This window comes from Lissotriton helveticus, assembly GCF_964261635.1.
Source record: "Lissotriton helveticus chromosome 1_1 unlocalized genomic scaffold, aLisHel1.1 SUPER_1_unloc_91, whole genome shotgun sequence".
NCBI classification, from domain to species: Eukaryota; Metazoa; Chordata; class Amphibia; order Caudata; family Salamandridae; genus Lissotriton; species Lissotriton helveticus.
In genome coordinates, this window is record NW_027611738.1 from 674,291 (window position 1) to 746,379 (window position 72,089).

General features: G+C 47.5%; 1 pseudogene; it reads right to left on the reverse strand.

Moving 5' to 3' along the window:
• Positions 1 to 15,677: 15,677 nt before the first annotated feature.
• Positions 15,678 to 30,574, reverse strand: LOC144806632 (uncharacterized; annotated as a pseudogene).
• Positions 30,575 to 72,089: the final 41,515 nt, after the last annotated feature.

Genomic DNA, 72,089 nt, shown 5'->3' on the forward strand with positions numbered 1-72,089 from the left:
CTCACCCTGTACTACTGGGTTTATCTGGCTTGTGTGGTGTGCAGATGGCCCTCAGCTCTTAGGTCCGCGCCGCCACCTGTTGTACAGTGTAGGTTTTCTACAGGTTCCCCAGGGATACTGGCGTCTCTCACGTGCTCGGCCTCACCTCTCTGCCTGTCTGTAAATTTATGGCAAGGCGGGTGCTGTTCCTCAACTCCGCCTGAGCTCAGGTTACGTCATCACGCTGCCTCAATATAGTGGTAGTCCCAGATCCAGACGTATCTCTTGCCCCCTTCATCTTTCAGCGACATGGACCTGGGTGAAACACAGCTGAACCTGTGATCTGACTGGTGTCAGATGCCTATGAGCCTTTGCGTTCCCACGGTGTGTTGGTGGAGGGCTTATGTGTGCAGATTGTACTGGGGGAGGAGTAAAGCCCTCAGTTTTATGTCCTCTCTGCAGCCCCATATCACCCTGATCCCCTGCTGTCGATACATTTCCTTTGTGATAATACTAGAATAGTCGCTTTATTCTGCAAACTCAATCCGGTCTTTAACGCTGGGTCTCCTCCTCTTAGCATATACTGAACACTAAAGATTTGTTTTGTGAGTCATGGCCCCACCACATACTTATATCTCCTCCTATGTAAGGTGATTTTAGTTCATCATGATTATTTTGATATGATTACTAGTGCCTTTACACCTCAGATTGATATTCCTGTGGGTACTTTCTCTTTTTGTTTAGATTTCTACTCTGTTGTTTACGCGATACTGCCAGAGCAGGTTAACCCCATGCGTGCTGCCGTCGGCCAACGGCCGACGCAGCCCCGCCCACTCTTCAGAACGCCTGCACCGTGGCGGAAAAAACGCCGCGGTTAAGGCATTAAATTGGATTTCATTTATAACGTACTACAGCTATTGATACAACATGATTAACTATAATTTCCCATTGGTAGCCTTAAATTTGCAGAAACATACATTATCAATTCAATTTCAATTCAATAATACTTTATTCGACTTCTTGAATAAGATAATCATTAAAGCACACAAAATACAGCAAGATTGTCATTCATAAAATATAGCTTTTAAAAAAAAAATTAAGAATATATACAATTTCTGAAAATTAATGATATGTATGAACTGTGGTCCTTTCAGTTAATCGTACTAAGATCATATCACATAATGATTGTTTTTCTACATGTTTTTTCTTAAGAACACGACAATGGAGTTAATACCAAATTCGTTCTCTAGAGATTGTAAGACCAGAAGTGCAGGGCGGCATTGTCAAAGACCAAGTGAGTTTAAGATTGGTAGAATCCACAGTCTTCTCTGAACTGAGTAACATTTTCAAAAGAACAGTACTTGCAGTGTTGACTGTGGCGACGCAACATTGCATGGACATTTACATAATAATCTTGACCAGTCATTCAATTCTGGAAAACTGAATGTTCTGTGAATGATGCCCAATCTAAAACGGGTTAACAAAAACCGATCGTAGTCACCCGAGACAAACTTAATATAAGGTTGTATATAAAATATGGTTAAAATAAGATGATGCGCCTGAACAGTTGACTCTAACATTTCTGTAATATTTCTCTTTTCATCCAGCATCCGCAGGCAGCTACATTTAAGGTCATTTCTGGTGACTTTGCTCATAGTATCGGGATTGTTATAATACTCTGGGTGACCAAGATTACATGTAAATATTTTTATATATTTTAGCCAGCGAATTTGCATGGCCCCTTCGAAACGCCTACTGTCATTCAGGATTTGGCGATTAAGTAACGCTTCCTCAGTGGTCCAAATCCTGTGCCACAGTAAGACTGGCTGGATCTTTATAATGTCCGCTATATATGGCATGCCCTGTTCTGTGTGACTTTTAAAAGTGGAAGTACTATCTGGGACGGCCAACAGGAACCTAAGAATAATGTTCTCAGCAATCTGTAGGGAATTTACATCAGCATAGCCGCAAATTCCAGCCACATAGGTGGCGATTGATACACATTTTGCTTTGTAAACTTGGAGCAGTTCTACCGGAGGCCATCTACCCAATTTTCTGCTGAAATTTGATAGTGCTGCCAATGCCTTTATAAACAATAGTTTTCTGGCTTTAATTGCCTTTGTCCAGGTGTTTGTGGAATTAAACAAACTCCCTAGGTAGGAGAATGTTTTAGAACATTCTATCCTTCTAGCATCTATATAAAAACCTCTGCTCTTAATACTACCTGCCCCTCACTTCATGACAAATGTTTTTGACGTGTTGACAGTAAGACCCAAATCGGACGTAAACAAAACAAAACGATTAACTATCCGTTGAAAGCCCAGCGGGGTGCGGGCCATAAGGACCGCGTCATCCGGGTACAGAAGTGCAGGTATGGGACGTTTATCGACAAGCGACATGTCCTGGCACTCATTCGCTAATAAGCCAGCCAGATCAATTAGGTAAAGTGTGAAAAGAAAGGGTGCCAAAAGACATCTTGTCTTACACCTCTCTTTATACTAACTAATTTTGTACACTCCCCCCCTGACTCCGTGGCGAACTTATGCCTTTGCGTCTGAATAAAGATGCCTCAAAAATAATATACGTGTATTTTCCACCCTTATTCCCTCTAAAATTTTCCAAAGCTTTTCATGAATCATGCAGTCAAAGGCAGCGGTCAAATCAACAAATACCAGGTACAGCCTGCCCTTTTTTGCCTTTGTATATTTACCTAAAAGAATATTTAAATTGAGGCCCTGTTCTACTGTACACAAGCCCTTACGAAAGCCATATTGCACATAGCTAACAATCGAATGATTCTCGGCCCAGTCCTGCAATCTGGTTAAAATAACCCGACCCACAACTTTGACCTTAGAAGCGAGATTGGTCTGTAGCTCGCTGGGTTCTCCCTGTCACCTTTTTAGGTCTCGCCTATGCAGCACCTATGCGCTGCATAGGAGACCTTTAGCCGTCGTGCAGTTCTTTTTCAAAGCACCTACTCGTTCTTGTGGCGGCATACGACTTGCGGGAGTGCGCTGCAGCGCACCACAAGCTCTAGTATGTGCTTTGAAAAAGAGCAGACCTCTCTCCCCAGTGTGTCCGCACCACTCGCGGGTGCACCCCTCGGCCTCTCTCGCCCGCTGCAGCCTGCACGCCTTTTTTATAAAAAACTTTCAGCGCGAGGCGTGCACTTGTAATTAAAGTAGTCGATATAATTCATACAATAAGATGTGCTGTTTTAAATGCCCAGTGACAATTTCCCTTATAATGTGCAGTACAAACGTGCTCACTATTATCACTATTAAAGGTTTGCACTACAATTTTGCAAGGGTGTGTATAGTTTTTTTGCACCAAATTGTCCAATTAGGGCAAACATGGGGAAAAGTGTACATTCATGAGTTGTCACCCTGTTTTCCTGCTTTATACTCCAATGTAAATATTTCAACAAAAACTGGTGACTACAAGTGAGTGTAGAATGAATGAATGAATGAATGAGTGAATGAATGAATGAGGTGGGTCTTGTAAGGTGTAATTTTGCCCAAGGGCATCAAGGCGCCAGCCATAACAAGATGGACAGACAGACAAAGCACCAAGGTTTTACAGCACCAAATCCAAGATTTACGAGTAAGCCTCCAGAAAGAGCCAAGTTTTCAATTGTTTATGACACAGACCCGGCGAGGGTTGGGAGGCCAGTTCTGGCGGAAGGGAGTTCCAGAGCCTGGGCGCCAGAGTGGGAAAAGCTCTACCTCCCCATCTAGCTTTTACAAATCTCGGAACCAGAAAGATATTTTTAGAGGAGGAATGAAGCACTCTAGTAGGGCTATAGGGATGAAGAAGAGAGCTGATGCCTTCAGAGCCAGAGCCATAGAAGGCCCCATGGGCGAGACAAAGAAGTTTAAAGGATATCCTCGCCTGGACATGAAGCCAATGAAGGCCTTTCCGAGCCTGTGATATTGAAGCAAGTCGAGGGAGATCCAGGACAATCCTGGCCGCGGCATTCTGTACCATTTGAAGGCGATGAACAGAGGACTTGTTCATACCCCCATATAAAGCATTACAGTAGTCCAGACTCGAAGAGACAAGGGCCACTGTAGCTTGCTTTCGGGCATCTGGAGAGAGGTAAGCAGCAATCTTTATGAGGATCCTTATGATACCACAACAGGTGGACACCGTCCTGCTAACTTGAAGGTCAAAGGAGAGAGTGGTATCGATCAGGACCCCCAGATTTCTGGCTGAGTGGAAGGGGGCAGGACAGTCCCCTAGAGAGGCCGGCCACCAATCGCAAGTACAGATGTCTTGACTACCTCCAAAAATCAGGACCTCTGTTTATCTCCGTTAAGTTTCAGGAAATTCCGGATCATCCATTGGGCAACTGCTTCCATACAAGACCTGAACTTCGAAGCAGAATCAGCCACTGACTGGGTGAGAGAGACCATCATTTGGGTGTCGTTAGCGTATGACAGCACCTCAAACCCAAAGGATCTCACAACCGAAGCAAGGGGGGTCACATAAATATTAAACAATAGGGGACTTAAGGCTGAGCCCTGAGGGACCCCACATTGCACGGGCTTAGAGGGAGACAGAAATTCACCCAGCTTGACTCTTTGTTCCCTTTGATGGAGAAAAGGAGGTCAAGAGACTAAGTGCCAAGCCTCCAACCCCTATCTCCCCCAGCCAGGAAACCAAGACCGAGGGGGAGAGGGTGTCAAAAGCCACCGTGAGGTCGAGAAGGACCAGAAGAGTGGTATAGCCCATGTCGACCCTAGTCCGGATGTTATTAATGACAACAGTGAGGGCAGATTCTGTGCTATGAACACTTCGGAAGCCATGTTGCGAGATGTCCAGAAGGTTGGAGTCTTCCATGACAGTGGCAAGGTGGCGATTTAAGTGAGCCTCCAGAATCTTAGCAGGGGCTGGTAGCAAAGAAATTGGACGGAAGTTTTTCAAGACACCGGGGTCCAGCGAGGCCTTTTTCAAGAGTTGTTTTACGACCGCCAATTTCCAACAAGAGGGAAAAATTCCCTCTGCAATAGCCCAGTTCATCACCTCAAGAAGAGGGGGAACAATCACCTCCCTACATGACTTCGAGATTTTTAAAGGGCATGGGTCCAGGGGAGAACTTGACTTGATGTTATCCAAGAGGTGATTTATCAAGGAAACTGGGTGCCGGCATCATCACCAGAGGGACAGACATGTAGGCGGTAGGTAGAGGGGCGCTAACATCCAGTTCTGTGTTAAGGAGTTTGAGGTATTTATAGATGTCAGCGATTTTAGTGTGGAAAAAAGTTGAAATATTATCGCAGAGCTCCTGAGATTCAACTATCGGATCCAAGATCTTAGGGACAGAAAGGGAGTCGATGATCTTGAAGAGATCTCTAGATGATTTTAAAGAAGCCATCAAATTGGCATAATAGGCCTTTTTCTCCTCCGTTATTGCTAGCTTGTATGCTTTGAGAAGCAGTTTATGTTGTGTTTTTCCAGCAGGATTGGGATGGGCATGCCATTTCCTTTCTTGTTTTCTACAGCCCCATCTCAGTCCTCTAAGGCGATCAGAGAACCAGGGCATGGAGGGTCTCTTGCGGGCACAGTCGCACTGTTTGGCAGGAGCCAGAATGTCTACAGCTCTAGAGATGTTAATGTTAATGTTAATGTTATATGGACTTGTAAAGCGCACGGCTGCCCCAGCCAAGGGGCGTCCCGGCGCTAGCTGCATGAAGCTGGGCGGAAGGAGATGTTTGAATTGACATAATAGAGATATTGCACACTAACAGAAAAGATGAGTCTTTATGGCTTTCCTGAAGGGTAGCAGATCTTCTATTCCTCGTATTTGAGTTGGGAGTTCATTCCAGAGCTTTGCCGCGAGGTATCTGAATGAGCGGCCGCCCATCCTGACTAATTTAATGTGGGGCACTACGGCTAGATTCTGTCCCTCAGAGCGCAGCGTGCGTCGGGGAACGTAGGATGAGAGAAGTGGACAAAGCATGGGGGGGAAGCAGTTTTAAGAATTTTAAATGCAAGGCATAGGGTTTTAAAGTGAATCCTTTTTTCCACGGGAAGCCAGTGGAGTTTCGTAAGGACAGTGGTCACCGACTTATGGCGAGGGAGGCTGGTCAGAGCTCTGGCGGCGGCGTTCTGGACTCGCTGGAGTCTAGATTTCTCTGCTACGTTTGCCCCTAACAGAAGGGAGCTAGCGTAGTCCAGCCTCGAAAGGATTGCTGACTGAACCACTAGTTGGCGGGTTTGGTGGTCAAAAAAATTTAAAATCGGCCTGAGATTGCGTAAAGTTCCAAAACAGGTGGCTGCCACTTTCTTGGTATGGTGGGTAAAGTTCAGGGCAGAGTCCACCCAGACTCCCAGGTTTTTTACACAGTCTTTATGCTTGGGTGGTTGGCCGAGGGTCTCTGGCCACCAGCTGTTCCCCCAGGCAGTTGTCTCTTTGCCCACCAGCAAAACCTCCGTTTTGCCGGCGTTGAGCTGGAGGTAGTTTGCCGTCATCCAGCTGGTGATGTCTATGAGAGTCTGTTTGAAATTCTGTGCACTAAGACCGCTTTCATTTTTCAGTGCCGCCACTAGCTGGGTTTCGTCAGCGTAAGACGCAAGTGACAGTCCATGACTCCTGGCTACTTCTGCCAGAGGTTGGACGTACCCATTGAACAGGGTAGGGCTGAGGGCCGACCCCTGGGCACACCCTGCTCAATGGGGCATTCTTTAGAAAGAAAAGGAGGTGTGGAGACCCTGAAAGATCTGCCTGACAAAAAAGCTTTGAACCAGCTGAGAGCCTGCCCTGTGACCCCTATCTCCTCCAGCCTGAACAGTAGAATCTCGTGTGTCACCGTATCGAAGGCAGCACTGAGATCTAAAAGAATCAATGCTGCCGCCCCGCCAGAATCTAATATGGTACGGAGATGTTCTGTCACACTTAAGAGAGCTGTCTCGGTACTGTGACCGGCGCGGAAGCCATGTTGGGAACTGTCCAGAATGGAATTAGACGTCAGATATTTGGTCAAGGTGGAATTAACATGGGCTTCCGCTACTTTGGCTGGCCAGGGGAGGAGCGATATAGGTCTGAAGTTTTCGGGTAAGGTAGGGTCTAGCATGGGCTTTTTTATGATGGGTGTCACCCAGGTTTGCTTCCATCTTGTGGGTATATTGGCAGTGGAAAAGGACAGGTTTACAATGTCTCTAAGGGGACCGAGTACAGTCCAGTCTGACTCTCTAAATAATTCAGGTTTCAGGGGGTCTGCGGGTGAACCTGACTTAAATTTTATTACAGAGTTTGAGGAAATCTTCTTGGCTGAGTGCCGGGATATTAGAAAGATTGGGCCTGTTCGGATCAACTGAAGGAGTTAGTCAAACCCATTGCTGCGGAGTTTACGTCATTATCAAAGGAGGGACTAAACTCATTCATAAAAGGGGCCAAAGTTTCATTGCTAATCTGCGTAAAGTTTCGTCTGCGTTCCCATATCTTAGAATCAGAGGGGGACAAGGAGGGGTGAGAAATGTTCAACTCAAAGGGCACTGCCAGATGGTCTGACTAGGCCAAAGGTATCGGGATTCCTGCCTTAAGCCTGCTGTCATTTGAAAAGATGGCATCAAGCATATGGCCTGCTAAGTGGGTAGAACCACCCACGAGCTGAGTCAGGCCGCATGCGGCTAAGGAGTCCAACAGAGAAGTGGTATCTTTGGAGCTAACATTTTCTAGATGAAAATTAAAATCGCCTAAAAGAGTGAAATTGGGCCTATCAAGGAAAGGTTCAAAAAGATTCATCAGGTCCTGGGTAAAGGAGGTTCTAGGGCCAGAGGGACTATAACACAGGATACCTGAGAAGGAAACTGTTGAGGTGGAGTTTATAGAAAAATATAATGCTTCAAAAGGGTCGGAAGAGGTGGAGAGGAAATCAGACCGGCAAGTAAAGGAGGTCTTGTGCAGTATACCTAGATGATCCCCTCTATGCCCGATTCTGTCCATTCTAGTCAGGGCATAGCACGAAGGAATGGCAGCGACTAAGTTGGGGCCTGAGGAGTCCGAGGCCCGGGTCTCAGTGATAAAGACCCAGGAAGGTTTCCTTTGCGAGACAAAATCATTAAATGCAATATTGTTTTTGGACAACGACCTAGCGTTGATGAGAAAGCCTACCTCTTTTACCGGGGGAATACTCTCCAGTGCTTTAGTTGCTGCCTGCCACCTTTTAGTGTAGAACGCAGCAGGCACAAATTACACGTAATTCTTAATCTGAGCTAGTGACAACAATGTCAAAACAAGCATTTGCAATGCAATAGGTCTCGCATTTGGCTATTGGCATTGTAAATGACAATGCCTTTTATTTATGTTTTGGTTTTTAATACATCAATAAAAGGCATTGTTATTTATAATGCTAATAGCTTAAACTCTCGCAAATGCGAGACCTATTGCATTACAAATGCTTGTTTAGAAATTGGAACCAGGATCGATTTAGACCAGGTTGGCAAAAAGAACAGTTGAACAACATGCATTGCCTACGTGTGTCAAAAGCGGTCCCCATAGTAAGATGTTGGATTTAAAATGTATTTGAATGTATTTTTTTGAGGTCCATTGATCCATAGGTTTACATATTGGGTGCAAGTCCCAAACGCATTCATGAACAGTGACCTGTGCTGCAGGAGCGCGTGCTGTACTCATGGAGGCCTCGTGAACGGGCATGACATATCCAACACTCTACTAGTAAAGGGTTAATTGAGTTTTAAAGAAGGAATGATAGCACAATATTTGATAAGCGATGTTGGATAATTGAACATAATTTCAATATCACTGCACTCATCGTTCATGTTTGTAGATCTACGCAGACAACACAGTAATAAGCACTCTGTCCTATCTCATTAGCTGATTGAACATGCGCTGCTTGATTGTACTGAACTATATGAAGTAGTGACAGTAACATGGGTGCAAGAGAGCCATGCGCCAAGATGGCTGCCTAAACGGCGGGCTCTCCCAGCGACAAGAAGAGGTGCCCAGATAGCGTCCCAGAGGCAGCCATTGATCACTGACGACATAAGCGTTTGGTGTGAGGCAGCGGGGGGAGGATTTCAGAGCGATGTGCAATCCATTGTTGGTGTGTGCGGGCTGAAACAACGCAAGGTCCCTCAGCGATGGAGGGCCTGACGGAGGGGGGCTGGGACAGTGAAAGCATACAAGCGCCTAGAGGCTTCATTTTAAGGGAAAAGGAAAGCACCTGCCAGCATTTGGAGCTGCCATCGTGGGTGTTTCCGCCCTGCGAAGTCAGAGGGCAGTGAGGCAGTCACTCGGGTAGTGAGGCATTCACTCGGGCAGTGAGGCAGTCACCCGGCAGTGAGGCAGTCACTCGGGCAGTGAGGCAGTCAACCGGGCAGTGAGGCAGTCACCCGGCAGTGAGGCAGTCACTCGGGCAGTGAGGCATTCACTCGGGCAGTGAGGCAGTCACTCGGGCAGTGAGGCAGTCACCGGGCAGTGAGGCAGTCACCCGGCAGTGAGGCAGTCACTCGGGCAGTGAGGCAGTCACCCGGCAGTGAGGCAGTCACTCGGGCAGTGAGGCAGTCAACCAGGCAGTGAGGCAGTCACCCGGGCAGTGAGGCAGTCACTCGGGCAGTGAGGCAGTCAGCCGGGCAGTGAGGCAGTCACTCGGGCAGTGAGGCAGTCACTCGGGCAGTGAAGCAGTCACTCAGGCAGTGAGGCAGTAACTCAGTAGTAGAACGGATTGTGGGAATGATCCAGGAGTTCAAATCGGGCCTCAGTGAGCTGTGTCGAGTGGAGAAGAAGTCACAGTTGGAGGGACAACCACTGGTGGTGGAGCCTGTGGCCAAACTGCAGATACTGATAAGGACCTGGTCAACTCTCATACAAGGTTTGAGAAGGGTGTGGGTGCTTGGGAGAAACAAACATGCCAGTCCAACCCTGCTGAAGTCACTGTGTGAGCCCTTCCATGGAGACGCCATTGGGTGTTCACTCAAGTCTGGAATATGTTACGGCTGTGGCCATTGTCGTGAGCAAAGAGACAAACAGACTGATCTAATGGTATTTGGAGCCATTAACTGTCAAGTGGCCCCACAGTCAGCAGCACTGAAACTGGAAGCAATGAGGTTTCTTACATCATTGCGTGGACCCCAGCTGAGTGGTGAGCTTGGTTCACACATAGTAGAACAAAACAACATCAACTGCCCTGGCATTATTGTCAGAATATATATGGTCGCTACTGATAAACCTGGCATGACATAGACATAGGTGTAACTGATAGGTGTCAGGACACGAGTCATGAGACAGAAAAAACACTGTCTTGAAAGGTGGCATACAGCCCCACGCAGCTGCACAACATTCAGGAAAAGACGCCGCAGGCAATTCAGATGCATATTTTCAAAATGGGCAAAGCCAATCAGAAACAGACAAGATTACACAATCTGACAAAAATGAAGGTGCTGGACAAGTAGACAACTAATTGCAAACTCATTCAGAACCCCATGACTAAGAAGTTGCTGGTCTGGTCAAAGACGGGAAACAACTTGCATAGACAAGATCAATGGTTAAACATTGAACGTGGTATGTGAACGAATATAACTGTCATCTGATCACATTCATACTGGGCAGGACGCCACATTTTACATGTTCACATTAACTTGACATATTTTCATGAACGCTGTGCATTGACATTTGTTTCCTTCTATTAGCGCATCAGACACATTTTACACAAGAATCACAATGCTTCAATAAATATTGAAACGCCCAGTTGTGTATTTCTTGTGTATCTCTTTGGGTATGCATGAGTTAGTAAGCAAGAGAGTTCTAGATGTGTTACCAAGATTTCCTTGGGGAGTTAGTGTTGTCATGTTCTGAGGTTTCGCAATCCATTTGTTATCAGGTCAGGTTTGGGGTACAGGTGGTGCACTGTGAGCTAGCAGGGCTTATGGCCAACATATCCTGAGGGTGTGTGGACTCAAACTATCCAAATGCACACTTCCTACTGAGAAAGTAGAAGCCGTACGTTATTACCTATTGAAATGTTAATGTTTTGAACAAAGATGTCAAGCCCAGAAAGTTAGGGCAGAATCCAGCGAGTCACATGATATAGGTAAGACTATTTGAAGTTGTATAAGTAAAGGCCTGCAGGTGCGTTGAGAGAAGTGCTTTGGTAACACCCAAATTAGGCAGATGTGATGGCTAAATGTAGTCTTTATATCGGGGTTGAATATAATTTAGTGGGACCCATGGAATCGAATTGTTTGAATAGTAGTGGGCATTCTAGGTCCGTCCCGGGCAGGATGCGCTCTTGGGTTCTCCTCACATATTGAGCGCATTGGCAGTGGTTATAAACACCATTGATCGGGTTTTGTTCTCGGTGTTCTTTGGGGAGTGATTACCCACTGACAGCTGGGGTTGGTGTGGGAGGGGAGTTGATATAAAGACAACGGGTTGTACGTTTTGCTCACTCAACACAGTACAGATAGCGGACTTACTATAGAACACCGTGCTATTACACATCAAAGGATCTGATAGATATTGCATAATTGATGCAGAGACCCACAACTATGTTTAAATTGATTAGCTGAAATGTTTGAGGGCTTAACAACCCCCGTAAAGCTCATCACGTATTGGTGTCACACACACACACACACACACTATCTTGTAGCTAAGTGGGGGCGGCGTAGACATTTTGCATCACACTCTTGCTATTCTAGTAGGATTGGCATGTGAAACAGAAAACAATCTATTTTACTCTTCTAGAGCGGATGGCGGACACTCAGGGCAGATGAGTATTGGTCGGCGCACAGGTGGATGCATTAATATTTGTGCTGTTGAATATAAAAGTTCCTAATGTAAATTCCCCTGAGTTTTTTGACAGGCTGATGAGTGTATGCCACAAATTTGCGGGACTCCCAATCCTATAGGGAGGAGATTTTAATTTAGTTCTTTCTAAACAACTTGACAGATTAACCATGATTCACACGCCTCCCTCAATGGCGAGCGAGATGATAAATAAGAAAATGGAGTTTTGTGGTCTTGTAGAAGTATGGAGGATGCTACAGCCCTTAAAAGCAGGCTGTATTTTCTATTCCTCAATGCTAGCGTCGGTATTGACTACTGGTTGACCTCACAAAGGGTGACACGGTTAGTAATAGGGGCACAGATATTACCCAGAACTTTGTTGGACCATTCCCAGGTGGAGTTGATATTGCCCATTCCTTAATGCCTGACTCAGACTATATAATGAAGACTAGGGAGAAACAAGATGCAAGACCCAGTGTTGAAAGCAGAAACCAGGAAGGGCAGAATAGAATACTTCCACCACAATGAGGGATCAGTCATGGAGAGTGGCATACTTTGGGAAGTCCTTAATGCATACATACAGGGTAGTGTATCTGTGAAGGAATACGGAAATCCTTAAGAACCAGGCTAGAAAAAGATATCAAAAGACTAGAAAAAAAATACTAAACCACTAAATATCCTGCTGTCCAGCAGAGATTACAGAACATATTGAAATGATTTTGAGAAGAAGCTGAACGAGAAGTGCTGTACTTGGAAAACATTCTAGAGTCAGGGCATTCAGGGAGGGGGGAAATGCTGGCCTGGGTGTTGAGAGACACTAAAGATAATGCACCAATAGCGGGCATACGAAATAGAGTGTAGTCATTTCCACATATTCCATCTTAGATATCTTTTATATATACTATGAAACCTTATATTTCGGGCACAATAATAGTTAAGGAAGAAGGTGAGATTAGATCGATCATAATTCCGCTGTAACACAGATAGATATGAGATTAGTGATAGTAGCCCTTGCTAATGGGAAGACCCCCAGGAACAATGGAATTCTCCAATTTACTAATATCACGACTACAGGGAGTAAAGAATGAAGCTATAAAAGAACATTACCACCCACAATGCAGGAGGCAGAGATTTCGGTAGCTGTGAAACTAGGGTGTGATTTTACTCAATGTTTCTTATATGGGCTTCTGTCACTGCTAAACCTAGAAAACAAAAAGTTTGCCAAAATCAAAGTTCAGAGGCTGCCACCCCTGATGCAGGGGCTAATCCTCTCAGATCAGGCAGGATTCATCCCTCAAAGATCGGCAGCGCTAAATTGGTGTACTCTCATTTCAATTCTTCACTGATTTGACCTGGAGCAACCAACAGTAGCGATACTACTTGATGCAGAAAATATGTTCGATGCTTTAGATTGGGATGTTATGGGAGGAGTTTGATGGAGGATGGAGCTGGGTACATATATTATTTTTCCTTTTTACAGGTCCCTCCACATGAGCAAGAGAGAATGTAGCCCAATCTGCAGCTTTACAATTAACAGAGGTGCACAACGGGGATCCCCCTATCGCTCTCAATCAATCAATTTCAGACTTGAAGAAACAGTTGCTTAAAATGCAAATGGGTAGATTGGGATGGGGGAAGGGAGGCACAAGATGCCACATGGTTTTAAACTGTATGAGATGATGGCAATTGGGATACATTATTATAATTGTGTATTAGATACAAAATTCCAGCTGTGAAGGAAATACATCTGTATATTGTGCTGGCACTGTTGAGCATTAATGATGAATGTCTTGTTAACTGATGGGTAGGTTATGTGAAAATGTAAATAAAATATTAAAAATCCCTAACAGCAACACCAGGCCTTAGACATCCTGCAAGCTACATCATCAGTGGCATCTTTGCCCCTTACAGTCCAGCAGAACTACCATGATTTACCTTTAACCAATAATCTATGTCAGTGTACTTGTTTTTCAAATCATCTTTGTACTGATTTTCATTAAATAATTTGTCATACAACATCAAGTAAGAAAAGAAGCCTCAGCTTCATTATCCGTTAATTTCATCAATCAGTGGCTCTGATAATCCATTTTGATTTTCTCCAATGATGCTATGGTGAAATCTCTGACACTTAATACTTCCCTGACACACTTCATCTGTCTGTGTCTCAAAGCTGATCTAACTGAGTCCTCTAAATGTCTGCCTGATCCCATCTCATTTCAAACATGTTTTGTCATCCTCAGCCTTCATATAGACATGTTTCCACCCCATGCACAATCCCATATTTTTTTTCAACTGTTTAAAACATGGCGGCCAGAGGGGCTTTTGTACCCCATAATCTGCCCACAGTACATCTGGCTAAAAACAATCCGAGCTTACAATTTTTTTTCTAATATTGGGGCGGTGTTTCATCATTTCACATTCTCAAGACAAAAAAGTTTGCAACTGACTTTGAGGCAACCCCTGAGGTCCTTGTCAAACACCCGACCACCCTTGGTCAATACGGCCTCAAGGAGGAGCAATCACACAGTGAATGTATTAATGTCCCTGGATGACCACAGCCCCTAAGGCACTTATCTGAGTTGACTAATCCACATTTGTTAATCAGTATCCTGGTGTAATAGCTCCTGTGCAGGAATTTTAATTGTACAAACTAGAACACAGTTTAGTTCAAGATTTCTTTCATTCTCTGAAGTCCCATGTTCCATTCCTCCTCAAATATAGCTTCAAGATTTTTGACTCATTTCTAATTGAGTTTACCTAGAGAATCCGTAGAGTTGTTCATTATTTTTGTTTGTATATGAGACATATTGCCTTCCTAGGATATGGCGTGGGGAGACCTCCCTCTAATGTCTAACACCCATTCTCAGTGCTTTTTTAACCCCATTGCATTCTGGTTGCTTTACATTGCATGTCCCCTCCAGGTTGGAGTTTTTAATGTGAGTTCTTACTCCATGGGTAAACATTGCTTTTGCTACTTGCCAAGGATGAAGTACATTTTCAAATACTTAAGGGAGATTTTTGCAAACTGCTTTTTAACAATATTGGGGTACTCTTTTACAGTTTAGAGCTACGACTTCAGATGGCTAGCATATGTTGTCAACAAACAGCAGAATGGGGACCATGAAACATACACTTCAGAAAATGGAGTAAATCAGTTTGTGACCCAGGGTATAAAATAGGGCACACCAATTCTGACATTAAAATAGGTTTAGTTAATTTAATACTGCAAAATAGTCAAACAGTGCAAAATCAGTTCCCTCATTTTCGCTTTGAGGTTATTTATGGGTCGAGTTTTGATCGCTAATGCTTCAAAAGTAATAATAACAAATGAAAAATATATTTTCTAAAATGGCTTCACTGTATGTTTCCATTATTTTAACTTCTGGGCAAAATGTTTAATGTAATGCCAACTGTGGCAAATCCTCTTTTCTCTATTCCTTATTACAGAATTAGGAAAAGGTGCAAATCTACTTATACTGTGATGTGCACTAACGCAAATTGTACATAAAATGACTCCGATTGGTTGTCCTTCATTTCTTTTTGGACTAGGTGACTGTAATTTCATTAGTTTCAGACATAGCCTGAAACAAATGAAAATGTCATTATTTTGCAAAAATAGAAATTACTTTATTACATCAGGCTTTCTGGATTAATGGATCAGATCCTAAGGGAGTTGAAGGGACATAAGGAAAGAACATAGCTTGTTTTAAAAGCGCCTGTCAAAAATAAAAATATGCATTAACACTGTAAAGGTTTCATCTTTGTAAGACTGTTTGCAGTGCCTTGACTTTTTTTAAAATAACGTCATATCACAGATGTGATGTTGAACACCAGGCTTCACAGTAACATTGTTGTGCATCATCGTCTCATCACATGTGGATGTTCAGGTGCCAAAGAAGGTCCAGTTTCTAATTTTAGTTCTTCTGATATTCAATGCATGGAAATGGCTTCATAGTGTGTGCGTTCTCTGGTGATTGACAAGATGTGACTTGCATGTAAATCTTTTCTCACACTCAGTGCAGTGAAATAGTCTCACACCTGCATGTATTTGCTGATGAAACAGCAGATTTGTCTTTGTAGTGAAGCTCTTTCCACACTTAGTGCAGTGAAAGGGCCGCATTCCTGTGTGTCATCTTTGATGATATAGGAGGCCCACTTTTCGAGTGAAGCGCTTTTCACACTCAGTGCATTGAAAGGGCTTCAGCCCTGTGTGTATCCTTTCATGCTGTAGAAGATTTGCCTTTTGGGAAAAGCTATTTTCACACTCAGTGCACCGAAAGGGTCTCACTCCGGTGTGTATTCTTTGGTGAGTAACAAGACTTGACTTTCGAGCAAAGCTTTTCTCACATTCACTGCACTGATGGAGGCTCACTCCTGTGTGTATTCTCTGATGAGTCCGAAGATGTGACTTACGAGTAAAGCTTTCGTCACACTGATTGCAGCGCAATGGACTCACCCTTGCGTGGATTTTTTGATGCTGCAGGAGATTGCATTTTTGAGTAAAACCTTTGTCACACTCGCTGCAGCGATATGACCTCACTTCTGAATGTATTCTTTGATGATACATAAGATGCGTCTTTTGCGCAAAGGTCTTTTCAGTGCAATGAAAGGGCCTCACTCCTGCGTGCCTTCTTTGGTGATACAGAAGACTTGTCTTTTTAGTAAAGGTCTTTTCACATTCATTGCACTGAAAGGGCTTCACCCCTGTGTGTTTTCTTTGGTGTTGTATCAGTTGTGTGCATAAAGTTCTTCCCACACACAGTGCAGTGAAAGGGTCTCATTCTGGTATGTATTCTTTGGTGCACTAGAAGAGCCGTCTTATGAATAAAGCTTTTCTGGCACTCGAAGCAGTGAAATGGCCTCTTTCCTGTGTGTATCTTTTGATGCATGCGAAGATTTGACTTTCGAGTATAACTTTTGTCACACTCAGTGCAGTGAAAGGGCCGCACTCCTGTGTGTATTCTTTGGTGAAGCAGAAGATATGACTTTTCATTGAAGCTTTTCTCGTATTTTTTTTTTTAATTACACTAGTGCAGTGCTGAGTTGGAGAAATCATTGGCCGCAGAAGAACTTTCGGCTATGTAGAGGATGAACGCGTGAGCAGGTATGTGTGACGGTTATTTAAAGCTCGTATGTAAAGTAAAAATTGAGAATTGTGGACAACTCAGCACTGCACTAGTGTAATTTAAAAAAACATAAGTTGAAGGCATGCATGTAAAGAGAAAATGGGTAGTACGGGATGCATAAGAAACGTGAAGTGGTGAACCGCCAGTAAGCTTAATAAAAAGGGCTGTCTTTCTTTCGTTGAAATGCATTTTCTAAAAAGAGCTTGGGATGAAAGGTATACTTGCTCTAGGCTTAAGTAGGACTGTGTTTGCACTGCTCGATCGTTTTTAATGACAGAGAGAGAATTGAGAAAGAATAGGTGAATCGAATATAATTGCAATGCTGAAGTAAAGATATTTAACGTAGTGGGAGGAATACGTATAACTGACATGATTTGTGTAAAAAGAACTTAAAAAATTGACGTGACTAGTAATGCATTATTTACAATTGTTGATTCACAGTTACCCCTGAAGAAGGGCAAAAGAATTGCCCAAAATGCATTGGGTTCTGAATAAAGAAAAAGCTGCTTCGAACTACTTTTTGCGTTTGGTTCAGTATTTACTAAAGAAGCCTGGATGGGCACAAGTGCATACTCTGAGTTACCAAGAAACGCAATATGCGGAATATGTGGACTACAGCTAAATCAAGAAGAAAAAGATGATAAACTTTTGGAGAAAGTATCAAATGGAATTAAGCATGGACTAATGGATTATTAACAGAAGGATCTAGTATCCTGAAATTGCAGTGCATCTGGGTGTGGAGTGTGGGTTCCACACTCCCCACTTGTTCATATATGTTTATAGTGCATGAGGGCATAGCACAGCCCAGTTCGCACGTATTTGATATAGTTTGATAAAAAATGGACTTGAACTTAATATTTTGATAAATATAGGTGTGCAACCACCTCTTTTGATTGTTTTTAACCTCCACCAATATTCCTTGCATTATTACCAGCAATGGTGCTAATTTATCGACCACCTCCTTGTAGAAGCATATAGTAAAGTCATTAAGGGGGTTTGTTTGTACCCTCATGATCAGAGAGTTACATTTTTCAAGTTTTTCATCAATCCCAGAGACGAAGATTGCCACGGTGTTAGGTAAGTCCACCTAATATACATTTTATTTGCATGGAGCCTGAGGGTCATAACTGTCGCTTGCATTGAATTCAAAATTGCCGCCAACGTGTTGGTAAAGTAACTCCTGGGCTTCGTATCCCTGTTGTGTTCGCCCATCTGCACCATTTGGATTGTCCCCCCCGTCATGATTCTCCAAGGACCCTCAAATCAGGGGGTTCGGGGTCCTCAGATTTCCTAACCTTGAATTCTGTAAAAGAGTAGAGCCTGAATTGGGAGCTCATCAACACGTCCAAAATGTCAGAGTCAATCCTGTGATATCGATCGATCGATCCTCTGATATCGAGCATCATTTATCGTGGGGGTCTGCTGAGAACCTAGGCAGACCTGTCCTGCTGGTACTGCTGGTGCTACTTAGCCTCGTTCCTGTCTTGAAGGTCATCCTCAGCAGACCAGCTATAGGGTCGCAAGTTTTTTGAGATCAGAATCGTTGGTAACAACGGGGCCTGTGGATGTCGCCCCTTTAGCTTCCTTACTCCCTACTATCTTCATGTGCTGATTTTCACTTAATGAGTTATGATGCAATCCGGCCACCTTGGTTGCTTAATAGCTGGAGAAAGTCTGTTATCTTTAATATTTTGGGCTGTTCAGGTGCGACCTTAGCCTCGCCATGAATTGCTGCGCTTCCATAACACCACTGCACTGCGGTCTATCCGCTGTAACTGAACTGCTCTCTGGGTCTAGTTTACAACTCTCTGTGAAGGGCTCCTTAGTGCTGTCCTTTAGGGCCTTCTTTTTGCTGCCACTTCTCTAGCCTCCTGCTCCCGTTTTTTTTAATTTGTGGCTGGTGCTTTACCTTGCTAGTTCTCATTTTGGTGTAGGTTGAGGGGTGTTTGAGTGTTACGGTTATAGTGTTGCAGTGGCACCTCACACACTTATTGGTAAAGAGATCAGCAGCATGAACATTGGCCTGTGCACTGGCCGACTAGCCGAGCCGAGCTCTTCATTCTTTTCACCTGTTGTCAGCAGTAGGACAGTGGAGCACAACAGAGGAGTAGTGCTGGGATGCTCAGGTGTGCAAGCAGCTGGCAGCTGGGAATGGGGGCTTGAGCACGCCAATGGCACTGCCACACCCTTTCCTAATGGTCTCTTCCTGCCTCCCCCTTGTGCGGTGTGGGGGTGGACTCACTCCTTGCGCTGATGCACTGCTGGATGGCTCAGGTTTAGGGCATTCCGCCATATGCCGCAATATATCAGGGGGACCCTATTCGGGGCTCTCAAATCTCAAAGTCTTGACCAGGGAGGAGAGGCTAGCCGGATCACAAGCTGCACCTTGTCCTAACCGGGCAGCTTACGTGAAACAAGGCCCTACCCACCAGCAGCAGAATTGAACGCAGCCCCCCTAAACTTGTTCTTTACTTTCTTTAAACAAATCCTTAAGCTATTTTGCTGCCAAAGTGAGGTGCAAAAAGATAGTGGCAAAACGTCGGTGGTAAACAGCGCGTGGCAGAGGTCGAATTTAGGCTCGCAAGTTACCTGACCGTTGTTGCAGCCTGCTCCCGGCAGCTTCCCCTCTGTACCCCATTCCCCTCTGGCCCTCTACAGTCTCAGGAATCCCCTGGTACCCAACCCAATGGAGGGTTTTAAATGGTGGGGGCAGTCCTTGAACAGCGGAGCAGCAGCCAGAGGCAAGCCGCGAGACCCCAGGCATGGCGGACCGCAGCACGGCCACCTCCTTGCTCGCGCCTCGTTCATTCGCTCTGACTCCTCCTCCCTCGTAACACGTAACGTCAGCGTGCGGATCTGTGCAACTCCAGGCAGAAGGTAAAATCTTATGGTTTATCTTGAGGTGAAGGTCGTGGAGAAAGGGTGTGAATGTGTTGCATAAACTGCCCTCACCTCCTGGGGAAGGGTAATATAACAATGCCAGCGCCTTGAGACCCTCACGGGTGAGTAGCACGCTTTAAAATCCCCTGTTTGATTGAATGTCTCATCACATACCCTAAGATACAGGAGCAAGGTGGTGCGTCTTCACCCCTGCCAGTGCTCTAAGTTCTCAGGGTGGCTTGTTGATCTCTGTCCCTTCAGAGCACCCAAGGTCACAAAGGAGGAGCTTTGTATCTTTGTCCATTCACGTGCTGTACATGGGGTTGAGTATCGCCAGCCCCGAACTGTGCCCTACTGGAGATAGGGTTTTGTCCTATGAAAGTATTGTTTTTAATTTGCAATGTGACAGGTATTACTGCTTTTCCAGATGGTGTATATGGAAAATAGAGAGAATTAAGTGCGGCTATGATAATAATTACATATATAAGCACGATGAAGTGATAGCAGAAAAAAGAGAGAGAAAAGGGCAACTGAAAAAGATAATGTGAGAGACAGAGAGAGATCGTCGTCAGGTTCTAGGACATAAAGTAGATAGGAGCCTTAACTTACCTGCTGAGAAAGCAATACTTTGTCTCTTTTGAGCTTCTTCGTATGTCACGGGAAGCGTATCCTCCTCTTCTTTGATGCCGGCATTGCTGCTAGGACGCTCCCAAGTCCTAAGGCAACAGAAACATGGAAGAGTTATTACACTGGGAGCACTTCAGTCAAATCTGTTGATTTTCAATTTCCATGAACAGCCAGGCATTCTTCTCTTCCCACAGAGGTTGAGCCAAGGACCAGGAAACAGAGTCCTTGTTCTCCATCTAATACTCAATGCTCATCACTTATTTACACACATGAGTAACAACACCTTGAATCATTAAATCACAACACCTAGGCCCACATGCATCAAAGAAAAAACCTGTTGCAAATGGACAGATTCTCAGAATCTGCCCCTTTGCGACTGGTATTTTTGCATTTGGGATGCATCATCCCAAATGGAAAAATCTCAGTTTAAGAAATCACAATATTGCAATTACTTAAACGCAATGCAATAAAGTTAAAAGAATTGCGATTTCGCAATTAAGAATCACAATTTACCGTCAAATGAAAGGTGATGGGATGGTAAATTGTGATTCCTTTGAAAAAAGCACCAAAGTGCATATGTCACAGTCCCATGTTACACACACACATGCCCCTGGGGCATGTGTGTGCGCAACATGGGTGCACATATCAATTTCAGGGGTGCAACAGGGTGTCCTTTTCACACCCTTGCACCCCTGAAAAAAATTTACATTCCACAACTTTAATAAAACTGTCAATAAGGTTTTTTGTGTTCGAATAAGAAACCATTTTGATTTAGACAGCTTCAGTTTTGATTCCTGGGCTTCCACTGTTTCTCTTGTAGTCACGTCTATTTGATTTTTTATATCTTTTTTTTTACATTTCGGTACATTCACACAGATGTCTTTAATTATAGCTTGCCTGTGAGCTCAAATAGATTTATGTTTGCATTAGCAAACCTACAATTCAAAACTGGGCAAAATGTGTATTTTTACTTTTTTCATTTGTCAAGCACAAATGCTAAGACCAGGCATAGTTTGAAGATATAAATAACACAACACATACAATATAAAATACAAATAAAAAAGACATAGCAGCAGTGAGAGTACAAACTTTAAGCTAAGTTAACGGTCATCAACAACAGTTAAAACAATGTAATCTTCAGACCTCTGTACTAACCGCTAAACATGCCGATGGAATGAAAAGAGGTGGTCAAATGATTCAAGAGTATGCCTCTTGCCACCCCAGATGCTTCTTCCCTGGATTCACACTTGCCACCTGGAGATTCACAGTTTGGGATCAAAGGCCAATTGTAGGGCTCTCACAAGTTTATTGAAGGTGGACAGATAGGACAAATAGTACACAGCCAATCCCTAAACAGTCTCTCATAGTGTACATAACATCCGCAGATGAATCTGTGTCTCTATCATCGCCAAGCAAGGTACTTCCATCAGCTAGACACGTGTTCAAAGCTCCAAAGGCAAAATACTACTAGCATCACTCTAACTATGGACTACCTGCACTTTGAACTAGGGGTGGGCGGAATTTGGATAGCCGTGCTACGCAAAGCTCCGCAAAACGGTAAAAAATCTCTGCGAGCACGCAGAGTTCCACGAACACACAGAATTGCTTGTTCCGCCCGTTCGCTGTGCTTTTTTCTTGTTCGCGAATGCAGTTTGCATGCTCGGGTGGAAATATCTTTCAAATATGCATTTTGAAAGTGCAAAAAGCAAAAAATTCCGCGAAGCAGTGGATCGCTGAATTTTTGCCAATTCCGTGTTCTCCGCGGAACGCTAAATTACCCAAATTCCACAAGTGGAACAGAATTTACCTGCCAGGCCTACTTTGAACACGGGGTGCTGAGAAATGCTGAGCAGTACAGCCGGCTTTCGTTAAGTCTGGCTGCTCAGATTCTGAAGGCGAAAGAAGTGAGAGGTGTGATTCAGAAAGAGTAAAGAGATGGAAGCTGGAACAACAAAAAGAGCAACCTGATTTGCATTTCTTTTAGTTTTCTTACTACTATTACTACACCATATTAAATAAATGAGTCCACCCTTTGGTAGTTCATAACTCCAAAATCAGAGCCAAACAGGAAGGTAGATACAGTTTTCAGCCCCAAGAGTTCCTAATGCATAAATCCACGCGCATCATATAGTCGCGGATTAGGAATCTCACAAGGACTTGAAAGACAAAGATTTTACCAACTGGATGGAATAAAATGCCCATTGGATAAATGAAGGACAGCCCTTCGAAGACTCCGCGATCACCTAACAAACAAAACTAACCCATTACAACCTCAGCGGACACTTGCGTTTCCACTCTGGCGGAGAAATATTAATGCTACCATCTGACCGAGTCGTCCAGTCGATATGACTCACCTGCATTTATCCTACAGGTATATCTTTCACTAACATAAATGCCCATTAAGTTGCTTTTAAAAATAATTGAAGCCTCTATTGTTGAGCCCAGGATTAGGTATGTAACTATGTAACCTGTAACTCGCTGTAACTCATGTAAAGCGCTCTGACACCTCTGGGTCTAGTAGCGCTATATAAAACTAAAATAAATAAATATTGATTACTGTAAAGAACCATCTTTCTCTCTCCCTGTACAAGAAGTTACAGCACAAACCTGCTGCAAACAACAAAGCACTCAAATGCTTCTAATCCGGAGCATAGACAAATGCAGGATCTTGAGAAGTGAATCTGGAGGGCACATCCAATCAGAGCTCCCACAGCACTGTTCCACGGGGAGGTGAAAAGCATGTGTGCAGGCAATATGTTTTTGTATTTTTTGGCAGGGCTTTACTGGCAATACACACATCTTACATACAAGTCAGGCCCAATAGTATGCACAACATGAACACTCTATGGGCCATACGTAGGTAATCTCTATTTACCGATTCTTAAATACCGAATTTTACCGATTCGGTATCGGTATTTACCGATTCGGTAATTCCCATTCATTCTTATGGGATGAATGGGAAGCCATTCCCTATTACCGATTCGGTAAATACCGAATCGGTAATAGGGGGGGAATATTCAAGGGTGGCAGGGTGTCACACCCTGTTGCACCCCTGAATTGTGCATTTGTGCACATTTGGCGCACATACATGTCCTAAGGGCATGTATGTCTGCCCCATGGCACTTTTAAAAAAGCACAAAATTGCTTTTTTAAAGGTATTCGATATTTACCACCAACTTGTAGTTGGTGGTAAATAACGAATCCTTAAATCAAAAATGCACTCACTTGAGTGCTCCCTACATAGGATTTAAGGATTCGGTAATTTACCGATTTGGTATTTTAAGAATTCAGTAACTTACAGATTCCTTAAATTACCGATTCGGTAAATTATCGAATCCTTAAATCCAGCCACCTACATTAGAAAAAGCTAAATACCGGTCGGTAACGGAAAATGTACCCATTTTCGGCCGTTACTAACCGGTATTAAGCTACCTACATATGGCCCTATTTCCTTGAAGTATTTATGCAATAGGCTTAGAGCCTGGAAAGCTAACTGAATGAATGCCAATACTAACAAATATAGAATTGATTCTTCTGAACTACTTTTGACACCAATTGCTTTAATACATCAATAAACTGGAAATGTTCCACTCTCTGAAAGCTGCCGAGCTACATCCAGTGACTACAGCCACAAAGGCCAGTCTGCAGAGACCAGACTCTGGAAGGAGGCAGAAAGATCCACTTGCTTGCCTTCCATACACTGCAGCAAGAGGACACGGTCAGTGCTCTGAAGAGAGAACTTAGGAGTTGGGCAGGAGGGCCCCTTCCCTCTACAGAGGGAATCATTAGAGAGGAAGGTGTATAAAGGATGCTAGAATTACAGAGGGTGAGACACATGGGGACAGGTAGCTGAGGGGAAAGACAAGTTAAAGAAGCGAAATCCGGATGCCTACCCAACAACTTTTTAAGGTTTGCAGAGATACTTGCATGGTTCTGCATGATAAAATATAGTGGATATCATAAGTAAGCCAAACAATAATAAGCATATATACAAGATTAGGTAGGAATCAGATTAACACATTTTCATTGTGATTTTTAACATTCTGATACAAATGATATGTGGGCAGGTAATGTCTTATAAATAACAATATTCTTCAGAATACTAGCTATTGCGTTTGTTTACTCTTTACGACAACCAGGGGGGGGTCTGTATTTACTATACCCCCCGCTGAGAAGCGGTCGTCTGAAAGAACTGCCTGACTCCTAACACCCCCTGTCTAAGGAGCATAACACTGTGGAGAGGAGGGAGAAACACCTGCCGGATGGACTTTTCTCCAAAGAGAGTGGGTTCTGCACTTTACCTCTTGGGCTGTTATACATCTGCCCAGGTGTGTCTCATCCACCCAAACAGAGAGGCTCTCAGCGTGTTCATATCTACCCATCTGCACACATGTCCTGCACATTTGTGTCAATGGAGAGCAGTCCCGGTCCCACATATATCATGTGTTCATATCTACCCATCTGCACACATGTCCTGCACATTTGTGTCAATGGAGAGCAGTCCCGGTCCCACATATATCATGTGTTCATATCTACCCATCTGCACACATGTCCTGCACATTTGTGTCAATGGAAAGCAGTCCCGGTCCCACATATATCATGTGTTCATATCTACCCATCTGCACACATGTCCTGCACATTTGTGTCAATGGAAAGCAGTCCCGGTCCCACATATATCATGTGTTCATATCTACCCATCTGCACACATGTCCTGCACATTTGTGTCAATGAAGAGCAGTCCCGGTCCCACATATATCATGTGTTCATATCTACCCATCTGCATACATGTCCTGCACATTTGTGTCAATGGAGAGCAGTCCCGGTCCCACATATATCATGTGTTCATATCTACCCATCTGCACACATGTCCTGCACATTTGTGTCAATGGAAAGCAGTCCCGGTCCCACATATATCATGTGTTCATATCTACCCATCTGCATACATGTCCTGCACATTTGTGTCAATGGAAAGCAGTCCCGGTCCCACATATATCATGTGTTCATATCTACCCATCTGCATACATGTCCTGCACATTTGGGTCAATGGAGAGCAGTCCCGGTCCCACATATATCATGTGTTCATATCTACCCATCTGCACACATGTCCTGCACATTTGTGTCAATGGAGAGCAGTCCCGGTCCCACATATGTCATGTGTTCATATCTACCCATCTGCACACATGTCCTGCACATTTGGGTCATTGGAAAGCAGTCCCTGTCCCACATATATCATGTGTTCATATCTACCCATCTGCATACATGTCCTGCACATTTGTGTCAATGGAGAGCAGTCCCGGTCCCACATATATCATGTGTTCATATCTACCCATCTGCACACATGTCCTGCACATTTGTGTCAATGGAAAGCAGTCCCGGTCCCACATATATCATGTGTTCATATCTACCCATCTGCATACATGTCCTGCACATTTGTGTCAATGGAGAGCAGTCCCGGTCCCACATATATCATGTGTTCATATCTACCCATCTGCACACATGTCCTGCACATTTGTGTCAATGGAGAGCAGTCCCGGTCCCACATATATCATGTGTTCATATCTACCCATCTGCATACATGTCCTGCACATTTGTGTCAATGGAGAGCAGTCCCGGTCCCACATATATCATGTGTTCATATCTACCCATCTGCATACATGTCCTGCACATTTGTGTCAATGGAAAGCAGTCCCGGTCCCACATATATCATGTGTTCATATCTACCCATCTGCATACATGTCCTGCACATTTGGGTCAATGGAGAGCAGTCCCGGTCCCACATATATCATGTGTTCATATCTACCCATCTGCACACATGTCCTGCACATTTGTGTCAATGGAGAGCAGTCCCGGTCCCACATATGTCATGTGTTCATATCTACCCATCTGCACACATGTCCTGCACATTTGGGTCATTGGAAAGCAGTCCCTGTCCCACATATATCATGTGTTCATATCTACCCATCTGCATACATGTCCTGCACATTTGTGTCAATGGAGAGCAGTCCCGGTCCCACATATATCATGTGTTCATATCTACCCATCTGCACACATGTCCTGCACATTTGTGTCAATGGAAAGCAGTCCCGGTCCCACATATATCATGTGTTCATATCTACCCATCTGCACACATGTCCTGCACATTTGTGTCAATGGAGAGCAGTCCCGGTCCCACATATATCATGTGTTCATATCTACCCATCTGCACACATGTCCTGCACATTTGTGTCAATGGAGAGCAGTCCCGGTCCCACATATATCATGTGTTCATATCTACCCATCTGCACACATGTCCTGCACATTTGTGTCAATGGAGAGCAGTCCCGGTCCCACATATATCATGTGTTCATATCTACCCATCTGCACACATGTCCTGCACATTTGTGTCAATGGAGAGCAGTCCCGGTCCCACATATATCATGTGTTCATATCTACCCATCTGCACACATGTCCTGCACATTTGTGTCAATGGAGAGCAGTCCCTGTCCCACATATATCATGTGTTCATATCTACCCATCTGCATACATGTCCTGCACATTTGTGTCAATGGAGAGCAGTCCCGGTCCCACATATATCATGTGTTCATATCTACCCATCTGCACACATGTCCTGCACATTTGTGTCAATGGAGAGCATCCCGGTCCCACATATGTCATTTCTTTCCTTTTTACTTACTTTGGGGGCAGAGACCACTGATTTTATTCTATAAATCCTTTCAACCAAAAGGAGCAAAGTTCCTCCTTTTATTTTCTCTCGATCAAAAGGTGGAAGAGGCAATCACGGAACCTGTTTTAATGTAAGGAACAGAACAAGTCAATTGACAGTACTTTGTATGATGACAAATTGATCAACGTGTAAACGTGGAGAAAAGAACTGCATAAGGCGGGAGAAACATGGCTTAGAAATAAGTTTCAAACCCAGAGACCTGGGGGGCATATTATCAAGGGGGTTTATCTCCGCTATTTTGGCTTTAAAAGCCAAGAAAGCGGAGATAAAATTATCTCCCTATTACCTAGCTGTCGCTAACACCAGTTAGTGACAGCTAGTAGGAGATAGCGGCCATCTCGGGCCCCACTTTGCATGTCAGTGATATTTATCACTAATGACATGCAAAGTGGGCGTGCCAAGATGTTAGCGACTGGAAACAGTCGCTAACATCGCTATCTCAAAGTCAAAGTCAAAGTCAAAGGATTTTATTTGTGTAGGTACTCAACCGAGGACCACAAATGTAGAAAATGAGATAAAAATTAACAAAAAAGAAAAGTACATCACAAATTAATATAAAGCTAGTGTTGATTTAAAAATTTTTTACAAATTATAACATACAAACTCATTCGGGGGGTTGATACCTGCTATTAATATTTCGGAATCTTTTACTAACCTACAGGATCTATATATCGGCAAAATAAACTGAGCGCGAGCAGCTACTACTTTAAAGTTTGGGCAAATAAACAGTAAGTGTTCCACAGTCTGCTCACCCCCTTGACATAGCAAACATAGATGAGAGAGATCTCCACGTGACCATTTTGATTTAAAAGATTGTACAGGTAAAATCCCTGCTCGAAACATAAAAATCACCCTCCTTGCACTATGAGAAAGACAAAATGAAATATAAGGGGGTATATTCTTGTACTCTATAAGTGTAATAAAGGGTTTGAATAATTTAAGCCGCTGGCTGTGTGCATAGTCCAAATCATAGCTCAACCGAGGAGTAAAACATTTTAGAAAGAGTTTTAGTTGTGACGCGGACCAAGTCTTTAAGATTTCTATAGAAATTTCAGCCATTTGGAGTGCCGCAGACAAGTTAACTAGAAAAGTTTGATTATCTACATCTGTGCCGAAAGTCTCTTTTTGCAGCAGAAATCTGAGGGTACCCTCCGTAGCGTGAAGAAGATTAAAGGCCCATCTAATTATATTTGCCACAGCAGTGGCAAAAGCACTAGTGATTCCGAATTCCAGCCGTAAAACCTGAACTGGTGTTGCAATTGGAACCCTCATCATTTTTTTCAAGATTTTCCCCTCTTGACGGTCCATGAAGCCCCATTGTTGAATGGGAATGTATTCTGTAGCATATGACAGGACTGCAGGTATTTTTACTTTATATATCTTTATTAATGAGGAAAAATGCCTGCTCCCTGTGGCGCTATATAGTCTGGACAGAGTTCCTGCATGTAAGTCAGATTTTTTCTTTAACTTCTCAATATGCTTTGTATTTGAGAGATTCTTGGTAAGAATCCTGCCAAGATAGATGTATTCTTTTTCTTCTTCAACCTTTTCATCTCCTAGCCTCCAATTGTATTTGGCACTTTTCTTCCTCCCAGAGAAGGCTACAACTTTAGTTTTCCCTATGTTCGGAATTAAGAAATTGTCCTTTGAGTATTTGAACAAAATATCAAGGGAATTTTGCAAACCAAATGGTGTGAGATCGAATAAGACTATATCGTCCGCGTAGAGCAGCGTATGAACTCTTTGCTGGTTAATTTTTGGGGGCAAGCTAAGGCCCTTTTCTAATTGTTTAGGCAAGTCATTTAAATATAACGAAAACAGCATGGGGGCTAATAAACAGCCCTGTTTGAGGCCGTTTTCAGTATATATTACTTTCGTTAGTCCTTTTTCGCCCCCCATTTGGACTCGACACCAAGTAGTTGTATGGAGGCTAATAATGGCCTGTAGCAGATGTTCGTTAATTCCCAAACTCCTCAATTTTTTCCATAGTGTCGGACGGTCCACTCGGTCGAATGCAGTCGAGTAATCTATAAAGGCCATGTAGACCGTCTGTTTTTTTCTTGTGACATATTTGTCCAGGAAAAACTGAATAATTGCGATGTTATCTGTGACAGAGTGTTTGGGTCTGAAGCCTGACTGGAACATAGGTATCAACCCCAACGAAAAGGCCCAGTTTTTTAATTGTAGGAGGATCTCTGCTGCGAAGATTTTCCCAGTAGCATCCAGCAGAGCTATTTGGCGATAATTTCCTGCTACCGTTTTGGAGCCTTTTTTGTGAATTGGGATAATTGTACTCCCTTGCCATGACTTGGGTACTTGACCACAGGACATAATGTGGTTAAAAAGTGGAGTTAGTAGAAGGCTCCATTCCTTAGGGTTTGTTTGCAGGGCCTTTATAGGAATTTGATCAGGGCCGAAAGCTCCTGTACTTCTTGCCCTCCTAATGTGTGTTTCGACCATCACATTTGTTGTTTTCGGGATTACTATTTCCTTTACATTTTCCTCCACTTTATTGGAACCGTTTGTTTGCGATTTGTCCACATTTGTTTTGTAGAGTTCTGCCAAGTAGAGTTCCCACTCTATCGGAGGAACAGGTACTGCTTGTAATTTCTTTTTTGTGCCCGATAGTTTGGCTATTATGGACCAATAGGTTCTCTGATTTGATTCTTTGGCAGCAATTTGTAATTCGACCCAGTTTCGATCTTGGAGGGATTTTCTCTCCCTTGTTTTTCCTCTTCTCAATTGGTTTTTTACTTTGTTTATTTCCTTCTTTTTAGCAGGAGAGGGGCAAAGGTATTGAGCACGTATCAATTTATTTAGGGTCTTCCTTATCAATGAATTCCCTGTTTTGTTGTTATTTTTCCTTTGTAAATTAGTATTGTTTTTATGAGAATTCATTTTAGTTATTACCTCTTTAAGTTCAATGAGCATGATCTCAAAGTTTTCAATAGGATCATCTGAGTAATAGTTCCTTAAGAAGTACTGATGCTCAATCAAATTTGTTATTTTACTCAGGGAGGACGGATTCCAAAAAATACGTCTCCGATCACTGTTTACCAGAGTATCTTTTCTTTCGAGAATCATCGGACCTTCTTCTGCTGACTGGGCAGACCAACTGATTCTGAGTTGCATGACAGCATGGTCACTATCAGTGGTGAAATTGGAGCAGAGATGGGACATAGTTTCGAACTGGTCCTTGCCGCAAATGATGTAATCTATTATTGACGGTCTCCCGTTACCCTGCCTTGTATAAGAGGCCGGGATGTCGCCTTCCACATTCCCGTTAAGAATGGTTCCATTTATGGTAAGTAGTACTGATAACAGTGTTTTCCCTCTTTTGTTCGATCGGATATCTCTGGGGAATTGAGGGATTAAAGGTTCCAAGTTTTCCTCTTCCAAAATTTTTCCCCACTTTTTTATTTCTAAATTGGAAATCTTCCCGTTAAAGTCACCCAATATCAAGTAATTTGGGAACAAAAGGGCTTCCATTATTTGTGTAATAATTTGCAGGGTATCGTCATATAAAGTGTCATATTTTTTTCCTGGGGGGGCATAAACATTAAAAAGTAGCGTTGTTCTCGTTGAAGTCGAATTGTAGGCTTTCAGAGACAGTTTGATACATTGCACATTTTCACTATTGGTTTCCACAATCTCTTGTGCCCATAGGAGATCCTCTCTCATTAAAATTGCCAATCCCCCTTTGGCATGTCCCCGATATGAGGGTTTTGCACATATGTTATACACATAGTAACCTTGTTGTACAAAGGGCTCGGTTTCCCAAGTTTCTTGAAGGGTCAATATGTCTGGCTGGGAAGCAAGGACTTCCTTCATTTTTTTTCTTGATCTACCAGCAATGTTCCACGTTATGACCTTTAGACCTTGGTTAAACAGGGTACTTTAATTGATTTGGGCCTTTGTTATTGTTTAACATCCCTGGTAGCCACGTCCAGGAGTTCTCAAATTTATTTTCATCAGCATTTTTTGCCTTCGATTCTATGTGCCACACTTCCCTTTCCCCTTTTTTTATACGAATTTTTAGAATCTCTTCTCCCTGTTGTATATCACTAATTTGGATATCCTCCAGATCTCTTACAGTCCCCAAAGAATGTTTCCCCTCATTCAGGTGCAGTGAGGAGAAAAGTTGAGTGTTGATTTTGGGAATTGGATTATTTTTATTTCCTTTAAGCTCGATTTTCTCAATGACATCGTAGCCAAATCGATGTATTATCTCCTTTTCCTTCAGGATAATACTTGGTATTACTGGAGACCAGAACGAGACCACTGCGATTTTACTCAGACCACGCTTTGGAAATGATACTAAATCGATGTCACTACTCGTCATGAATTGAAGAGACTTTATATTTTGTAAAAGATGAAGGATCCTGCTTCTATTCAAAGGAGTATTGTCAGTTGGAAAGAGTTCCTCAAATTGGAGGACGTTTGATTGGGTGACGATCTTCCAGAGTTTGTCCTCCTCACAGACGGTTATATCAGCGTTTTCTTGTCTTGTCGTAGAAACCGTGGTTGATGGAAAATATACTTCCGCCTTAGGATTCAAGGATCTCTTTATGTCAGTGTTTGTTCGTTTTGGGGATTCTCCTTTTTTTCTCCAACATGGCATATTTGTCTCGTCATTTTCCTCCTGTAGATCCTTTTGTGCTATTTTGATTTGTTGAAATTTCAATTTACGGCTTTGCTTTTTGCGAATCCTCCTTAAAGGTTTTTTCTTCTTTTTGTTTTTTCCTATGATAAAGTCGTCCTTAACTGGGTTTGGTGTTATTACTCCTGAAGGAATTTCAGGGTTAATTTCCTCATGCAGTTCCTCGACTTTTTCTACTGAATTGATATAAGATCTTTCCTTTTTCGTTTTTTTATTAAAAATCGGGAATTGTTTTTGTTTTTTTGGATGGTTTTCTCTAAACAGTCGTTTTAAGGAGTATATAGTGTATTCATTGCAAAGTTCCGTTTTTTTCCTTTTATCCGGTGATTTAAGATCGTCTTCTGATGTCTGAGTAGAAGAATGACAGTTACTTTCCTTAAGTACGTTTTCTTTACGCAAATTATTGTCTTCTATTTTTCCTTCTTTAGTTTTTAAGGTCTCCTTTTTCCTTTTCTCTTCTACTAGAAATTTCAAGATGCCTATTTGGACATCTAAAGTTTGATCAGAATTTTCAAGAATGTTACTTAAAAAGGAGAGAACTGATTCGAGAATCTCTTGTAGTGTGAATAGAGCCTTTGAGAGAGGAATAGTAGATTTTTCATGATTATTGTCTTCTATTAAAAAGGGATCCAAAAAGGAATCTTGTTCATATGTAGAAAGTTTTTTTGCGTCAATGGTTATTGACCCTTGCTCTAGTTTATTCACTACCGATTTTTTGTTGGATATACTGAGATCCTTTAGTGTTTGGGTGCTCCCAATGCCCTTTAACGGGAGTAAGTCGGAGTTCGAACTTTTTTGTTCCGATGTGAGGTTGAAAATACTCAAGTCTTCTATTTTGTGTAGACTCTCATGTTCTATTAAAGGCGTTGATGATTTCACCAAACTAGTATTGGGATTTTCTAGTTGTTGTTCCATTGTTTTATTAAGGGACTTGCTAGCAAACACGATTTCGCTGACATTTTCAAGCAAGTGCGCGGATGCCGATAAACAGGTGCGATCGGCCAGACTCCCAGTTGTTTTATTTTCAGAGGCAGACATTGTTTTTTCAGGTTTCTTTTTTACTGATAAAGACGAAAAGTATTCACTGATTGCTGGAGTCAGGGTGTTACGGCCAGCCTTTAAACCTTTATCCGTGGATTTTCTAACAGCTTCCTCTGTTCCTAGTCGTTTCATAAAAATAGTTCTTGATCGTAGTTTTTTTTAAACCCATTAAAGAGATGTCTTGAGCCACTTTTGTCGCCGGAGAGGAGAGTAATAAAAGAAGAAGTAACAGAAGGAGAGAGAGTGTTACCTTTTTCAGATGCTTAGTCTCGGAGTTGATCACAATATGTTCTTTGGTCGTAGATGTTAGGGATATGGCCCGTCCCGTCCACGGTCGTCCCCGGATGGCCACAGACGGCCCGCCCTTTGCCCGGGCTTAGCCCCGAGCTTTGCCCCGCGCGCGTCCCGCTTAGCGCGTAATTAGGCTTCCTTTTGTGGTAATGATGTGCCACCCTATTGGCTAGAGTGGGGGTGTGACTCTGGGAGGGGGCGCGGCTCACGCGGGAAGAGGACCAGCTGAGAGGTGGTGATTGCTGGTCCTCGCAGTCCCGGGGCCGGCGCCTCTCTCTCCACTGCGGTCACCAGGTAGTGTAGAAAGCTCCCTCGACGAGTTAGGCTATAAATCAGCTCCTCTGCCTCCGAATATCCACGAGCAGGGCTCTGCAGCACAGTGTCTCTGGGGCAAAACAAGTTCTGTAGCACATCGCTATCTCCTATTACCAACTTTTGGAGATATTCGCGCTAAGGGCAAATATCTCCAAAAGCTAACACCTGCCCTGAGCAGTTCTTCACCATGTTATCCAATGGGAGGTGGATAACATGGCTAAGAGCATTAGCTCGGTAACGCATGAATATCGCTGACTTTTCAGCGATATTCATGCATTGCGGCCGTTTTTTATCGCATTCGCGATAAACCTTGATAATAGCAAGGATTATCTGCGATAATTTGTGACGATGCTTAGCGTTAAAAAATTCGTTGCTAAGCATCGTTAGCGATAAATATCGCTTAACGTTGGTAATATGCCCCTGGGTTCTAAACAGGGCCTTCAGAGTCAAGGTCTCACCTTTTGTCTTTGCCAATGCTTCAGTGGCAAAAAGACAAAAAAATGCTGATTGTCCATGCATGACAGCCTTTGCAAATAACAAAAAAAACAATGTGATGACATCTACGTGTCCATGTGCTGCTGCACATAGGCATGTGTGCCTCATGAGCGACGAACACTACAGCATGATGGTGTTTGTACATACACAAGATTACGCAAAAGCATCTCTTTGATGCACTGTTTCATGGTAGCAGTGGCAGATTTAACCCCAACAAAGAAAGCAGGTGCACGGAGCACGAACGCACATTTGTAGAAATTGCAGAAAGAAGGAACCCAGAGGGAAATTGTGGTTGCCAAACCCCCATAAAAAAGATACTTAAAAAAAAAAAAAAAGCAGGTGAGCTGTAGAGGTGAGTAAGCAAAGGTGGGGGGCAGGATTATTAAAAGAACAGAGCATGACAGACAGGGAGCGGTGGGAGGGTTGAGGGGGATGTGAAAGGGAAACAGAACATGGGAACGAGAGCAAGAAACATGCATTGCCATGAAGTGCTGATCCAAGAAAAGAGAAGCCTCTGGTGTGAGCGGTGAGAGGACAGTGTTCCTCACCTGGCGCTCCTTCCAGTGCGTTTCCAAAGACACCGCTTTACATCCTGGCAAGTTCAAGCGGTGAGTCTCCATAGTGAAAGAAAGCTTCACCACATTTCTCCATATTTCTTGCCAAGCATGCTGCTGGCTTCCTGGAGAGCACTGACAGCAGCTGGAATGTTTCCTAGCACCTAGGGGCCTCATTTATGAAAAGTGACGCATTGCTGCGTGAAAGCAGCGATGCGTCACTTCTCAGTGCGCACTCCTTGCGACACCAATGATGCGTCATATTTAATGTATGACGCATCATGTTGCAAGGAGTTACAGATACGTCAGTATTTCTGACGTATCTGTAAGCGCAAAAGTGACGCATTGCTGGAGTGTGTCACAAAAGTGACGCAACTCCAGCAATGCGTCCTTTCACATGGGGAAAGCCCCATTTGAAAGAGCCTGCGTCAGTCTTACGCCTGCTGTGAGGCAGGCACAAAATTTTGACGCAACGGTGTCCTAGAAGTGGCGCAGTGAAATCTCATAGATTTCACTGCGTCACTTCTACGACCCTTCCTTGCATCAATACGCCCCCTTTGCATACATTACACCTGGTGCAGGTATAATGTGGCGCAGGGGTTTAGAAAGTGACGCATCTACAAATATAGTGCAACAAGGCGCATTTTTTACGCCACTGGTGAGTCACAAAAAGTGACGCAGCGGTGGCGCAAGTGACGCAGGGCCTCATAAATGAGGCCCCTGGAGAGCACTGACAGCAGCTGGACTGTTTCCTAGCGCCAGGTGTTTGTTTCCCATGCCCTCAGCTTCCTTGCTGACGTCGAAGGAGCAGTTGCTTCTTTCATGCAGCAGGAAGGAAAGGAGGTAGAGGTCGGGAGGCTGCAGAAGAACCTTCAGCGCGTCACCGCTAATCTGCATACCCACAATCCTGTGCGCGCCTCCTAATGCTGCTTTACTCTCATCCTAAATGCAGGGCTCTTTGTGGCATTGAATATGATAAAGAGCGGACGTTTAAGAATGAAGGGGCAGAGTATAAACCCTCTAGTAGGCAGACACTAAATTAGGCTCACTACGTTTCTAAGGGAAATTCCGGGTGATTCCTTTATTGTTCAATATGTTGTAAAATACGCAGCTTTGGCACAGCTTACAGTGCCCAATAGAAGGATCTTGAATAACAAATGTAAATGTTGGATCGGAGGCGGAAATGACGCCCAGAGCAGGATTCTAATGAAGTGTATCCCCTCTTCTTCCCCCCCCCCCCCCCCCATTGCTGAAAACCGGCTCTAGACGGAATATAGACAAATGCGTGGACAGCCAGTCATTTGCATACCCAGAAGCCTCTGCGGCAAACACCCGATGACACAGGCCTCTGTTTAACAGTAAAAGGAGCGCCTGTAGCTGTGCACTCAGAGGCATTCATGAGGGTGACCGGCACGATACCGTCATAAAGTCACCCTACCAGTGGGAAGTTGTATTTTTATTGGGGCCGCGAGAAGCGGAAGTTGTTGTCATCTATGAAGGGTGTCTGTGTAAGATGCTCCGTGATTGGTTGAAACGTGAGTTCTCCAGGGGGTGGGGCCTCGCAGAGGAGAGGAGCGCGCCCTGCCTCCCTCAGGAAGGCGCCACGTGACACTGGATGACGTAGATATAAGATAAAGAGACGAAACTAGGCACACTGCGCTTTAAGGGAAATTCCGGGTTATTAGTGCATTGTACTATATGTCATTAAACACGAAGCATTGGTAAAGCCAATAGTGCCCCATAGAGGGGCCTTGAATTATAAGTGTAACTGATGGATCGGAGTCAGAAATGACGCCCAGAGAAGAAAGGAAACAAAGATAGTGTATCCCCCCCCATTAATGGAAACCGACTCGAGACGGAAATGATGCATTTAGGATCCAGAGCAAAAAGTCCCCATGGGGCTGCTGCAGGAGCCTTGCTGTCACTGGAGGGGGCGTGGCCAGGCACGGTCATTTGCATACCCAGAAGCCTCTGCGGCAAACACCCGATTCATCAGTACCGGCGACACAGGCGTTTGTTTAATAGGACAATGAGCGCCTGTACCTGTGCACTCACAGGCATTCATAAGAGCGACTGACACGTCACCAGTGTAAAGTCAGCCTACTAGTAGGAAGTTATATATTTTATCTTGTTTGCGCGAATAAATGTATATATTAAGACGTATTTCAGATTGTTGCTTTTCGCGTATCACGTGCACTCAGAGGGGCCGTGAGAAGCGGAACATCCATCAATTTTTGGAGGGTTTCTGTCAAAGAAACTCCGTGATCGGTGGAAATGAGAGTTAACTGGGGGGGTCGGGCCTCCTCGGCCGCTGAGGAGAGGAGGCGTCACAGGCTCACGTGGCGCCAAGGCTCCCGAGGCGCCACCGGAAGGCGTCACAGGGTCACGTGATGCAGGACGAGGCGCCTGCATGAAGGAGCGGGAGGTGCAACGCTCCCTCCTGTCGCTAGAGGTCGGGAGGCTCCAGAGGGAGAGGCAGCGCGTCACCATCACTCTGCATACCCACAATCCTGTGCGCGCACCATAAAGCTGCTTTACTTTCATCCTAAAAGCAGGGTTCTTTGTGGCATTGAAAACGATAAAGAGCGGACATTTAAGAACGAAGGGGCAGAGTATCAGCCCGCTAGTAGGAAGGCACGAACCGTAGCTAGGCACACTACTTTACTAAGGGAAGTTTCTGGGTAATTTGCTTCTTATGTGCTCTCCCACACTCCAATGATGTGTGCCCAGGTCTCCTCCTGTGTGTAGTTGGGTTAAAGCAGCTTCTGTATTGACCTCACCCTGTAGACTCCTCAGTCAGAGCTCACACACTCCAATGATGTGTGCCCAGGTCTCCTCCTGTGTGTAGTTGGGTTAAAGCAGCTTCTGTATTGACCTCACCCTGTAGACTCCTCAGTCAGAGCTCACACACTCCAATGATGTGTGCCCAGGTCTCCTCCTGTGTGTAGGTCGGTTAAAGCAGCTTCTGTGTTGACCTCACCCTGTGGACTCCTCAGTCAGAGCTCACACACTCCAATGATGTGTGCCCAGGTCTCCTCCTGTGTATCGTTGGGTTAAAGCAGCTTTCTGTATTGACCTCATCCTGTGGACTCCTCAGTCACAGCTCACACACTCCAATGATGTGTGCCCAGGTCTCCTCCTGTGTATCGTTGGGTTAAAGCAGCTTTCTGTATTGACCTCATCCTGTGGACTCCTCAGTCACAGCTCACACACTCCAATGATGTGTGCCCAGGTCTCCTCCTGTGTGTAGTTGGGTTAAAGCAGCTTCTGTATTGACCTCACCCTGTAGACTCCTCAGTCAGAGCTCACACACTCCAATGATGTGTGCCCAGGTCTCCTCCTGTGTGTAGTTGGGTTAAAGCAGCTTTCTGTATTGACCTCATCCTGTGGACTCCTCAGTCACAGCTCACACACTCCAATGATGTGTGCCCAGGTCTCCTCCTGTGTGTAGTTGGGTTAAAGCAGCTTCTGTATTGACCTCACCGTGTAGACTCCTCAGTCACAGCTCACACACTCCAATGATGTGTGCCCAGGTCTCCTCCCGTGTGTAGTTGGGTTAAAGCAGCTTCTGTATTGACCTCACCCTGTAGACTCCTCAGTCATAGCTCACACACTCCAATGATGTGTGCCGAGGTCTCCTCCTGTGTGTAGTTGGGTTAAAGCAGCTTCTGTATTGACCTCACCCTGTAGACTCCTCAGTCAGAGCTCACACACTCCAATGATGTGTGCCCAGGTCTCCTCCTGTGTGTAGTTGGGTTAAAGCAGCGTCTGTATTGACCTCACCCTGTAGACTCCTCAGTCACAGCTCACACACTCCAATGATGTGTGCCCAGGTCTCCTCCTGTGTGTAGTTGGGTTAAAGCAGCCTCTGTATTGACTTCACCCTGTAGACTCATCAGTCAGAGCTCACACATTCCAATGATGTGTGCCCAGGTCTCCTCCTGTGTGTAGTTGGGTTAAAGCAGCTTCTGTATTGACCTCACCCTGCAGACTCCTCAGTCAGAGCTCACACACTCCAATGATGTGTGCCCAGGTCTCCTCCCGTGTGTAGTTGGGTTAAAGCAGCTTCTGTATTGACCTCACCCTGTAGACTCCTCAGTCAGAGCTCACACACTCCAATGATGTGTGCCCAGGTCTCCTCCCGTGTGTAGTTGGGTTAAAGCAGCTTCTGTATTGACCTCACCCTGTAGACTCCTCAGTCAGAGCTCACACACTCCAATGATGTGTGCCCAGGTCTCCTCCTGTGTATCGTTGGGTTAAAGCAGCTTTCTGTATTGACCTCACCCTGTAGACTCCTCAGTCACAGCTCACACACTCCAATGATGTGTGCCCAGGTCTCCTCCTGTGTGTAGTTGGGTTAAAGCAGCTTCTGTATTGTCCTCACCCTGTAGACTCCTCAGTCAGAGCTCACACACTCCAATGATGTGTGCCCAGGTCTCCTCCTGTGTGTAGTTGGGTTAAAGCAGCTTCTGTATTGACCTCACCCTGTGGACTCCTCAGTCACAGCTCACACACTCCAATGATGTGTGCCCAGGTCTCCTCCTGTGTGTAGTTGGGTTAAAGCAGCTTCTGTATTGACCTCAGCCTGTAGACTCCTCAGTCAGAGCTCACACACTCCAATGATGTGTGCCCAGGTCTCCTCCTGTGTGTAGTTGGGTTAAAGCAGCTTCTGTATTGACCTCACCCTGTAGACTCCTCAGTCAGAGCTCACACACTCCAATGATGTGTGCCCAGGTCTCCTCCTGTGTGTAGTTGGGTTAAAGCAGCTTCTGTATTGACCTAATCCTGTAGACTCCTCAGTCAGAGCTCACACACTCCAATGATGTGTGCCCAGGTCTCCTCCCGTGTGTAGTTGGGTTAAAGCAGCTTCTGTATTGACCTCACCCTGTAGACTCCTCAGTCAGAGCTCACACACTCCAATGATGTGTGCCCAGGTCTCCTCCTGTGTGTAGTTGGGTTAAAGCAGCTTCTGTATTGACCTCACCCTGTAGACTCCTCAGTCAGAGCTCACACACTCCAATGATGTGTGCCCAGGTCTCCTCCTGTGTGTAGTTGGGTTAAAGCAGCTTCTGTATTGACCTCACCCTGTAGACTCCTCAGTCAGAGCTCACACACTCCAATGATGTGTGCCCAGGTCTCCTCCTGTGTGTCGTTGGGTTAAAGCAGCTTCTGTATTGACCTCAGCCTGTAGACTCCTCAGTCACAGCTCACACACTCCAATGATGTGTGCCCAGGTCTCCTCCTGTGTATCGTTGGGTTAAAGCAGCTTCTGTATTGACCTCACCCTGTAGACTCCTCAGAGCTCACACACTCCAATGATGTGTGCCCAGGTCTCCTCCCGTGTGTAGTTGGGTTAAAGCAGCTTCTGTATTGACCTCAGCCTGTAGACTCCTCAGTCACAGCTCACACACTCCAATGATGTGTGCCCAGGTCTCCTCCTGTGTGTAGTTGGGTTAAAGCAGGTTCTGTATTGACCTCACCCTGCAGACTCCTCAGTCAGAGCTCACACACTCCAATGATGTGTGCCCAGGTCTCCTCCTGTGTGTAGTTGGGTTAAAGCAGCTTGACCTCACCCTGTAGACTCCTCAGTCAGAGCTCACACACTCCAATGATGTGTGCCCAGGTCTCCTCCTGTGTGTAGTTGGGTTAACGCAGCTTCTGTATTGACCTCACCCTGTAGACTCCTCAGTCACAGCTCACACACTCCAATGATGTGTGCCCAGGTCTCCTCCTGTGTGTAGTTGGGTTAACGCAGCTTCTGTATTGACCTCACCCTGCAGACTCCTCAGTCAGAGCTCACACACTCCAATGATGTGTGCCCAGGTCTCCTCCTGTGTGTAGTTGGGTTAAAGCAGCTTCTGTATTGACCTCACCCTGTAGACTCCTCAGTCAGAGCTCACACATTCCAATGATGTGTGCCCAGGTCTCCTCCTGTGTGTAGTTGGGTTAAAGCAGCTTCTGTATTGACCTCACCCTGTAGACTCCTCAGTCAGAGCTCACACACTCCAATGATGTGTGCCCAGGTCTCCTCCTGTGTGTAGTTGGGTTAAAGCAGCTTCTGTATTGACCTCACCCTGTAGACTCCTCAGTCAGAGCTCACACACTCCAATGATGTGTGCCCAGGTCTCCTCCTGTGTGTAGTTCGGTTAAAGCAGCTTCTGTATTGACCTCAGCCTGTAGACTCCTCAGTCAGAGCTCACACACTCCAATGATGTGTGCCCAGGTCTCCTCCTGTGTGTAGTTGGGTTAAAGCAGCTTCTGTGTTGACCTCACCCTGTAGACTCCTCAGTCAGAGTTCACACACTCCAATGATGTGTGCCCAGGTCTCCTCCTGTGTGTAGTTGGGTTAAAACAGCTTCTGTATTGACCTCAGCCTGTAGACTCCTCAGTCAGAGCTCACACACTCCAATGATGTGTGCCCAGGTCTCCTCCTGTGTGTAGTTGGGTTAAATCAGCTTCTGTATTGACCTCACCCTGTAGACTCCTCAGTCACAGCTCACACACTCCAATGATGTGTGCCCAGGTCTCCTCCTCTGTGTAGTTGGGTTAAAGCAGCTTGACCTCACCCTGTAGACTCCTCAGTCACAGCTCACACACTCCAATGATGTGTGCCCAGGTCTCCTCCTGTGTGTAGTTGGGTTAAAGCAGCTTTCTGTATTGACCTCACCCTGTAGACTCCTCAGTCAGAGCTCACACACTCCAATGATGTGTGCCCAGGTCTCCTCCTGTGTGTAGTTGGGTTAAAGCAGCTTCTGTATTGACCTCACCCTGTAGACTCCTCAGTCACAGCTCACACACTCCATAGATGTGTGCCCAGGTCTCCTCCTGTGTGTAGTTGGGTTAAAGCAGCTTCTGTATTGACCTAACCCTGTAGACTCCTCAGTCAGAGCTCACACACTCCAATGATGTGTGCCCAGGTCTCCTCCTGTGTGTAGTTGGGTTAAAGCAGCTTCTGTATTGACCTCACCCTGCAGACTCCTCAGTCAGAGCTCACACACTCCAATGATGTGTGCCCAGGTCTCCTCCTGTGTATCGTTGGGTTAAAGCAGCTTTCTGTATTGACCTCACCCTGTAGACTCCTCAGTCAGAGCTCACACACTCCAATGATGTGTGCCCAGGTCTCCTCCTGTGTGTAGTTGGGTTAAAGCGGCTTTCTGTATTGACCTCAGCCTGTAGACTCCTCAGTGAGAGCTCACACACTCCAATGATGTGTGCCCAGGTCTCCTCCTGTGTGTAGTTGGGTTAAAGCAGCTTCTGTATTGACCTCACCCTGTAGACTCCTCAGTCAGAGCTCACACACTCCAATGATGTGTGCCCAGGTCTCCTCCTGTGTGTAGTTCGGTTAAAGCAGCTTCTGTATTGACCTCACCCTGTAGACTCCTCAGTCACAGCTCACACACTCCAATGATGTGTGCCCAGGTCTCCTCCTGTGTGTAGTTGGGTTAAAGCAGCTTCTGTATTGACCTCACCCTGTAGACTCCTCAGTCACAGCTCACACACTCCAATGATGTGTGCCCAGGTCTCCTCCTGTGTGTAGTTGGGTTAAAGCAGCTTCTGTATTGACCTCACCCTGTAGACTCCTCAGTCAGAGCTCACACACTCCAATGATGTGTGGCCAGGTCTCCTCCTGTGTGTAGTTGGGTTAAAGCAGCTTCTGTATTGTCCTCACCCTGTAGACTCCTCAGTCAGAGCTCACACACTCCAATGATGTGTGCCCAGGTCTCCTCCTCTGTGTAGTTGGGTTAAAGCAGCTTCTGTATTGACCTCACCCTGTAGACTCCTCAGTCAGAGCTCACACACTCCAATGATGTGTGCCCAGGTCTCCTCCTGTGTGTAGTTGGGTTAAAGCAGCTTCTGTATTGACCTCACCCTGTGGACTCCTCAGTCAGAGCTCACACACTCCAATGATGTGTGCCCAGGTCTCCTCCTGTGTGTAGTTGGGTTAAAGCAGCTTCTGTATTGACCTCACCCTGTAGACTCCTCAGTCAGAGCTCACACACTCCAATGATGTGTGCCCAGGTCTCCTCCTGTGTGTAGTTGGGTTAAAGCAGCTTCTGTATTGTCCTCACCCTGTAGACTCCTCAGTCAGAGCTCACACACTCCAATGATGTGTGCCCAGGTCTCCTCCTGTGTGTAGTTGGGTTAAAGCAGCTTCTGTATTGACCTCACCCTGTAGACTCCTCAGTCACAGCTCACACACTCCAATGATGTGTGCCCAGGTCTCCTCCTGTGTGTAGTTGGGTTAAAGCAGCTTTCAGTATTGACCTCACCCTGTAGACTCCTCAGTCAGAGTTCACACACTCCAATGATGTGTGCCCAGGTCTCCTCCTGTGTGTAGTTGGGTTAAAGCAGCTTCTGTATTGACCTCATCCTGTAGACTCCTCAGTCAGAGCTCACACACTCCAATGATGTGTGCCCAGGTCTCCTCCCGTGTGTAGTTGGGTTAAAGCAGCTTCTGTATTGACCTCACCCTGTAGACTCCTCAGTCACAGCTCACACACTCCAATGATGTGTGCCCAGGTCTCCTCCTGTGTGTAGTTGGGTTAAAGCAGGTTCTGTATTGACCTCACCCTGCAGACTCCTCAGTCAGAGCTCACACACTCCAATGATGTGTGCCCAGGTCTCCTCCTGTGTGTAGTTGGGTTAAAGCAGCTTGACCTCACCCTGTAGACTCCTCAGTCAGAGCTCACACACTCCAATGATGTGTGCCCAGGTCTCCTCCTGTGTGTAGTTGGGTTAAAGCAGCTTCTGTATTGACCTCATCCTGTAGACTCCTCAGTCAGAGCTCACACACTCCAATGATGTGTGCCCAGGTCTCCTCCCGTGTGTAGTTGGGTTAAAGCAGCTTCTGTATTGACCTCACCCTGTAGACTCCTCAGTCACAGCTCACACACTCCAATGATGTGTGCCCAGGTCTCCTCCTGTGTGTAGTTGGGTTAAAGCAGCTTCTGTATTGACCTCACCGTGTAGACTCCTCAGTCACAGCTCACACACTCCAATGATGTGTGCCCAGGTCTCCTCCTGTGTGTAGTTGGGTTAAAGCAGCTTCTGTATTGACCTCACCCTGTAGACTCCTCAGTCAGAGCTCACACACTCCAATGATGTGTGCCCAGGTCTCCTCCTGTGTGTAGTTCGGTTAAAGCAGCTTCTGTATTGACCTCACCCTGTAGACTCCTCAGTCACAGCTCACACACTCCAATGATGTGTGCCCAGGTCTCCTCCTGTGTGTAGTTGGGTTAAAGCAGCTTCTGTATTGACCTCACCCTGTAGACTCCTCAGTCACAGCTCACACACTCCAATGATGTGTGCCCAGGTCTCCTCCTGTGTGTAGTTGGGTTAAAGCAGCTTCTGTATTGACCTCACCCTGTAGACTCCTCAGTCAGAGCTCACACACTCCAATGATGTGTGCCCAGGTCTCCTCCTGTGTGTAGTTGGGTTAAAGCAGCTTCTGTATTGTCCTCACCCTGTAGACTCCTCAGTCAGAGCTCACACACTCCAATGATGTGTGCCCAGGTCTCCTCCTCTGTGTAGTTGGGTTAAAGCAGCTTCTGTATTGACCTCACCCTGTAGACTCCTCAGTCAGAGCTCACACACTCCAATGATGTGTGCCCAGGTCTCCTCCTGTGTGTAGTTGGGTTAAAGCAGCTTCTGTATTGACCTCACCCTGTGGACTCCTCAGTCAGAGCTCACACACTCCAATGATGTGTGCCCAGGTCTCCTCCTGTGTGTAGTTGGGTTAAAGCAGCTTCTGTATTGACCTCACCCTGTAGACTCCTCAGTCAGAGCTCACACACTCCAATGATGTGTGCCCAGGTCTCCTCCTGTGTGTAGTTGGGTTAAAGCAGCTTCTGTATTGTCCTCACCCTGTAGACTCCTCAGTCAGAGCTCACACACTCCAATGATGTGTGCCCAGGTCTCCTCCTGTGTGTAGTTGGGTTAAAGCAGCTTCTGTATTGACCTCACCCTGCAGACTCCTCAGTCAGAGCTCACACACTCCAATGATGTGTGCCCAGGTCTCCTCCTGTGTGTAGTTGGGTTAAAGCAGCTTCTGTATTGACCTCACCCTGTAGACCCCTCAGTCACAGCTCACACACTCCAATGATGTGTGCCCAGGTCTCCTCCTGTGTGTAGTTGGGTTAAAGCAGCTTCTGTATTGACCTCACCCTGTAGACTCCTCAGTCAGAGCTCACACATTCCAATGATGTGTGCCCAGGTCTCCTCCTGTGTGTAGTTGGGTTAAAGCAGCTTCTGTATTGACCTCACCCTGTAGACTCCTCAGTCAGAGCTCACACACTCCAATGATGTGTGCCCAGGTCTCCTCCTGTGTGTAGTTGGGTTAAAGCAGCTTCTGTATTGTCCTCACCCTGTAGACTCCTCAGTCAGAGCTCACACACTCCAATGATGTGTGCCCAGGTCTCCTCCTGTGTGTAGTTGGGTTAAAGCAGCTTCTGTATTGTCCTCACCCTGTAGACTCCTCAGTCAGAGCTCACACACTCCAATGATGTGTGCCCAGGTCTCCTCCTGTGTGTAGTTGCGTTAAAGTAGCTTCTGTATTGACCTCAGCCTGTAGACTCCTCAGTCAGAGCTCACACACTCCAATGATGTGTGCCCAGGTCTCCTCCTGTGTGTCGTTGGGTTAAAGCAGCTTTCTGTATTGACCTCACCCTGTAGACTCCTCAGTCAGAGCTCACACACTCCAATGATGTGTGCCCAGGTCTCCTCCTGTGTGTAGTTGGGTTAAAGCAGCTTCTGTATTGACCTCACCCTGTAGACTCCTCAGTCAGAGCTCACACACTCCAATGATGTGTGCCCAGGTCTCCTCCTGTGTGTAGTTGGGTTAAAGCAGCTTCTGTATTGACCTCACCCTGTAGACTCCTCAGTCAGAGCTCACACACTCCAATGATGTGTGCCCAGGTCTCCTCCTGTGTGTAGGTCGGTTAAAGCAGCTTCTGTGTTGACCTCACCCTGTGGACTCCTCAGTCAGAGCTCACACACTCCAATGATGTGTGCCCAGGTCTCCTCCTGTGTATCGTTGGGTTAAAGCAGCTTTCTGTATTGACCTCATCCTGTGGACTCCTCAGTCACAGCTCACACACTCCAATGATGTGTGCCCAGGTCTCCTCCTGTGTATCGTTGGGTTAAAGCAGCTTTCTGTATTGACCTCATCCTGTGGACTCCTCAGTCACAGCTCACACACTCCAATGATGTGTGCCCAGGTCTCCTCCTGTGTGTAGTTGGGTTAAAGCAGCTTCTGTATTGACCTCACCCTGTAGACTCCTCAGTCAGAGCTCACACACTCCAATGATGTGTGCCCAGGTCTCCTCCTGTGTGTAGTTGGGTTAAAGCAGCTTTCTGTATTGACCTCATCCTGTGGACTCCTCAGTCACAGCTCACACACTCCAATGATGTGTGCCCAGGTCTCCTCCTGTGTGTAGTTGGGTTAAAGCAGCTTCTGTATTGACCTCACCGTGTAGACTCCTCAGTCACAGCTCACACACTCCAATGATGTGTGCCCAGGTCTCCTCCCGTGTGTAGTTGGGTTAAAGCAGCTTCTGTATTGACCTCACCCTGTAGACTCCTCAGTCATAGCTCACACACTCCAATGATGTGTGCCGAGGTCTCCTCCTGTGTGTAGTTGGGTTAAAGCAGCTTCTGTATTGACCTCACCCTGTAGACTCCTCAGTCAGAGCTCACACACTCCAATGATGTGTGCCCAGGTCTCCTCCTGTGTGTAGTTGGGTTAAAGCAGCGTCTGTATTGACCTCACCCTGTAGACTCCTCAGTCACAGCTCACACACTCCAATGATGTGTGCCCAGGTCTCCTCCTGTGTGTAGTTGGGTTAAAGCAGCCTCTGTATTGACTTCACCCTGTAGACTCATCAGTCAGAGCTCACACATTCCAATGATGTGTGCCCAGGTCTCCTCCTGTGTGTAGTTGGGTTAAAGCAGCTTCTGTATTGACCTCACCCTGCAGACTCCTCAGTCAGAGCTCACACACTCCAATGATGTGTGCCCAGGTCTCCTCCCGTGTGTAGTTGGGTTAAAGCAGCTTCTGTATTGACCTCACCCTGTAGACTCCTCAGTCAGAGCTCACACACTCCAATGATGTGTGCCCAGGTCTCCTCCCGTGTGTAGTTGGGTTAAAGCAGCTTCTGTATTGACCTCACCCTGTAGACTCCTCAGTCAGAGCTCACACACTCCAATGATGTGTGCCCAGGTCTCCTCCTGTGTATCGTTGGGTTAAAGCAGCTTTCTGTATTGACCTCACCCTGTAGACTCCTCAGTCACAGCTCACACACTCCAATGATGTGTGCCCAGGTCTCCTCCTGTGTGTAGTTGGGTTAAAGCAGCTTCTGTATTGTCCTCACCCTGTAGACTCCTCAGTCAGAGCTCACACACTCCAATGATGTGTGCCCAGGTCTCCTCCTGTGTGTAGTTGGGTTAAAGCAGCTTCTGTATTGACCTCACCCTGTGGACTCCTCAGTCACAGCTCACACACTCCAATGATGTGTGCCCAGGTCTCCTCCTGTGTGTAGTTGGGTTAAAGCAGCTTCTGTATTGACCTCAGCCTGTAGACTCCTCAGTCAGAGCTCACACACTCCAATGATGTGTGCCCAGGTCTCCTCCTGTGTGTAGTTGGGTTAAAGCAGCTTCTGTATTGACCTCACCCTGTAGACTCCTCAGTCAGAGCTCACACACTCCAATGATGTGTGCCCAGGTCTCCTCCTGTGTGTAGTTGGGTTAAAGCAGCTTCTGTATTGACCTAATCCTGTAGACTCCTCAGTCAGAGCTCACACACTCCAATGATGTGTGCCCAGGTCTCCTCCCGTGTGTAGTTGGGTTAAAGCAGCTTCTGTATTGACCTCACCCTGTAGACTCCTCAGTCAGAGCTCACACACTCCAATGATGTGTGCCCAGGTCTCCTCCTGTGTATCGTTGGGTTAAAGCAGCTTTCTGTATTGACCTCACCCTGTAGACTCCTCAGTCAGAGCTCACACACTCCAATGATGTGTGCCCAGGTCTCCTCCTGTGTGTAGTTGGGTTAAAGCGGCTTTCTGTATTGACCTCAGCCTGTAGACTCCTCAGTGAGAGCTCACACACTCCAATGATGTGTGCCCAGGTCTCCTCCTGTGTGTAGTTGGGTTAAAGCAGCTTCTGTATTGACCTCACCCTGTAGACTCCTCAGTCAGAGCTCACACACTCCAATGATGTGTGCCCAGGTCTCCTCCTGTGTGTAGTTCGGTTAAAGCAGCTTCTGTATTGACCTCACCCTGTAGACTCCTCAGTCACAGCTCACACACTCCAATGATGTGTGCCAAGGTCTCCTCCTGTGTGTAGTTGGGTTAAAGCAGCTTCTGTATTGACCTCACCCTGTAGACTCCTCAGTCACAGCTCACACACTCCAATGATGTGTGCCCAGGTCTCCTCCTGTGTGTAGTTGGGTTAAAGCAGCTTCTGTATTGACCTCACCCTGTAGACTCCTCAGTCAGAGCTCACACACTCCAATGATGTGTGGCCAGGTCTCCTCCTGTGTGTAGTTGGGTTAAAGCAGCTTCTGTATTGTCCTCACCCTGTAGACTCCTCAGTCAGAGCTCACACACTCCAATGATGTGTGCCCAGGTCTCCTCCTCTGTGTAGTTGGGTTAAAGCAGCTTCTGTATTGACCTCACCCTGTAGACTCCTCAGTCAGAGCTCACACACTCCAATGATGTGTGCCCAGGTCTCCTCCTGTGTGTAGTTGGGTTAAAGCAGCTTCTGTATTGACCTCACCCTGTGGACTCCTCAGTCAGAGCTCACACACTCCAATGATGTGTGCCCAGGTCTCCTCCTGTGTGTAGTTGGGTTAAAGCAGCTTCTGTATTGACCTCACCCTGTAGACTCCTCAGTCAGAGCTCACACACTCCAATGATGTGTGCCCAGGTCTCCTCCTGTGTGTAGTTGGGTTAAAGCAGCTTCTGTATTGTCCTCACCCTGTAGACTCCTCAGTCAGAGCTCACACACTCCAATGATGTGTGCCCAGGTCTCCTCCTGTGTGTAGTTGGGTTAAAGCAGCTTCTGTATTGACCTCACCCTGTAGACTCCTCAGTCACAGCTCACACACTCCAATGATGTGTGCCCAGGTCTCCTCCTGTGTGTAGTTGGGTTAAAGCAGCTTTCAGTATTGACCTCACCCTGTAGACTCCTCAGTCAGAGTTCACACACTCCAATGATGTGTGCCCAGGTCTCCTCCTGTGTGTAGTTGGGTTAAAGCAGCTTCTGTATTGACCTCATCCTGTAGACTCCTCAGTCAGAGCTCACACACTCCAATGATGTGTGCCCAGGTCTCCTCCCGTGTGTAGTTGGGTTAAAGCAGCTTCTGTATTGACCTCACCCTGTAGACTCCTCAGTCACAGCTCACACACTCCAATGATGTGTGCCCAGGTCTCCTCCTGTGTGTAGTTGGGTTAAAGCAGGTTCTGTATTGACCTCACCCTGCAGACTCCTCAGTCAGAGCTCACACACTCCAATGATGTGTGCCCAGGTCTCCTCCTGTGTGTAGTTGGGTTAAAGCAGCTTGACCTCACCCTGTAGACTCCTCAGTCAGAGCTCACACACTCCAATGATGTGTGCCCAGGTCTCCTCCTGTGTGTAGTTGGGTTAAAGCAGCTTCTGTATTGACCTCATCCTGTAGACTCCTCAGTCAGAGCTCACACACTCCAATGATGTGTGCCCAGGTCTCCTCCCGTGTGTAGTTGGGTTAAAGCAGCTTCTGTATTGACCTCACCCTGTAGACTCCTCAGTCACAGCTCACACACTCCAATGATGTGTGCCCAGGTCTCCTCCTGTGTGTAGTTGGGTTAAAGCAGCTTCTGTATTGACCTCACCGTGTAGACTCCTCAGTCACAGCTCACACACTCCAATGATGTGTGCCCAGGTCTCCTCCTGTGTGTAGTTGGGTTAAAGCAGCTTCTGTATTGACCTCACCCTGTAGACTCCTCAGTCAGAGCTCACACACTCCAATGATGTGTGCCCAGGTCTCCTCCTGTGTGTAGTTCGGTTAAAGCAGCTTCTGTATTGACCTCACCCTGTAGACTCCTCAGTCACAGCTCACACACTCCAATGATGTGTGCCCAGGTCTCCTCCTGTGTGTAGTTGGGTTAAAGCAGCTTCTGTATTGACCTCACCCTGTAGACTCCTCAGTCACAGCTCACACACTCCAATGATGTGTGCCCAGGTCTCCTCCTGTGTGTAGTTGGGTTAAAGCAGCTTCTGTATTGACCTCACCCTGTAGACTCCTCAGTCAGAGCTCACACACTCCAATGATGTGTGCCCAGGTCTCCTCCTGTGTGTAGTTGGGTTAAAGCAGCTTCTGTATTGTCCTCACCCTGTAGACTCCTCAGTCAGAGCTCACACACTCCAATGATGTGTGCCCAGGTCTCCTCCTCTGTGTAGTTGGGTTAAAGCAGCTTCTGTATTGACCTCACCCTGTAGACTCCTCAGTCAGAGCTCACACACTCCAATGATGTGTGCCCAGGTCTCCTCCTGTGTGTAGTTGGGTTAAAGCAGCTTCTGTATTGACCTCACCCTGTGGACTCCTCAGTCAGAGCTCAAACACTCCAATGATGTGTGCCCAGGTCTCCTCCTGTGTGTAGTTGGGTTAAAGCAGCTTCTGTATTGACCTCACCCTGTAGACTCCTCAGTCAGAGCTCACACACTCCAATGATGTGTGCCCAGGTCTCCTCCTGTGTGTAGTTGGGTTAAAGCAGCTTCTGTATTGTCCTCACCCTGTAGACTCCTCAGTCAGAGCTCACACACTCCAATGATGTGTGCCCAGGTCTCCTCCTGTGTGTAGTTGGGTTAAAGCAGCTTCTGTATTGACCTCACCCTGCAGACTCCTCAGTCAGAGCTCACACACTCCAATGATGTGTGCCCAGGTCTCCTCCTGTGTGTAGTTGGGTTAAAGCAGCTTCTGTATTGACCTCACCCTGTAGACCCCTCAGTCACAGCTCACACACTCCAATGATGTGTGCCCAGGTCTCCTCCTGTATGTAGTTGGGTTAAAGCAGCGTCTGTATTGACCTCACCCTGTAGACTCCTCAGTCACAGCTCACACACTCCAATGATGTGTGCCCAGGTCTCCTCCTGTGTGTAGTTGGGTTAAAGCAGCTTCTGTATTGACCTCACCCTGTAGACTCCTCAGTCAGAGCTCACACACTCCAATGATGTGTGCCCAGGTCTCCTCCTGTGTGTAGTTGGGTTAAAGCAGCTTCTGTATTGACCTCACCCTGTAGACTCCTCAGTCAGAGCTCACACACTCCATAGATGTGTGCCCAGGTCTCCTCCTGTGTGTAGTTGGGTTAAAGCAGCTTCTGTATTGACCTCACCCTGTAGACTCCTCAGTCAGAGCTCACACACTCCATAGATGTGAGCCCAGGTCTCCTCCTGTGTGTAGTTGGGTTAAAGCAGCTTCTGTATTGACCTCACCCTGTAGACTCCTCAGTCAGAGCTCACACACTCCATAGATGTGTGCCCAGGTCTCCTCCTGTGTGTAGATGGGTTAAAGCAGCTTCTGTGTTGACCTCACCCTGTAGACTCCTCAGTCAGAGCTCACACACTCCAATGATGTGTGCCCAGGTCTCCTCCTGTGTGTAGTTGGGTTAAAGCAGCTTCTGTATTGACCTCACCCTGTAGACTCCTCAGTCAGAGCTCACACACTCCAATGATGTGTGCCCAGGTCTCCTCCTGTGTGTCGTTGGGTTAAAGCAGCTTCTGTATTGACCTCACCCTGTAGACTCCTCAGTCAGAGCTCACACACTCCAATGATGTGTGCCCAGGTCTCCTCCTGTGTGTAGTTGGGTTAAAGCAGCTTCTGTATTGACCTCACCCTGTAGACTCCTCAGTCACAGCTCACACACTCCAATGATGTGTGCCCAGGTCTCCTCCTGTGTGTAGTTGGGTTAAAGCAGCTTCTGTATTGACCTCACCCTGTAGACTCCTCAGTCAGAGCTCACACACTCCAATGATGTGTGCCCAGGTCTCCTCCTGTGTGTAGTTGGGTTAAAGCAGCTTCTGTATTGTCCTCACCCTGTAGACTCCTCAGTCAGAGCTCACACACTCCAATGATGTGTGCCCAGGTCTCCTCCTGTGTGTAGTTGGGTTAAAGCAGCTTCTGTATTGACCTCACCCTGCAGACTCCTCAGTCAGAGCTCACACACTCCAATGATGTGTGCCCAGGTCTCCTCCTGTGTGTAGTTGGGTTAAAGCAGCTTCTGTATTGACCTCACCCTGTAGACTCCTCAGTCACAGCTCACACACTCCAATGATGTGTGCCCAGGTCTCCTCCTGTGTGTAGTTGGGTTAAAGCAGCGTCTGTATTGACCTCACCCTGTAGACTCCTCAGTCACAGCTCACACACTCCAATGATGTGTGCCCAGGTCTCCTCCTGTGTGTAGTTGGGTTAAAGCAGGTTCTGTATTGACCTCACCCTGCAGACTCCTCAGTCAGAGCTCACACACTCCAATGATGTGTGCCCAGGTCTCCTCCTGTGTGTAGTTGGGTTAAAGCAGCTTCTGTATTGACCTCACCCTGTAGACTCCTCAGTCAGAGCTCACACACTCCATAGATGTGTGCCCAGGTCTCCTCCTGTGTGTAGTTGGGTTAAAGCAGCTTCTGTATTGACCTCACCCTGTAGACTCCTCAGTCAGAGCTCACACACTCCATAGATGTGAGCCCAGGTCTCCTCCTGTGTGTAGTTGGGTTAAAGCAGCTTCTGTATTGACCTCACCCTGTAGACTCCTCAGTCAGAGCTCACACACTCCATAGATGTGTGCCCAGGTCTCCTCCTGTGTGTAGATGGGTTAAAGCAGCTTCTGTGTTGACCTCACCCTGTAGACTCCTCAGTCAGAGCTCACACACTCCAATGATGTGTGCCCAGGTCTCCTCCTGTGTGTAGTTGGGTTAAAGCAGCTTCTGTATTGACCTCACCCTGTAGACTCCTCAGTCAGAGCTCACACACTCCAATGATGTGTGCCCAGGTCTCCTCCTGTGTGTCGTTGGGTTAAAGCAGCTTCTGTATTGACCTCACCCTGTAGACTCCTCAGTCAGAGCTCACACACTCCAATGATGTGTGCCCAGGTCTCCTCCTGTGTGTCGTTGGGTTAAAGCAGCTTCTGTATTGACCTCACCCTGTAGACTCCTCAGTCAGAGCTCACACACTCCAATGATGTGTGCCCAGGTCTCCTCCTGTGTGTAGTTGGGTTAAAGCAGCTTCTGTATTGACCTCACCCTGTAGACTCCTCAGTCACAGCTCAAACACTCCAATGATGTGTGCCCAGGTCTCCTCCTGTGTGTAGTTGGGTTAAAGCAGCTTCTGTATTGACCTCACCCTGTAGACTCCTCAGTCACAGCTCACACACTCCAATGATGTGTGCCCAGGTCTCCTCCTGTGTGTAGTTGGGTTAAAGCAGGTTCTGTATTGACCTCACCCTGCAGACTCCTCAGTCAGAGCTCACACACTCCAATGATGTGTGCCCAGGTCTCCTCCTGTGTGTAGTTGGGTTAAAGCAGCTTCTGTATTGACCTCACCCTGTAGACTCCTCAGTCAGAGCTCACACACTCCAATGATGTGTGCCCAGGTCTCCTCCTGTGTGTAGTTGGGTTAAAGCAGCTTCTGTATTGACCTCACCCTGTAGACTCCTCAGTCAGAGCTCACACACTCCATAGATGTGTGCCCAGGTCTCCTCCTGTGTGTAGTTGGGTTAAAGCAGCTTCTGTATTGACCTCACCCTGTAGACTCCTCAGTCAGAGCTCACACACTCCATAGATGTGAGCCCAGGTCTCCTCCTGTGTGTAGTTGGGTTAAAGCAGCTTCTGTGTTGACCTCACCCTGTAGACTCCTCAGTCAGAGCTCACACACTCCATAGATGTGTGCCCAGGTCTCCTCCTGTGTGTAGATGGGTTAAAGCAGCTTCTGTGTTGACCTCACCCTGTAGACTCCTCAGTCAGAGCTCACACACTCCAATGATGTGTGCCCAGGTCTCCTCCTGTGTGTAGTTGGGTTAAAGCAGCTTCTGTATTGACCTCACCCTGTAGACTCCTCAGTCAGAGCTCACACACTCCAATGATGTGTGCCCAGGTCTCCTCCTGTGTGTCGTTGGGTTAAAGCAGCTTCTGTATTGACCTCACCCTGTAGACTCCTCAGTCAGAGCTCACACACTCCAATGATGTGTGCCCAGGTCTCCTCCTGTGTGTAGTTGGGTTAAAGCAGCTTCTGTATTGACCTCACCCTGTAGACTCCTCAGTCAGAGCTCACACACTCCAATGATGTGTGCCCAGGTCTCCTCCTCTGTGTAGTTGGGTTAAAGCAGCTTGACCTCACCCTGTAGACTCCTCAGTCACAGCTCACACACTCCAATGATGTGTGCCCAGGTCTCCTCCTGTGTGTAGTTCGGTTAAAGCAGCTTCTGTATTGACCTCACCCTGTAGACTCCTCAGTCAGAGCTCACACACTCCAATGATGTGTGCCCAGGTCTCCTCCTGTGTGTAGTTGGGTTAAAGCAGCTTCTGTATTGACCTCACCCTGTGGACTCCTCAGTCAGAGCTCACACACTCCAATGATGTGTGCCCAGGTCTCCTCCTGTGTATCGTTGGGTTAAAGCAGCTTTCTGTATTGACCTCACCCTGTAGACTCCTCAGTCAGAGCTCACACACTCCAATGATGTGTGCCCAGGTCTCCTCCTGTGTGTAGTTGGGTTAAAGCAGCTTCTGTATTGACCTCACCCTGTAGACTCCTCAGTCATAGCTCACACACTCCAATGATGTGTGCCCAGGTCTCCTCCTGTGTGTAGTTGGGTTAACGCAGCTTCTGTATTGACCTCAGCCTGTAGACTCCTCAGTCACAGCTCACACACTCCAATGATGTGTGCCCAGGTCTCCTCCCGTGTGTAGTTGGGTTAAAGCAGCTTCTGTATTGACCTCACCGTGTAGACTCCTCAGTCACAGCTCACACACTCCAATGATGTGTGCCCAGGTCTCCTCGTGTGTGTAGTTGGGTTAAAGCAGCTATTGTATTGACCTCACCCTGTAGAATCCTCAGTCAGAGCTCACACACTCCAATGATGTGTGCCCAGGTCTCCTCCTGTGTGTAGTTGGGTTAAAGCAGCTTCTGTATTGACCTCACCCTGTAGACTCCTCAGTCAGAGCTCACACACTCCAATGATGTGTGCCCAGGTCTCCTCCTGTGTGTCGTTGGGTTAAAGCAGCTTCTGTATTGACCTCCCCCTGTGGTCTCCTCAGTCAGAGCTCACCCACTCCAATGATGTGTGCCCAGGTCTCCTCCTGTGTGTAGTTGGGTTAAAGCAGCTTCTATATCGACCTCACCCTGTAGACTCCTCAGTCAGAGCTCACACACTCCAATGATGTGTGCCCAGGTCTCCTCCTGTGTGTAGTTAGGTTAAAGCAGCTTCTGTATTGACCTCACCGTGTAGACTCCTCAGTCAGAGCTCACACACTCCAATGATGTGTGCCCAGGTCTGCTCCTGTGTGTAGTTGGGTTAAAGCAGCTTCTGTATTGACCTCGCCCTGTAGACTCCTCAGTCACAGCTCACACACTCCAATGATGTGTGCCCAGGTCTCCTCCTGTGTGTAGTTGGGTTAAAGCAGCTTCTGTATTGACCTCACTGTGTAGACTCCTCAGTCACAGCTCACACACTCCAATGATGTGTGCCCAGGTCTCCTCCTGTGTGTAGTTGGGTTAAAGCAGCTTCTATATCGACCTCACCCTGTAGACTCCTCAGTCAGAGCTCACACACTCCAATGATGTGTGCCCAGGTCTCCTCCTGTGTGTAGTTGGGTTAAAGCAGCTTCTGTATCGACCTCACCCTGTAGACTCCTCAGTCACAGCTCACACACTCCAATGATGTGTGCCCAGGTCTCCTCCTGTGTATCGTTGGGTTAAAGCAGCTTCTATATCGACCTCACCCTGTAGACTCCTCAGTCAGAGCTCACACACTCCAATGATGTGTGCCCAGGTCTCCTCCTGTGTGTAGTTGGGTTAAAGCAGCTTCTGTATTGACCTCACGCTGTAGACTCCTCAGTCAGAGCTCACACACTCCAATGATGTGTGCCCAGGTCTCCTCCTGTGTGTAGTTGGGTTAAAGCAGCTTCTGTATCGACCTCAGCCTGTAGACTCCTCAGTCAGAGCTCACACACTCCAATGATGTGTGCCCAGGTCTCCTCCTGTGTGTCGTTGGGTTAAAGCAGCTTTCTGTATTGACCTCGCCCTGTAGACTCCTCAGTCAGAGTTCACACACTCCAATGATGTGTGCCCAGGTCTCCTCCTGTGTGTCGTTGGGTTAAAGCAGCTTTCTGTATTGACCTCGCCCTGTAGACTCCTCAGTCAGAGCTCACACACTCCAATGATGTGTGCCCAGGTCTCCTCCTGTGTGTAGTTGGGTTAAAGCAGCTTCTGTATCGACCTCACCCTGTAGACTCCTCAGTCAGAGCTCACACACTCCAATGATGTGTGCCCGGGTCTCCTCCTGTGTGTAGTTGGGTTAAAGCAGCTTCTGTATTGACCTCACCCTGTAGACTCCTCAGTCAGAGCTCACACACTCCAATGATGTGTACTCAGGTCTCCTCCTGTGTGCAGTTGGGTTAAAGCAGCTTTCTGTATTGACCTCACCCTGTAGACTCCTCAGTCAGAGCTCACACACTCCATTGATGTGTGCCCAGGTCTCCTCCTGTGTATCGTTGGGTTAAAGCAGCTTCTGTATTGACCTCGCCCTGTAGACTCCTCAGTCAGAGCTCACACACTCCAATGATGTGTGCCCAGGTCTCCTCCTGTGTGTAGTTGGGTTAAAGCAGCTTCTGTATTGACCTCACCCTGTAGACTCCTCAGTCACAGCTCACACACTCCAATGATGTGTGCCCAGGTCTCCTCCTGTGTGTAGTTGGGTTAAAGCAGCTTCTGTATTGACCTCACCCTGTAGACTCCTCAGTCACAGCTCACACACTCCAATGATGTGTGCCCAGGTCTCCTCCTGTGTGTAGTTGGGTTAAAGCAGCTTCTGTATTGACCTCACCCTGTAGACTCCTCAGTCACAGCTCACACACTCCAATGATGTGTGCCCAGGTCTTCTCCTGTGTGTAGTTGGGTTAAAGCAGTTTCTGTATTGACCTCACCCTGTAGACTCCTCAGTCAGAGCTCACACACTCCAATGATGTGTGCCCAGGTCTCCTCCTGTGTGTAGTTGGGTTAAAGCAGCTTCTGTATTGACCTCACTCTGTAGACTCCTCAGTCACAGCTCACACACTCCAATGATGTGTGCCCAGGTCTCCTCCTGTGTGTAGTTAGGTTAAAGCAGCTTCTGTATTGACCTCACTCTGTAGACTCCTCAGTCAGAGCTCACACACTCCAATGATGTGTGCCCAGGTCTCCTCCTGTGTGTAGTTGGGTTAAAGCAGCTTCTGTATTGACCTCACCCTGTAGACTCCTCAGTCACAGCTCACACACTCCAATGATGTGTGCCCAGGTCTCCTCCTGTGTGTAGTTGGGTTAAAGCAGCTTCTGTATTGACCTCACCCTGTAGACTCCTCAGTCACAGCTCACACACTCCAATGATGTGTGCCCAGGTCTCCTCCTGTGTGTAGTTGGGTTAAAGCAGCTTCTGTATTGACCTCACCCTGTAGACTCCTCAGTCACAGCTCACACACTCCAATGATGTGTGCCCATGTCTCCTCCTGTGTGTAGTTGGGTTAAAGCAGCTTCTGTATTGACTTCACTCTGTAGACTCCTCAGTCAGAGCTCACACACTCCAATGTTGTGTGCCCAGGTCTCCTCCTGTGTATCGTTGGGTTAAGTCAAGTCAAGTCAAGTCATAAAATTTGTATAGCGCACTACATACCCAGAGGGTTTCAAGGCGCTTAGGAAGGGGAGGAGGATTATTTGTCAAATATCCACGTTTTAAGCTGCTTTCTGAACGCTAGGTGATTCTGGGTGAGGCGAAGGTAAGCGGGGAGTGAGTTCCATGTTTTGGCAGCCAGGTATGAAAAGGATCTGCCTCCCATGGTGGTCTTGTTGATGCGAGGTACAGTGGCGAAGGCTTGGCTGGAAGAGCGAAGTTGGCGGGAGGGGGTGTAGAAGGACAGTCGAGAGTTGAGGCAATCTGGTCCGATGTCGTAGAGTGATTTGTGTGCGTGGGTAAGCAGTCGGAAAGTGATCCTCTTATTGACGGGTAGCCAGTGGAGGTCTTTAAGGTGACCAGAGATGTGTTCGTTGCGTGGGATGTCTAATATGAGTCTGGCTGAGGCGTTTTGGATTTGTTGTAGTTTCTTCTGGAGTTTAGCGGTGGTACCTGCGTAGAGGGTGTTTCCGTAGTCCAGTCGGCTCGTGACTAGAGCGTGGGTGACTGTTTTCCTTGTTTCGGAGGGGATCCAGCGAAATGTTTTTCTGAGCATGCGAAGAATGTTAAAGCAGGAAGAGGATACGGCGCTGGCTTGTCTGTTCATTGAGAGTGAAGAATCCAGGATGACGCCAAGGTTCCGTGCGTGGTTTGTCGGGATGGGTGCTTTTCCGAGGGCTTCCGGCCACCAGGAGTCGTCCCATGCAGAGGGGGATGTACCTAAGATGAGGACTTCTGTTTTGTCTGAGTTCAGTTTCAGACGGCTTTGTTTCATCCATTCGGCGACTTCTTTCATTCCTTCGTGTAGGTTAGTTTTGGCGGTGCTGGGGTCCTTGGTGAGAGAAAGGATCAGTTGAGTGTCGTCCGCGTAAGAGATGATGTTGAGGTTGTGTTGGCGGGCGATGGCCGCGAGGGGGCTCATGTATACGTTGAAGAGGGTGGGACTGAGTGAGGATCCTTGAGGTACGCCGCAGATGATTTCAGAGGCCTCGGACTTGAATGGTGGGAGGCGGACTCTCTGTGTTCTTCCGGTGAGGAAAGAGGTGATCCATTCCAGTGCTTTTCCTTGGATTCCAATGTTTCTGAGGCGTTGTAAAAGGGTGCTGTGGCAGACTGTGTCGAAGGCTGCAGAGAGGTCGAGGAGGATGAGGGCGACTGTGTCTCCATTGTCCAGTAGAGTTCGAATGTCGTCTGTTGCTGCGATGAGGGCGGTCTCAGTGCTGTGTTTGGCTCGGAAGCCAGATTGTGAGGGGTCGAGTGATTTGTTGGCTTCGAGGAAGGCGGCGAGCTGGTTGTTGACAGCTTTCTCGATGACTTTGGCCGGAAATGGAAGAAGCGAGATGGGGCGGTAGTTTTTGAGTTCGGTGGGGTCTGCTGTTGGTTTTTTCAGAAGGGCGGTGAGTTCAGCGTGTTTCCAGTCTTCTGGGAAGGTAGCGGAGTTGAAGGAGCAGTTGATGACGTCTCGGAGGTGCGGAGCTATGACGGAGTCTGCTTTGTTGAAGATGTGGTGAGGGCATGGGTCTGTGGGGGATCCAGAGTGGATGGAATTCATCAGGCGGATGGTGTCCTCAGTGGAGATTGGGTTCCAGGCGTTAAGGGTGTTTACGGGAGGAAGATGGTCAGCAGATGGTAGGGTGGGTTGGCTTCCGGGTTGGTTGTCAAAGCTGTTGTGGATGTCAGCAATCTTGTTGTGGAAAAAAGAGGCTAGGGAGTCGCAGAGGGTTTGAGAGGGGGTGATGTCGTTGGAGTTGGCCGAGGGGTTGGAAAATTCCTTGACGATGTTGAAAAGTTCCTTGCTGTTGTGGGCGTTGTTGTCAAGTCGATCCTTGAATGCTGTTTTCTTGGCTTTTCGGATCAGTTGGTGGTGAGTACGGGTGGCGCTTTTGAAGGCGTCCTTGTTGCTGGTGGATGGGTCTTTTTTCCAGGCCTTTTCAAGGGAGCGGCACAGTTTCTTGGACTTCTTGAGATCATCGTTGAACCATGAGGCCTTCTTGTAGCCAAGTTTGTGTTGACGTTTTTTCAGTGGTGCTAAGGTGTCGGCGGTGTTGGATAACCAAAGGGTGAGGTTGGAGGCGGCTTCGTTGGCGTTAGAGGAGAGGGCTGGGGAGGTTCGAAGGAGCGATGTGGAGATCTGATCCGTGGTGATTTTGTTCCAGTTTCTTTGTAGAGTTGGTTGGAGGTGGATGATGGGTTTCGGCTTGTTGTAGGTGAAGTGAACACAGCTGTGGTCAGTCCAGAGGAGATCCGTAGTGTGGCTGAAGGAGACATGGTTGCTGGAGGTGAAGATGGGGTCGAGTGTGTGACCTGCGATGTGGGTGGGGGAAGTGACCAGTTGTTTAAGTCCGAGGTTGGCGAGGTTGTCTAAGAGGGTGGCGGTGTTGCGGTCGTTGATCTTTTCAAGGTGGAAGTTGAGGTCTCCCAGAAGGATGTAGTCTTTGGAGGGGAGCGCGTGTGGGGTGATGAAGTCCGTGATGTCTTCACTGAATTTTGCGCGGGGTCCTGGTGGTCTGTAGAGGAGGGTGCCTCTGAGAGTTGTCTTGGGGTCGATGTGGATCTGGAAGTGAAGGTGTTCGGAGTTAGCGAGGTTGGCGTCGGAGCTGGTAGAGATGCGGATGGATTTCTTATGGACGATAGCGATTCCTCCTCCTGTATGGTCGGTGCGGTCCTTGCGTGTGATCTTATAGTCATCAGGGATAGCGATGGCGATGTCAGGGGCGGAGGAAGCGTTCATCCATGTTTCCGTTAGGAAGGCGACGTCAGGAGAGATGGTGTCTAGTAGGTTCCAAAGGTCAATGGCGTGCCTGTGGACCGAGCGGGTGTTGAGAAGGATGCATTGTAGGTGGTTGGGGTCGGGAATCTGTGGTGTGGTCGTAGCGGAGATGTTGTCGGTGCCGCTAAATTTGCAGGAGTAGCAGGAGAACGGTCCATGGGTGCGTCCAGGAGCGGCTTGGACGCAGTTGGGGGCGCGACCGGGGTTAAGGGCTAGGAGGGTGGCGGTATCGTAGGTAGTGCGGGGGGGCTGGGCAGCGCGAGGGGCAGGGGGTCTGGCACTGGGCGCGGTCCAGGCGCAGACGGGCGTAGACGGGCTTACCTTTGGCGCACCTTCGGCGCAGGTTGGGCGCGGTCGCTGCGCGTGAACGCTGCGCGCAAAAGCTTCTGTCATAAGAGGATATTGGGAGGGGAGGGGCGAGGCAGGCTCAGCTGGGAGGCGGGAGCGTGATTGGAGGGCCGGGCTTGGACGTCACAGCCAGCAAATGGCTGCAACAATAACAACAACAGTAAGCAGGGAGAGGTTGGGGCGAGCACTGGAGCGCTATTACAGAAATAATAAATCCACAAATCAAATGGCTGAGTGGTGGACGCAGTGAGGGGTCACAGAGCAGCGCAATGAACAGAGCACTTGAAAGTACAAGTCGGCGCTATGAAATTAAGCACAGTGCAATCAGTAAACAAAGCAGCAAAGCAGCGCTAATGTCAGAGCCAGGATGAGAGACAATGAAGCGCAGTGATGAAATATTAGGAACAAAGCACAGAGCACAGGCAGCTTATGAGTAGCGCTACGATACCCAGGAGGACAGAGGGGAGCAACCGGATCTGCACGAGTCAGGACAGCAGCTTCTGTATTGACTTCAGCCTGTAGACTCCTCAGTCATAGCTCACACACTCCAATGATGTGTGCCCAGGTCTCCTCCTGTGTGTAGTTGGGTTAAAGCAGCTTTCTGTATTGACCTCACCCTGTAGACTCCTCAGTCACAGCTCACACACTCCAATGATGTGTGCCCAGGTCTCCTCCTGTGTGTAGTTGGGTTAAAGCAGCTTCTGTATTGACCTCACCCTGTAGACTCCTCAGTCACAGCTCACACACTCCAATGATGTGTGCCCAGGTCTCCTCCTGTGTGTAGTTGGGTTAAAGCAGCTTCTGTATTGACCTCAGCCTGTAGACTCCTCAGTCAGAGCTCACACACTCCAATGATGTGTGCCCAGGTCTCCTCCTGTGTGTAGTTGGGTTAAAGCAGCTTCTGTATTGACCTCATCCTGTAGACTCCTCAGTCACAGCTCACACACTCCAATGATGTGTGCCCAGGTCTCCTCCTGTGTGTAGTTGGGTTAAAGCGGCTTTCTGTATTGACCTCAGCCTGTAGACTCCTCAGTGAGAGCTCACACACTCCAATGATGTGTGCCCAGGTCTCCTCCTGTGTGTAGTTGGGTTAAAGCAGCTTCTGTATTGACCTCACCCTGTAGACTCCTCAGTCAGAGCTCACACACTCCAATGATGTGTGCCCAGGTCTCCTCCTGTGTGTAGTTCGGTTAAAGCAGCTTCTGTATTGACCTCACCCTGTAGACTCCTCAGTCACAGCTCACACACTCCAATGATGTGTGCCCAGGTCTCCTCCTGTGTGTAGTTGGGTTAAAGCAGCTTCTGTATTGACCTCAGCCTGTAGACTCCTCAGTCAGAGCTCACACACTCCAATGATGTGTGCCCAGGTCTCCTCCTGTGTGTAGTTGGGTTAAAGCAGCTTCTGTATTGACCTCACCCTGTAGACTCCTCAGTCAGAGCTCACACACTCCAATGATGTGTGCCCAGGTCTCCTCCTGTGTGTAGTTGGGTTAAAGCAACTTCTGTATTGACCTCAGCCTGTAGACTCCTCAGTCACAGCTCACACACTCCAATGATGTGTGCCCAGGTCTCCTCCTGTGTGTAGTTGGGTTAAAGCGGCTTTCTGTATTGACCTCAGCCTGTAGACTCCTCAGTCAGAGCTCACACACTCCAATGATGTGTGCCCAGGTCTCCTCCTGTGTGTAGTTGGGTTAAAGCAGCTTCTGTATTGACCTCGCCCTGTAGACTCCTCAGTCACAGCTCACACACTCCAATGATGTGTGCCCAGGTCTCCTCCTGTGTGTAGTTGGGTTAAAGCAGCTTCTGTATTGACCTCGCCCTGTAGACTCCTCAGTCAGAGCTCACACACTCCAATGATGTGTGCCCAGGTCTCCTCCTGTGTGTAGTTGGGTTAAAGCAGCTTTCTGTATTGACCTCACCCTGTAGACTCCTCAGTCAGAGCTCACACACTCCAATGATGTGTGCCCAGGTCTCCTCCTGTGTGTTGTTGGGTTAAAGCAGCTTTCTGTATTGACCTCATCCTGTAGACTCCTCAGTCAGAGCTCACACACTCCAATGATGTGTGCCCAGGTCTCCTCCTGTGTATCGTTGGGTTAAAGCAGCTTTCTGTATTGACCTCACCCTGTAGACTCCTCAGTCAGAGCTCACACACTCCAATGATGTGTGCCCAGGTCTCCTCCTGTGTGTAGTTGGGTTAAAGCAGCTTTCTGTATTGACCTCGCCCTGTAGACTCCTCAGTCACAGCTCACACACTCCAATGATGTGTGCCTAGGTCTCCTCCTGTGTGTAGTTGGGTTAAAGCTGCTTTCTGTATTGACCTCACCCTGTAGACTCCTCAGTCAGAGCTCACACACTCCAATGATGTGTGCCCAGGTCTCCTCCTGTGTGTAGTTGGGTTAAAGCAGCTTCTGTATTGACCTCAGCCTGTAGACTCCTCAGTCAGAGCTCACACACTCCAATGATGTGTGCCCAGGTCTCCTCCTGTGTGTCGTTGGGTTAAAGCAGCTTTCTGTATTGACCTCACCCTGTAGACTCCTCAGTCAGAGCTCACACACTCCAATGATGTGTGCCCAGGTCTCCTCCTGTGTGTAGTTGGGTTAAAGCAGCTTCTGTATTGACCTCACCCTGTAGACTCCTCAGTCACAGCTCACACACTCCAATGATGTGTGCCCAGGTCTCCTCCTGTGTGTAGATGGGTTAAAGCAGCTTCTGTATTGACCTCGCCCTGTAGACTCCTCAGTCATAGCTCACACACTCCAATGATGTGTGCCCAGGTCTCCTCCTGTGTGTAGTTGGGTTAAAACAGCTCCTGTATTAACCTCACCCTGTGGACTCCTCAGTCAGAGCTCACACACTCCAATGATGTGTGCCCAGGTCTCCTCCTGTGTGTACTTGGGTTAAAGCCGCTTCTGTATTGACCTCACCCTGTAGACTCCTCAGTCAGAGCTCACACACTCCAATGATGTGTGCCCAGGTCTCCTCCTGTGTATAGTTAGGTTAAAGCAGCTTCTGTATTGACCTCGCCCTGTAGACTCCTCAGTCAGAGCTCACACACTCCAATGATGTGTGCCCAGGTCTCCTCCTGTGTGTAGTTAGGGTAAAGCAGCTTTCTGTATTGACCTCACCCTGTAGACTCCTCAGTCATAGCTCACACACTCCAATGATGTGTGCCCAGGTCTCCTCCTGTGTGTAGTTGGGTTAAAGCAGCTTCTGTATTGACCTCACCCTGTAGACTCCTCAGTCATAGCTCACACGCTCCAATGATGCGTGCCCAGGTCTCCTCCTGTGTGTAGTTGGGTTAAAGCAGCTTCTGTATTGACCTCGCCCTGTAGACTCCTCAGTCAGAGCTCACACACTCCAATGATGTGTGCCCAGGTCTCCTCCTGTGTGTCGTTGGGTTAAAGCAGCTTTCTGTATTGACCTCGCCCTGTAGACTCCTCAGTCACAGCTCACACACTCCAATGATGTGTGCACAGGTCTCCTCCTGTGTGTAGTTGGGTTAAAGCAGCTTTCTGTATTGACCTCACCCTGTAGACTCCTCAGTCAGAGCTCACACACTCCAATGATGTGTGCCCAGGTCTCCTCCTGTGTGTAGTTGGGTTAAAGCAGCTTTCTGTATTGACCTCATCCTGTAGACTCCTCAGTCAGAGCTCACACACTCCAATGATGTGTGCCCAGGTCTCCTCCTGTGTGTAGTTCGGTTAAAGCAGCTTCTGTATTGACCTCACCCTGTAGACTCCTCAGTCAGAGCTCACACACTCCAATGATGTGTGCCCAGGTCTGCTCCTGTGTGTAGTTGGGTTAAAGCAGCTTCTGTATTGACCTCACCCTGTAGACTCCTCAGTCACAGCTCACACACTCCAATGATGTGTGCCCAGGTCTCCTCCTGTGTGTAGTTGGGTTAAAGCAGCTTCTGTATTAACCTCGCCCTGTGGACTCCTCAGTCAGAGCTCACACACTCCAATGATGTGTGCCCAGGTCTGCTCCTGTGTGTAGTTGGGTTAAAGCAGCTTCTGTATTGACCTCACCGTGTAGACTCCTCAGTCACAGCTCACACACTCCAATGATGTGTGCCCAGGTCTCCTCCTGTGTGTAGTTGGGTTAAAGCAGCTTTCTGTATTGACCTCACCCTGTAGACTCCTCAGTCAGAGCTCACACACTCCAATGATGTGTGCCCAGGTCTCCTCCTGTGTGTAGTTGGGTTAAAGCAGCTTCTGTATTGACCTCAGCCTGTAGACTCCTCAGTCACAGCTCACACACTCCAATGATGTGTGCACAGGTCTCCTCCTGTGTGTAGTTGGGTTAAAGCTGCTTTCTGTATTGACCTCACCCTGTAGACTCCTCAGTCAGAGCTCACACACTCCAATGATGTGTGCCCAGGTCTCCTCCTGTGTGTAGTTGGGTTAAAGCAGCTTTCTGTATTGACCTCATCCTGTAGACTCCTCAGTCAGAGCTCACACACTCCAATGATGTGTGCCCAGGTCTCCTCCTGTGTATCGTTGGGTTAAAGCAGCTTTCTGTATTGACCTCACCCTGTAGACTCCTCAGTCAGAGCTCACACACTCCAATGATGTGTGCCCAGGTCTCCTCCTGTGTGTAGTTGGGTTAAAGCAGCCTCTGTATTGACCTCAGCCTGTAGACTCCTCAGTCAGAGCTCACACACTCCAATGATGTGTGCCCAGGTCTCCTCCTGTGTGTAGTTGGGTTAAAGCAGCTTTCTGTATTGACCTCGCCCTGTAGACTCCTCAGTCACAGCTCACACACTCCAATGATGTGTGCCCAGGTCTCCTCCTGTGTGTAGTTGGGTTAAAGCTGCTTTCTGTATTGACCTCACCCTGTAGACTCCTCAGTCAGAGCTCACACACTCCAATGATGTGTGCCCAGGTCTCCTCCTGTGTGTAGTTCGGTTAAAGCAGCTTCTGTATTGACCTCACCCTGTAGACTCCTCAGTCAGAGCTCACACACTCCAATGATGTGTGCCCAGGTCTCCTCCTTTGTGTAGTTGGGTTAAAGCAGCTTCTGTATTGACCTCACCCTGTAGACTCCTCAGTAACAGCTCACACACTCCAATGATGTGTGCCCAGGTCTCCTCCTGTGTATCGTTGGGTTAAAGCAGCTTTCTGTATTGACCTCACCCTGTAGACTCCTCAGTCAGAGCTCACACACTCCAATGATGTGTGCCCAGGTCTCCTCCTGTGACGTTGGGTTAAAGCAGCTTTCTGTATTGACCTCAGCCTGTAGACTCCTCAGTCAGAGCTCACACACTCCAAAGATGTGTGCCCAGGTCTCCTCCTGTGTATCGTTGGGTTAAAGCAGCTTCTGTATTGACTTCGCCCTGTAGACTCCTCAGTCAGAGCTCACACACTCCAATGATGTGTGCCCAGGTCTCCTCCTGTGTGTAGTTAGGGTAAAGCAGCTTCTGTATTGACCTCACCCTGTAGACTCCTCAGTCACAGCTCACACACTCCAATGATGTGTGCCCAGGTATCCTCCTGTGTGTAGTTCGGTTAAAGCAGCTTCTGTATTGACCTCACCCTGTAGACTCCTCAGTCACAGCTCACACACTCCAATGATGTGTGCCCAGGTCTCCTCCTGTGTATCGTTGGGTTAAAGCAGCTTTCTGTATTGACCTCACCCTGTAGACTCCTCAGTCAGAGCTCACACACTCCAATGATGTGTGCCCAGGTCTCCTCCTGTGTGTAGTTCGGTTAAAGCAGCTTCTGTATTGACCTCACCCTGTAGACTCCTCAGTCAGAGCTCACACACTCCAATGATGTGTGCCCAGGTCTCCTCCTGTGTGTAGTTGGGTTAAAGCAGCTTCTGTGTTGACCTCACCCTGTAGACTCGTCAGTCACAGCTCACACACTCCAATGATGTGTGCCCAGGTCTCCTCCTGTGAGTAGTTCGTTTAAAGCAGCTTCTGTATTAACCTCGCCCTGTGGACTCCTTAGTCATAGCTCACACACTCCAATGATGTGTGCCCAGGTCTCCTCCTGTGTGTAGTTGGGTTAAAGCAGCTTTCTGTATTGACCTCACCCTGTAGACTCCTCAGTCAGAGCTCACACACTCCAATGATGTGTGCCCAGGTCTCCTCCTGTGTGTAGTTGGGTTAAAGCAGCTTTCTGTATTGACCTCACCCTGTAGACTCCTCAGTCAGAGCTCACACACTCCAATGATGTTTGCCCAGGTCTCCTCCTGTGTGTAGTTGGGTTAAAACAGCTTCGGTATTGACCTCAGCCTGTAGACTCCTCAGTCAGAGCTCACACACTCCAATGATGTGTGTCCAGGTCTCCTCCTGTGTGTAGTTGGGTTAAAGCAGCTTCTGTATTGACCTCACCCTGTAGACTCCTCAGTCACAGCTCACACACTCCAGTGATGTGTGCCCAGGTCTCCTCCTGTGTATCGTTGGGTTAAAGCAGCTTTCTGTATTGACCTCACCCTGTAGACTCCTCAGTCAGAGCTCACACACTCCAATGATGTGTGCCCAGGTCTCCTCCTGTGTATCATTGGGTTAAAGCAGCTTTCTGTATTGACCTCACCCTGTAGACTCCTCAGTCAGAGCTCACACACTCCAATGATGTGTGCCCAGGTCTCCTCCTGTGTGTAGTTGGGTTAAAGCAGCTTCTGTATTGACCTCGCCCTGTAGACTCCTCAGTCAGAGCTCACACACTCCAATGATGTGTGCCCAGGTCTCCTCCTGTGTGTAGTTGGGTTAAAGCAGCTTTCTGTATTGACCTCACCCTGTAGACTCCTCAGTCAGAGCTCACACACTCCAATGATGTGTGCCCAGGTCTCCTCCTGTGTGTTGTTGGGTTAAAGCAGCTTTCTGTATTGACCTCATCCTGTAGACTCCTCAGTCAGAGCTCACACACTCCAATGATGTGTGCCCAGGTCTCCTCCTGTGTATCGTTGGGTTAAAGCAGCTTTCTGTATTGACCTCACCCTGTAGACTCCTCAGTCAGAGCTCACACACTCCAATGATGTGTGCCCAGGTCTCCTCGTGTGTGTAGTTGGGTTAAAGCAGCTTTCTGTATTGACCTCGCCCTGTAGACTCCTCAGTCACAGCTCACACACTCCAATGATGTGTGCCCAGGTCTCCTCCTGTGTGTAGTTGGGTTAAAGCTGCTTTCTGTATTGACCTCACCCTGTAGACTCCTCAGTCAGAGCTCACACACTCCAATGATGTGTGCCCAGGTCTCCTCCTGTGTGTAGTTCGGTTAAAGCAGCTTCTGTATTGACCTCACCCTGTAGACTCCTCAGTCAGAGCTCACACACTCCAATGATGTGTGCCCAGGTCTCCTCCTGTGTGTAGTTGGGTTAAAGCAGCTTCTGTATTGACCTCACCCTGTAGACTCCTCAGTCACAGCTCACACACTCCAATGATGTGTGCCCAGGTCTCCTCCTGTGTATCGTTGGGTTAAAGCAGCTTCTGTATTGACCTCGCCCTGTAGACTCCTCAGTCATAGCTCACACACTCCAATGATGTGTGCCCAGGTCTCCTCCTGTGTGTAGTTGGGTTAAAGCAGCTTCTGTATTGACCTCACCCTGTAGACTCCTCAGTCACAGCTCACACACTCCAATGATGTGTGCCCAGGTCTCCTCCTGTGTATCGTTGGGTTAAAGCAGCTTCTGTATTGACCTCGCCCTGTAGACTCCTCAGTCAGAGCTCACACACTCCAATGATGTGTGCCCAGGTCTCCTCCTGTGTGTAGTTGGGTTAAAGCAGCTTCTGTATTGACCTCACCCTGTAGACTCCTCAGTAACAGCTCACACACTCCAATGATGTGTGCCCAGGTCTCCTCCTGTGTATCGTTGGGTTAAAGCAGCTTTCTGTATTGACCTCACCCTGTAGACTCCTCAGTCAGAGCTCACACACTCCAATGATGTGTGCCCAGGTCTCCTCCTGTGTATCGTTGGGTTAAAGCAGCTTTCTGTATTGACCTCAGCCTGTAGACTCCTCAGTCAGAGCTCACACACTCCAAAGATGTGTGCCCAGGTCTCCTCCTGTGTATCGTTGGGTTAAAGCAGCTTCTGTATTGACTTCGCCCTGTAGACTCCTCAGTCAGAGCTCACACACTCCAATGATGTGTGCCCAGGTCTCCTCCTGTGTGTAGTTAGGGTAAAGCAGCTTCTGTATTGACCTCACCCTGTAGACTCCTCAGTCACAGCTCACACACTCCAATGATGTGTGCCCAGGTATCCTCCTGTGTGTAGTTCGGTTAAAGCAGCTTCTGTATTGACCTCACCCTGTAGACTCCTCAGTCACAGCTCACACACTCCAATGATGTGTGCCCAGGTCTCCTCCTGTGTATCGTTGGGTTAAAGCAGCTTTCTGTATTGACCTCACCCTGTAGACTCCTCAGTCAGAGCTCACACACTCCAATGATGTGTGCCCAGGTCTCCTCCTGTGTGTAGTTCGGTTAAAGCAGCTTCTGTATTGACCTCACCCTGTAGACTCCTCAGTCAGAGCTCACACACTCCAATGATGTGTGCCCAGGTCTCCTCCTGTGTGTAGTTGGGTTAAAGCAGCTTCTGTATTGACCTCACCCTGTAGACTCGTCAGTCACAGCTCACACACTCCAATGATGTGTGCCCAGGTCTCCTCCTGTGAGTAGTTCGTTTAAAGCAGCTTCTGTATTAACCTCGCCCTGTGGACTCCTCAGTCATAGCTCACACACTCCAATGATGTGTGCCCAGGTCTCCTCCTGTGTGTAGTTGGATTAAAGCAGCTTTCTGTATTGACCTCACCCTGTAGACTCCTCAGTCAGAGCTCACACACTCCAATGATGTGTGCCCAGGTCTCCTCCTGTGTGTAGTTGGGTTAAAGCAGCTTTCTGTATTGACCTCACCCTGTAGACTCCTCAGTCAGAGCTCACACACTCCAATGATGTTTGCCCAGGTCTCCTCCTGTGTGTAGTTGGGTTAAAACAGCTTCTGTATTGACCTCAGCCTGTAGACTCCTCAGTCAGAGCTCACACACTCCAATGATGTGTGTCCAGGTCTCCTCCTGTGTGTAGTTGGGTTAAAGCAGCTTCTGTATTGACCTCACCCTGTAGACTCCTCAGTCACAGCTCACACACTCCAGTGATGTGTGCCCAGGTCTCCTCCTGTGTATCGTTGGGTTAAAGCAGCTTTCTGTATTGACCTCACCCTGTAGACTCCTCAGTCAGAGCTCACACACTCCAATGATGTGTGCCCAGGTCTCCTCCTGTGTATCGTTGGGTTAAAGCAGCTTTCTGTATTGACCTCACCCTGTAGACTCCTCAGTCACAGCTCACACACTCCAATGATGTGTGCCCAGGTCTCCTCCTGTGTGTAGTTGGGTTAAAGCAGCTTCTGTATTGACCTCGCCCTGTAGACTCCTCAGTCAGAGCTCACACACTCCAATGATGTGTGCCCAGGTCTCCTCCTGTGTGTAGTTGCGTTAAAGTAGCTTCTGTATTGACCTCAGCCTGTAGACTCCTCAGTCAGAGCTCACACACTCCAATGATGTGTGCCCAGGTCTCCTCCTGTGTGTTGTTGGGTTAAAGCAGCTTTCTGTATTGACCTCACCCTGTAGACTCCTCAGTCAGAGCTCACACACTCCAATGATGTGTGCCCAGGTCTCCTCCTGTGTGTTGTTGGGTTAAAGCAGCTTTCTGTATTGACCTCATCCTGTAGACTCCTCAGTCAGAGCTCACACACTCCAATGATGTGTGCCCAGGTCTCCTCCTGTGTATCGTTGGGTTAAAGCAGCTTTCTGTATTGACCTCACCCTGTAGACTCCTCAGTCAGAGCTCACACACTCCAATGATGTGTGCCCAGGTCTCCTCCTGTGTGTAGTTGGGTTAAAGCAGCTTTCTGTATTGACCTCGCCCTGTAGACTCCTCAGTCACAGCTCACACACTCCAATGATGTGTGCCTAGGTCTCCTCCTGTGTGTAGTTGGGTTAAAGCTGCTTTCTGTATTGACCTCACCCTGTAGACTCCTCAGTCAGAGCTCACACACTCCAATGATGTGTGCCCAGGTCTCCTCCTGTGTGTAGTTGGGTTAAAGCAGCTTCTGTATTGACCTCAGCCTGTAGACTCCTCAGTCAGAGCTCACACACTCCAATGATGTGTGCCCAGGTCTCCTCCTGTGTGTCGTTGGGTTAAAGCAGCTTTCTGTATTGACCTCACCCTGTAGACTCCTCAGTCAGAGCTCACACACTCCAATGATGTGTGCCCAGGTCTCCTCCTGTGTGTAGTTGGGTTAAAGCAGCTTCTGTATTGACCTCACCCTGTAGACTCCTCAGTCACAGCTCACACACTCCAATGATGTGTGCCCAGGTCTCCTCCTGTGTGTAGATGGGTTAAAGCAGCTTCTGTATTGACCTCGCCCTGTAGACTCCTCAGTCATAGCTCACACACTCCAATGATGTGTGCCCAGGTCTCCTCCTGTGTGTAGTTGGGTTAAAACAGCTTCTGTATTAACCTCACCCTGTGGACTCCTCAGTCAGAGCTCACACACTCCAATGATGTGTGCCCAGGTCTCCTCCTGTGTGTACTTTGGTTAAAGCCGCTTCTGTATTGACCTCACCCTGTAGACTCCTCAGTCAGAGCTCACACACTCCAATGATGTGTGCCCAGGTCTCCTCCTGTGTATAGTTAGGTTAAAGCAGCTTCTGTATTGACCTCGCCCTGTAGACTCCTCAGTCAGAGCTCACACACTCCAATGATGTGTGCCCAGGTCTCCTCCTGTGTGTAGTTAGGGTAAAGCAGCTTTCTGTATTGACCTCACCCTGTAGACTCCTCAGTCATAGCTCACACACTCCAATGATGTGTGCCCAGGTCTCCTCCTGTGTGTAGTTGGGTTAAAGCAGCTTCTGTATTGACCTCACCCTGTAGACTCCTCAGTCATAGCTCACACGCTCCAATGATGCGTGCCCAGGTCTCCTCCTGTGTGTAGTTGGGTTAAAGCAGCTTCTGTATTGACCTCGCCCTGTAGACTCCTCAGTCAGAGCTCACACACTCCAATGATGTGTGCCCAGGTCTCCTCCTGTGTGTCGTTGGGTTAAAGCAGCTTTCTGTATTGACCTCGCCCTGTAGACTCCTCAGTCACAGCTCACACACTCCAATGATGTGTGCCCAGGTCTCCTCCTGTGTGTAGTTGGGTTAAAGCAGCTTTCAGTATTGACCTCACCCTGTAGACTCCTCAGTCAGAGCTCACACGCTCCAATGATGCGTGCCCAGGTCTCCTCCTGTGCGTAGTTGGGTTAAAGCAGCTTCTGTATTGACCTCAGCCTGTAGACTCCTCAGTCAGAGCTCACACACTCCAATGATGTGTGCCCAGGTCTCCTCCTGTGTGTAGATGGGTTAAAGCAGCTTCTGTATTGACCTCGCCCTGTAGACTCCTCAGTCACAGCTCACACACTCCAATGATGTGTGCCCAGGTCTCCTCCTGTGTGTAGTTGGGTTAAAGCAGCTTTCTGTATTGACCTCACCCTGTAGACTCCTCAGTCAGAGCTCACACACTCCAATGATGTGTGCCCAGGTCTCCTCCTGTGTGTAGTTGGGTTAAAGCAGCTTCTGTATTGACCTCAGCCTGTAGACTCCTCAGTCACAGCTCACACACTCCAATGATGTGTGCCCAGGTCTCCTCCTGTGTGTAGTTGGGTTAAAGCAGCTTTCTG